At 43.6% G+C, this 60,948-nt stretch overlaps 3 long non-coding RNA genes across 4 annotated transcripts; 2 read left to right on the forward strand and 1 right to left on the reverse strand.

The window, feature by feature from the left end:
• The first annotated feature begins 12,996 nt into the window (after positions 1-12,996).
• On the forward strand, positions 12,997-25,428 carry LOC140641890 (uncharacterized). Its single transcript, XR_012038490.1, has 7 exons — positions 12,997-13,108; positions 14,514-14,699; positions 19,373-19,529; positions 21,097-22,182; positions 23,262-23,463; positions 23,780-24,100; positions 24,204-25,428. It is a non-coding gene; the product is annotated as an uncharacterized lncRNA (long non-coding RNA).
• Positions 25,429-25,883: 455 nt separating this feature from the next.
• LOC140641892 (uncharacterized) lies at positions 25,884-59,401 on the reverse strand. Of its 2 annotated transcripts, XR_012038492.1 has the most exons (5): positions 58,647-59,401; positions 55,539-55,604; positions 41,244-41,381; positions 35,862-35,979; positions 25,884-27,002 (listed from the first exon to the last, which is right to left on the reverse strand). It is a non-coding gene; the product is annotated as an uncharacterized lncRNA (long non-coding RNA). The 2 variants fall into 2 exon arrangements; XR_012038493.1 differs by lacking the exons at positions 55,539-55,604; positions 58,647-59,401 and adding an exon at positions 44,097-44,459 and having other exon boundaries at positions 25,885-27,002.
• LOC140641891 (uncharacterized) lies at positions 36,035-42,812 on the forward strand. The gene is made up of 3 exons (XR_012038491.1): positions 36,035-36,189; positions 36,655-36,807; positions 42,512-42,812. It is a non-coding gene; the product is annotated as an uncharacterized lncRNA (long non-coding RNA).
• Positions 59,402-60,948: the final 1,547 nt, after the last annotated feature.

The following is a 60,948-nucleotide window of genomic DNA, read 5'->3' on the forward strand; positions in this document are numbered from 1 at the left end:
TTTACAAGCATTGTTTTGGGTATCAAGCCCACTAAGTAGGTACCAGGGTTGCAAAACCCTTCGCCCTCAAGGATGTTTCAGTCTGAAGTCACCAAAAGACACTTGTACTAACACTCCAGGGTCTGTTTCACGTGTGAAGCCACCGATGCCTGCCCAGGCCTCCTCTTTCATCACAGACTCTGGCTTCCTAGGATTCCTCTCCACCCCAAGCTCTGCTACCCACCTGAACGGCCTCTTGAACAACCTGCTTGACACCGTAGAAGAAGAAAGGCATCTGCTGGTTTTGCTGGTCAGGATACCCTTGACTCTTCTTCTGGTAACACCACCCCATGGAACCACTCTCCAGGAGGACAGGAGCCTCAGCTCTGGCCAAGCACAGCACGTGCTTTGGGATCACAGCGACTGGTTTAGAGATGGACATGCGACCCAAATGGAGACCAATAAGAACGAGGCCCAAGACTCTCTCTGCCTTAAATATTTAGGGAAGAGCCGATTATTCCCTTCTGCTGGTCTTGGACTGGTGAGGGTGAAAGCGTGGTGTGGCAGCTGTTTTGCTACCACTAGAGAAGAGCTCGCCTGAGGTGGGAACCCCTGCGGTCAGATCCTGAGGACATCACACGTGCCCTGTCTGGGGCTAAACTAGCCCTTGGCTTTTTGCTAACAAGCTTCTGCATTCCCCCTTTTAATTGCCAGTTTGATTCGGGTTTTCTGTCAAGTCCAAATGAAGGGGATTTGCTGGAGTCAAACCCACAGCCTCTCATCTCTAGTGAGAGGAAGCTTCCCCCTTCTTCAGCCACAAACTCCCCTAGATTCTGGATCTGCTCATCAGCTGTAGTTGTGCCACCTCCAAAGTCATCTGTTCAAATGTCCCACTCTGACCACAGCCTCCTCTTCTCCCGTGTTGCTGGGTCAACTACTTCCACTTCCATGATTCTTTGATGGAGTCAGGACCCGCGAGCCCCCCTACTAATGTATGATTTTCCAAACCATAGCCTTTCCTTTCTCTCCCCTTCCCCTACTACTTAACTTCAATTTCCTGGGACGTTATTTTTCAACGACACCCTTCATAATAGACCAGGCTCTCTGGTGCTTATGTCTTTCCATTGCACACCAACCCTGGACAAACCCAGCTGATGCTCAAGTAACTGAGGATCATCAGGGAAAGTGTCACTATGGTGGGCGGATTTTCTTTTCTTTTCTTTTCTTTTTTTAGGGTGGATTTTCAATGAGACATTTACCAACTCCAAACTCAAGCCCTCAGAACCAGCCCACCGCAGTCCTGCGTGGTGTCTCCACCCAACTCTCAGCCTTTCATTCTCCAAAATAACACGTTCAGAACTTTGCTGTTCTCTTCAAACTTTCAAGCCCTTCTACCATGTTCTCTTTTATTCCCAGCTCTGTCACGCCAGGTAATGGATTTTCTGAGGTCATCAGTGATGCCGTGTCATCCATCCTACTAGACTCTGAGCAGCCTTTGAGCATTTCGACCTCTTTCCTAAACCTTTGAGTGTAATCTCTTGTTCAGGTAACACAACACCCCCCCTTTGCATATCTCTATCCTCTCTCCCTCTCACCACTCTTCTCTTTGGAGACTCTCAAACTGGAACCAGCCTTTAAAAATAGAATTCCTCAGGCCTGTGTCATGGGCTTTCCCGTCAGTCTCTCCTCTAAACAATCTTGTCCACACATGTAGCTTTAGCTGCCATTTATATGTAGATGACATGAAGTGGTCTCCAGTCCAAACACACCAACTACCAACTGCGTGTCTTTCCAATGTGACACCAAACTCATAGTCTCCTCCCGGCCTCCTTACAGTTTCCCCATCGCTATGATAGCACCCACCATCCATCCAGATGTATAAGCTTTAAGATGAAAGGTATCTTTGGAGTCTTTCTCCCTCTGGTCTACTTGATGCCATCCCTTATCAAAGCGTGTTGATTTAGCCTCTTAAATATGTCTGGAATCCATCCACTTCTTTCCATTTTCAGAGCAGCTCTCCACTTTGAAGTATCATCTCCTGCTTTGTCCACATGATAAACTACTAGTTGGTTTATCTGTATCCATTTCTCCACTACTGAAACCAGATTTCTCTCCCACGCACCCCCCCCAAAAAAAACCACACCTCTTCTAAAGCCAAATCCCCTCACTGTGGTCTGCCAGCCTTGCATGGGGTGGTCATTACCTAGTTTTCCCCATTCATCCTGTACCATGCTCTCTTCTCATTGCTCCCTTTCTACTCCAGCCATATTGGCTTTTTATTTCTCAAATATTCTTTGTTCCTCCTATCACAGGCCTTTGCACATGCTGTTCCTTCGATCTAGGGCCTGCTAATGTCCTGTTTTTGCCTAGTTAACATCTACTTATCCTTTGGGTCTCAGCTCAAGTCCCACTTCCTTGGGAAAGCATTCCCAGACTCTTCTAGGTAAGTCATTCCACTCCTCCCCCGTTTGGGTCCCTTAACACCATATAACTCCTCTTCTTATCACAGATGTGATTTTTACAGCTGTCTTGGTGATAAATTTGATTAATGTATTTGGTGCCATTGGACTGTCAAATCAGTGAGGGCTGGGTCCATCAAAGCCCCAGAGCCCAACACATTGTCTGGCACCTAGAAACATGCAATCAGTGTTCGTTAAATAGGTGAATAAATATCAGACTATGTTGATCCTTGTTGTCTGGGGAACCCATGGGTTCAGACTTTTAGAGAGAAGAATTAAATGTTGATTATTACTTTCGACTGACCTCCTGAAGAAGCTGAGGCCCAAAGTTCTCGGTTAGTAGAAGAGTGGTCTCTAAGTTCTATGTCTCACACCTCCCATTGCACGACTCTCCCTCCCACCCAGCAGCAATGCTGGGTCTGCTAAACTAAACCCTTTGGCATCTTTGAGTGTGTCTGCAGCACAGTAGCATGGGACCATGGGGCAAACTTAATATCCATTGGGATGAGACCCTTAGCCTCATCAGCACTATGCTTTGGACAGATCGTCACCACTATGTAAAATCTACAAAAGTCAGCTCAGAATCCTGCTAGTTTTCCAAGCCCTGATTTTTTTAAAGCTTTGCAGTGGGGCTGGAGGTACGGTCAGGAGCCACAGTCCATATTTCCACATTTCCTGTCTCTACTTTCTGGCAGCTCCACATATAATACACTAAAAACATCTTTCTGGTGAAGGAGGCTTTGGAATCATATTAATCTCAGCTGAACAGCTCCTGTTGGTTCTTCCTGGTCGGAATAGAACAACTCTTAGAATAACACATCTGTGCATCTCAGTGTCTCAGCCAAAAGTTTACCCCACCATTCCCTCTGCTCGGGCTCTTTACCACAGGGATTCACTAGAGTGAAGATCCCTGCCTCCCTTTTGAGTGCTGATGGATACTCAAAGTTCCCTAATTTAGGGAGTAGGTCTCTGAGCTACACTCCACACCCAACACATGATCAGCTACCTCAAAGTGAAAATCCTCAGAATGTTTAAAAAAAAATTAAGAAATGAGAATAAAATTTCTGTTCTTAAGTACTCAAGGCTTGTCTCAAAAATCAGGCTGTGTAATTTAGGGAAGTTAGAAACAAGGGGGGGGGGAAAAGGCAGCATTCCTGCTATTTTAAAACTGAAACGTGTGTATATGAGTCGCCCTGACTCAGTATTTGCTTGCTTGCACTATCATTTTATCAGTCAGATTTTGCTTCGTGAAACAGAAAAAGTAGATCGTGGGGAGACATGGACCTTGGACAGGCCTGGAAACACCGCTGTAATGAGCTGAATTGACTTAGGCACACGATCACTTTCTAATTTCAGGGAGTGAAAGTGTCAGGAAAACACAAATCCTGTGGGAAAGGCTGAAACTAGTCCAGAGGAAGAGATGAAATAGTTAAGGGCATTTCCCACATGTAGATATTGTGAAACTTGCAGAATCACAGGAGGGGCAAGAAGAAAACAATATGCATCTGTTTCCCCTTCCAGAAATCAAGTTAATGTTTTGAACATTTAGGTTGAGTCATCGTATATTGAAGTGAGAGTTTACATGACTTCCCTTTAATGAGAGAGGAGAGCAGTGCGGTTGGCTTGCATTTTAGGACTTCTCCGTTTCATAGATTTTGCCTTCCATCTGATTCTATCTCCTTAGCATTTTCCAGATGTTCCTTGATCATTCTGGTTCACTGATGGCATCTATCCTGCTTGCCTTTGACTCAGTGGAGTTATTCTTATCTTCCCTCTGCATTCAATATTTTGCAAGGAAGGAGAGGTAATGCATATATTCATCCACCACCTGAAGGTAAAAGCCATATTATATCTTGAAGTGTCCAGACTCTTATAGAATAAAGATAATTTGTGGCTCATTGGACTCAATGTTTATGATTCTATCATTAAAAACCTTAATTTAAGAAATGAAATTGAAGAATGTGCTTTGTAAGTCAATTTTTAAAACTCATTGAGATATAAGTCATCCACTGTAAAATTCATGCATTTTAATGGTACAATGTAGTGGATTTTAATATTTTCACAAGATTCTGCAACCACCGCCACTAATTCCAAAGCATTTCATCACCCAAAGAAGAAACCACGTGCCCATCAGTCCCCTTTCTATTTCCATTTCCCCATAGCCCTTGGCAACCAAAAATCTACTCTCTGACTCTACGGATTTGCCTAATCCAGATATTGCATAATGATGTTCCAATGATTTATGTAACATAATTTTATAATCTTAATATTTATTCTAATTTTAGGCATAATCTCACTGTGAGACTATGCTTGAACTTTTAAATCATTGAAAGGTTTTAAAAATAGTTTCCTATTGTGTAAATTTCAGTAAAATAATATAATAGAAGAGTCACTTACAGTCTGGCTTTTCACTAAGAAACTAGAAACTTCTCTGGAATCAGTTTCTTAAATAATTATAGTACCTTTGGTTTATGATTAGGCCCACATTTTTGTAATGATTATATCAGTAATGACATTGCTCACTAAAAAGTCCCACAAGGATAGGAATCCTGTATGTTTCGACTCTCCAACACCACCCAGTGTGTGTGTCTTGTAGCAGATATTCAATAAATGTCTGTGAAAAATGAGTAGGTCATTAGTTGAAAGAGCCAGAATTTCAAAACCTTCTCTAAAGCCATTTGATACCTCCTCAGCGATGATAAAAGATACCAATACGGAAGTGAGGTAAGATGGAGAGAAATATAGAATTAAGTCAATTTCCTCAAAGTGATCCTTTCTCTGTTTTGGAAATTTGTCTTTTTTTTTTTTAAGATTTTATTTAATTATTCAAGACAGACACAGAAAGAGAGAGAGGCAGAGACACAGGTAGAGGGAGAAGCAGGCTCCATGCAGGGAGCCCGACGTGGGACTCGATCCTGGGTCTCCAGGATCATAACCCGGGCTGAAGGTGGCACCAAACCGCTGGGCCATCGGGGCTGCCCAGAAAATTTGTCTTTTTTAATTCCTTGAGTATCTCTAGCCATCTTCCAATATTTCTTAAAGATAACTGTTATTTTGGGTTTATATCTGATTCTCAGTATTTAAAAATATTTTTCATCGGGGCTTTAGATTAGAAATTAATCAAATAACTCTGAATTCTCTAGTTCTCTTTGTCTTTAAGCCATTTCAGGGTTTTTTTTATGGTGAAAAAATTTATATTTATATTTATAGCCAACTGGACTCAGTTTAGACGATCCCAATTTAGTTGGCAACATCCAAAGCATCATAGTCAGGAGCCAGTCAAACATATGCTTTCTTCTCTCCATCAGGCCTGATCAAGGTGTTGACCCCACAGAGCTTCTTCACAGCCTGTTTGATCTGGTGCTTATTGGCCTTGACATCCACAATGAACACAAGTGTGTTGTCTTCTATGTTCTTCGTGGCTGACTCAGTAGTCAGGGGGAACTTGATGATGGCAGAGTGATCAAGCTTGTTTCTCCTGGGGCGCCTTCAAGGATATTTGGGCTGGGAGACGCAGGGTCTTGGGTCGTCAGAATGTAGGTGACGTACGTATGGATCTTTTTTTGTGTGACTGCATGCCTTTCAGCACCGCTTTCTTAGCTTTCAAAGCCTTTGCTTTGGCTTTGGCTTTGGCTTTGGCTTTGGGAGGGCCAGGGGCTTCCTTCTTCACTTCAGTGCCATCTTCGTGAAAGGGCCCATTGCAGGTTTTAATTCCCTTTTTATCAAGTTTGTTTTTCCCTTCCTGGTTCAAAGATAATTTTCCTTGCCTGGGAAGGCAAATTAGTGTGGTGTCTCAGAGCGCAGGCCCTGAAGTCAGGCTAGTCCTTGAATCCTGGCTCTGATGCTTACTGGCCATGTGCTTTTAGTCTCTCATACCTTATTTTTCTCATCTGTAAAATAGGAATAATATTAGGAACTAACCTAAGGGTTGTCATGAGGACTAAATGAGTTAATCCATGTAATATGTTTAACGTAGCCTCAATAACTGTTAATTTCTATTATTGTCAATCTGATAGAGAAACCAAATGTTAATTTATAATTTTCTAGCTGCCAAGTGTAGGTTTAGCTCTTTCTTGTTTGTTTTCGTACTGTAATCAGGGCTTGCTAAGTCAGTCCCATCTTTTGTGTTCATAATAATCTCCAGAAGCTTTGGCTCATTCAGAAGATTTGGTCTTTACTGGCCAACAGAGACTATTATTCCAAAAGGGGCAGTGAGTATGGTGAGTTATTATTCAGGACACTTGAGGACCTGTTAGAAGAATCCTGCTTTTTAAACAGGAAGACAGGAAGACTAAGTGATAAGGGCAAGATGGCGTAGAGTGAAAAGGAGGTGGCACAGTGCGTCCCTTAACCTACTTAAAGGACTGCCATGTTGTTGGGGAGTGATCCCAGAAGAAAGAGCTGGGGTCACTGGAGATGAGGTTCACTTTGATCTAAGGCAAGCATTCCTAATAGAGCTTTCCAAACCTACCTCAGTCCAAGCCACCAGCTTCTCTCTCCCACTCTACTACATAATCTCATAAATTATTTCCCACATCACTGAGACCCCTCCAGAACACCAGCCACACTGCAGCCAAAGTTCTTTTTTTTTTTTTTTTAAAGATTGTATTTATTTATTCATTAGAGACACAGAGAGTGAGGCAGAGACACAGGCAGAGAGGCAGGCAGGCTCCATGCAGGGAGCCCAGTGTGGGCCTCGATCCCGGGTCTCCAGGATTACACCCTGGGCCAAAGGCAGGGGCCAAACTGCTGAGCCCCACAAGCGTCCTCGTAGTTCTTTTTTTTTTTTTTTTTTTTATTTATGATAGTCACACAGAGAGAGAGAGGCAGAGACACAGGCAGAGGGAGAAGCAGGCTCCATGCACCGGGAGCCTGACGTGGGATTCGATCCCGGGTCTCCAGGATCACGCCCTGGGCCAAAGGCAGGCGCTAACCCGCTGCGCCACCCAGGGATCCTTTGAAGTTCTTTTTGTGACACTCAGACATGATTAAATAATTTCCCTGCTTATTACCTTTCAATGGTTTCCAATTATTCTTGGAATTAAGACCCCAATCTGTGTCATGGCCTGGAAGGCTTACTGGGTCTGGCCCTCCAGCCTCTCCTGTGCAACCCACCCCCGCCCTCAACACTCTCCTCCACTCCCAGTGGTCCACCCACACTGGTCTTCATCATCTGCTTCCTCAAACTCCCCACAGGGCCTTGAACATACTTTTATCTCTGCTTATGACATTCTACTTCCATTTTATCTCATCAGTGCCTACTCTCCCTTCAGATGTTAACTCACCCATCCATTCTCAAGGAAGCCTTCCTCGAACATCCTGTCTCCGGCTATTAGATGTTCTCGTGGCATCATGTACCTCTCACCTGCATGCAGTTCTTTCCGCTGTTCCAATTTAATGGTATTTGTATAAATTTTTGATTAATGCCTTCAAGGTCCGTGAGTGCAGAGTTCATGCTTTTTTCTTTCTATCCTCACCTGAATTCTCATCATGAAGCAAGTGCCTGATGGAGAGTAGGTGCTCAGTAAATGCTTCTTGAATGAATGTGTGAACTAATGACCCAACAGCTGAAGAGCTGTTAGCAGGAATTAGATTGCCTCTACTGGAGATATTTAAAGCTGAGGATATGCAAACTCAAATCTTTTTTTTTTTTTTTAAAGAATCTGAGTTTATACTCCCAGGACCCGTGAAATAGAGGTTTACTTGACTAAAAAATTGGTAATAATCTGACCCAGTTGCTGTGGTCAATCCCTGACCGGTTGTCACATCATGCTTGAAAACTGCCTGAGCGCCACCTAGTGAGCAGAGGAAAGGTCCTTCCCCCAACCTCTCTGTCCCCTCACGTTTATTCATTCTACTGTGTGCCTTGCTCAACTCCAGGAGGCGCCATTCACATAGACCATCATGTCAGTGATGCCTTGTGCAGTTCTGCAAAATGATGTCCCTGGCCTTCAAGCATGGTCATTGAGGAGGGTGTGGGACCGAGGGAAGAGAGCTTTGGAAAGGAACTGGTTGAAGAATTAGGATAGTGAGGGGGAACAAATAATAGATCAAGATTCTACAGGAAAGAGGAAGCACTGGAGACACTGGCTTCTCTGACCTGGAGAAGGCCACAGGGAAAAAGGTAGGATGGACCAGATGTAGATGAGGTATTGTGTGGGAAGAAGGCATCCTAGGGGAGAACATCTTGTGTTCTGGACAGTTTTGAGTTTTTAAACTACTCAGAAACACTTTTTCACTGAACATGTCTTGAGAAAATATTATATGAGGTAAGTTTTCTCAAACTTACCACATTTCACCAAGAATATGAGACCTGCTCTGTTTTCTGAAATCAGAGATTCTTGACTCTGCCCCCCTGTCATCTAGGAGACCAGCAAGTGCAGGCCTAGATTTTCATGGGGTTTGGGCTCAGAGGACAAGTTCCTTTCCATTTCCCTCCATGTGGGAATTCTCTCCTGATTCCCTGTTAGCACATGGTCCCTGTTTGTCCAGAACCCCAGACTTATACAGCCCTATTTTGGTATCTTTGGACCTCAACCTTTTTTAGCTGAGGGCTTAGTTTCTCTTTAGAAGTAGGAAGGTAGGGTCCCATCTCTTACCACCTTACTACCTCTGGCGACCAAGACATCAGAGCACCCATTTTGTTTTTAAAGAAGGAATCAGACACTGGAGCCTCCAGTTTAGGAGTTGGCAAATGACCCCAATTGAGGCCCACAATCTCTTCCATATCATATCTTAGCTCAGAAGAGCAAGATGGAGCAGGAAGGTGAAGACAGTCCCACTATAAAGGATAAGAGAGGAGCAATAATTTCTGAGGATGAGGGAGAGCTAGCCAGGGAGGACACCCATATGCCACTGTCAAGGCCAGGTAAAGGGTGTTTGTGAGTGTGTGTGTGTTGAATCTGGCATTGGAAGAGGATTACATGTGTGTCTAAGGCTAAGGACCAGGACTCTGGGGCTGTGTATTTTGGGGACTGAGAGGCAGTTGAGGCTACAAGTAGGTTCACAGTACATGTCAACAGACTAAAATCTATCCCATTGTAGGGCGGTCATTTGTACCACTCCTTCCATAGGAGTTGCCAAGAATGAGACCCATCTAAAGCTCAGAGAAAGCACATGCTGTGTGAGTACAATTTTTTCATTCACATCTTGCACAGCATTTGTTACAAGAGCATCATGGGGTGTTCCATCAGACCTTCTCACCAGGCCACTCATCCAATGTCTTAAATGATCTGATTTAGAATTGACTCTCCTCAGCTGAAACCAGTTCCTGGAAGGGACTCAGCTGCCAGCTACCAGCCATCAACCCTCTTAGCATCTGAGGGGATTACTGTCTTAGTCTTGAAAGAAGGAACTGGATAGTGCATCACAGCTTCTACTACAATGAGCAAATGACAAGAAGAGACAATTCAGATAGGAAGAAGTCATTTTCACCTTCAGAATGTCAAGCATATGTCCAGCCTCATTAGCAGTGTCAAGTGCAAAATCAAACAATATAGCACTTGTAGGCTATCAGATTTGTTATTTCATAAAATAAGATCAGTCATGAATAAAGGAGTTATAACCGGCGTACTTTTAGACCCTAGAGTGGTGATGATGATGGATCTAAGATTTGGCATACTGGTGATAGAAGCCATGGGAATAAATGTGATTATTCAGAAAGAGTATATGCAAAGAACCCAGAAATCTTACCAACTCAGAGGAAAATTAATATGATATATAGTATAACATATATTTAAGGAATGCTCTCTACCATTCCGCCTGGAGGGGAATTTACAGAACGTACTTAACGCACAGCCCTCAAGTCCACAGGAGGGCCAAAGACATTCTGGTGAAAATTCCTAACTACAGGGGAGGGCAATTTGGCTGTATTGACTAGTGAGGAGAAGCTTAGAGGTGGAATAGTAGTGGTAAAGTAACTGTGAGCATAAAATACGCAATGACCAACTATCTATCAATGACAAAAAAGAAGAGAAAGAAGAAAGAAAGAAAGAAAGAAAGAAAGAAAGAAAGAAAGAAAGAAAGAAAGAAAGAAAGAAAGAAAGAAAAAGAAAGAAAGACAAAGAAAGAAAAAAGAAAGAAAGCAAGAAAGAAAAGGAAGAATACTTCTGACTTCTGGGGTTAAAATGTAACCCAGGCCGGAGAGAGAAATACAATTAAACTCCCCAAATTCCAAATGCCATGAAGGAGAATAGTAGTGAATATTGTACTTACTGGAGAAAGGCTACGCCCCCTATAGCAGAGAACTATACACCATCCAGAAAGCAGTTTCTGGTGTCTTATTAGGCCCTGGTATAGATGGGGCATCTGATCAAGAGACATCAGATGATCACACAACCAGAACCATCCATCATGAGCTATTTTCTTTCAGACTAGCGAACTGTAAGTTTGGGTGGGCCCAGAGCAATTTGTCACAAGATGGAAGTGGCGCATTGGGATAGGGCGTAAGTAAGCCAGAGGGCATGAGCAAGCTTCACGAGCAGGTGGCCCAGATCCCACCTCATCCGGTGCCTCTCTCAGCACCAGCTGCATGAGGGATTTCTTATGACAGTTGATGGAGGGGGAAAGAAAGTTGCGCTTGGTTCACAAGTGTGTTGATTTAATATCTCCATGCAAGCCAAAGGTCTGCTGCTGCACTGGTGCCTTTCCCAGGTGTGGTACTACAAGAAAGCAGTGAGGGAGTCCTCCCAGTGGAAAATCTCTGGGAGCTATCGCTGACCATCAAAGAATTCCAGGGTAGGAATGTTGCTTCTGTAGAAAGTCCAGCCTGTCAGCACCAGAGACCAACCCCAAGCAGCTGATAGAGCATTAACCTCCAGGGAACTAATTTGATGACAACTTGACAGCAATGTGTCCCTTGCACACTAGAAGGGGCAGCTATCACCTTGACCAGGATCAATACATATTCTTTATGTGGGTTTATCTTCCCTGACGTGGGGTCTCAGCCAGCACCACTATCTGAGACCTTATAGGCCGTTTGATATTATTAGCAAGGGATCAAAGCTAAGAGTCCCACTTTACAGCAAAAGAAGCATGGTTGTTGGTGCATGGTCATGGGATCCACTAATTCTATCATATTTTTCAGCACCTAGGTGATAGAGCAGAACAGCCTTAATAAGACCAGCCAAGATCTCAATTTAGAGTTAACACCCTATAAGGATGAGATACCATATCCACACCCTAAATCAACGACCGTTATATGGTGCTATTCCCTGTCCCTAGAAAGCAGAATACATGGGTCTGGAAACTAAAAGATGGAAATAGAAATGGCCCCATGTGCCACCACTCCAAGGGACCCTCTTGAGGGAATTTGTGTTTCCCATGCCTGTAGCTTTAGCTCTGCAGCTCAGCAAGGGTCCACTTCCATCAGGGAACATAGGAAAAATTCCATTGAACTTTAAGCTATGATGCTTGGTTAGGCACTTCCAGCCCCATGTGTCAAGAGAACACCAGGCAAAAAAGGAAATTCAGGAGTAATTAGGGCTGCTACTACTCAGTGGGGCAGGGAAGAATGTGTTTGGTGCTCAAAAGATCCATGGAGGGCCTCTTGGTGTTCCCTACCCAGTGTTTTTGTTGTTGTTGTTGGGATTTTGTTGTGTTTTATTCATGAGAGACACAGACATAGGCAGAGGGAGAAGCAGGCTCCCCGTAGGGAGCTCAACGTGGGACTCGATCCCAGGATCCCAGGATTACAGCCCAAGCCAAAGGCAGATGCTCAACCACTGCGCCACCCACATGTCCCTCCCATACCCAGTTTTAATAGTAAATGGTCAAGGGCAGTAGCCATAACCCAAGAAAGAAGTAGTCGATTTAGGCACAGATACCTTAGGGATGGTGGTCTGGGTCACCTCACCGGGTAAGTCATGCAGACCAGCAGGGGTGGTGAGGGGAACGTGTAATGGGAGGTGGAGATGGGGTGATGAGGGTCATTTATGCCCTCAGTTTAGCTGTGGCAGTGGAGGGGTCTGTAGTTTGTCCCGCCAGCCCTTCTCTTTTAAGTTTCCCAGCAAACCAAGCCAACCAGAATTATGGAGGAGACATTCCTAGATGCATCTGAGACTTGAGGAGGTGAGCCGGGTGGATAGCATAGAATTTACTCAGATCCCCTCTTCAGGGCCAATGCACCTACTCCCCAGCTGCTGGAAATATCAGACACTGCCGGCCCACACAGTGTGTCTCCCTGGTGATTGCACTTGGCACAATGCACTGTTCTCCCCCCAATTTCCACATCATTCCCGGGAAACACAGCTCCAGAGCTATGGTATCAGTTGCAATCCCACTGCTTCTGCCCAACCCTGCCTTCATGATTTCCTCATGGGGGTACTTCTAAGTACACTCCTCGACAAACCTTCTACTACTGTCTCAGAGTCTGTCTCCAGGGAACCCAGCACGGAGCCCAGTATAAAACAGTGTCCATTTCCATGAATGAATGATCTGCAGGGATAATCATTGATTGGTCGATTGAACCCAGTAGTGCCCAAAGTGTTCCTTATAAAATTAATTTAAAAACACTTTAATTGCCTACACAGGATTCTTTTCAGGGAGAGAACTTTGTTTAGGAAAATGTCTTGATTGGTGGAGAATGAGACTCAGGATGATTAAATTGCTCTGTTGCAAGAAAGAATGAAACGCGTTGGGACAAGTTGGAGAAGAAAGGATGGAGAGAGATGGTAGGATGAGATGGGGGCCTTTTGTGTAGTTGGTAATTTAAAGGATATTTTTGAGAATGGTGATGTGTTCAAGGTCAGGGTGAGGTGGCTTCCATCACTGAACTTGCTCCACATTTTGGAGGAAACCAAAAATATTTAAAATTGTTTGTGAACATGGGAATTCTGTGAAAAATGGAGAAGCAGCTGAGCAGAGAAATACAAGGAGGCCGGAAGCCGAGTGGATTTGAGGACATACCCGCCTGGGGACTTGTAGGGAATGTTGAGGAAGCTTTGGACTTCTGCAGACTGTAGGAGGAGGTGCAAGCCGGTGTTCTCTAGAACTTCAAGGGCTAGAAGGCAGCACCCAATACAAGAATGAGGAAAGGACACACTGGGAAGTTTGAAGGTGGAAGATGACTTTAAACTTCTGGGACTGAAGTGAGAATTCTTGGAAAGAGTATGGGAATCGGAAGTAAAATATTGCATTGCCTGAGGAGATCTGATCAAAAGCATATCACTCAACTGGGGACCTGAGAGTTGAAAGGGCTGTGATCCTAGGTCTTGGATAATGTGATTTCTGAGGCCAGGATTGCCTCCTGGAAGAACTCAGATAGACCATCTCGAAGCTGATAGGCATCAGGAATACGATGCTCTTTGCTCCATGTCTGGGCCTCCTCACCATACGAACGAACGCTCTGTTCTCTCATATGATCCTATGGCTACTGCCTCACAGCTGTTCACTCTTGGACACATGGTGGGAGGACATGGCAGCCCTGAAATGTCTGTGGCAAGTAACCTGTCCCTGAGGTCCAAGGTGCTAAAGGAGACAGAGAGGACCTTTCCTTTCATCCCCAAAGGAAGGAGAGCAGGGAGGAAGCCCTCAAAGTTACATCTCTAGGCTTGATCCTTCTCTGAGGTCACAAATAACATGGTCTCACCCTGACAGGGGACCTCGTTTTGTCCACGGGCAGCAGTTTTATGCTCCCGAGATTTTTTGGAGTGGTCGTTCCTGACTGTGAAGTGTTTGCCAAGCGCGGATGGAGGGTTTGCCTTTCCTGTGGCCAGCTGCCCCCTGGGTGTCCACACTGGAGTAGCTTTGGAGGAAGGTACACCTCCCTTCCAGGCCAGCCTCAAAGCCTGCCTGTGGTCTGTAAAGAGTTTTCTATTCTTTTTTAAGATTGTATTTTATTTATTCATGAGAAACATACACAGAGAGGCAGAGACACAGGCAGAGGGAGAAGCAGGCTCCTCAAGGGGAGCCCGATGCAGGACTCGAACCCAGGACCCCGGGGTCATGACCTGAGCCGAAGACAGACGCTCAACTACTGAGCCACCCAGGGGTCCCTGTAGAGTTTTCTTTTTTTTTCTTTTTTCTTTTTTTTTTTCCTGTAGAGTTTTCTAACGTTGCTCTTATTCCCCTCTTCAGGCAGAAAACTGCTTGGCATTTGGATTTTGAAGTAGTGTGGCAATTGAATTATATTTAAGATGTGACCAGAAAAGTCCAAGTGTACTTTGGAAGAAAACCCACAGCATTAAGAAGTCTAATTTTGTCATGCAAGTCATGTGAACACCAAACTTTATCATGCCGTATTTGAGAAAACACTACCCTGAGGTAAGTGGCATGGCTTCCTCTGCGGGTATTTATTTTTTTTAATTTTTTTTTTAATTTTTCTTTATTTATGATAGTCACAGAGAGAGAGAGAGGCAGAGACACAGGCAGAGGGAGAAGCAGGCTCCATGCACCGGAAGCCCGATGTGGGATTCGATCCCGGGTCTCCAGGATCGCGCCCTGGGCCAAAGGCAGGCGCCAAACCGCTGCGCCACCCAGGGATCCCCTCTGCGGCTATTTATAAATTCCTTCATTTTTTTCCATTATTCAAAAAACCCTTTGGAACAGCTGCCTGTGCAAGAAATTTGCGGTGTAAGGGAGACCACCTGCAAGACCCTCACTTTTGACACAGATGATGAGTTTGGGGAGTTCCCAAGATGACTCGCAGGTTGGCTAACTCATAAGACTTCCAGAATCCAATGAAAGCTGCTATCCTCACAGTTATACTTTATTACAGCAGAAGGATACAGATTACAATCATCCAAGGGAAATAGGGCAGAGCCTGCACTTGTCCTCTCCCAGTGGAGCCACGGGTGGCACTAAGGTGTGACAATATGCATGGAGCATTGCCAACCAGAGCAGCTCACCTGAGCCTTGGTGCTCAGAGTTTTTATTAGAGCTTCATCGTGCAGATGTGGTCGGGAGCCTGTATGGCCGACCTTCCGTCTCCAGCCCCTCTGGAGGTCGAGCTGATGCTGTGTGGCCCAAAACCCCCATCATAAATTGCACCGTTAGACTATCCGGTGTGGCCCAAGGCTCCTAAGACACAAAAGCACCCCTATCAGGTGGGATATTCTAAGGGCTTAGCAATCACCTCTCAGTAACTGAGGGCAAAGGTCTCCTTCAGGGATGGAAGAGGGTCCATCTGATGGATCTGAACACTTGCTCTCTGCTCTCGGGGACCCACAGAACCAGTTTCTGACTCATAGCTGAAAAAGCCAAAGTGGCCATGGGGCACAGTGGAGCGTGCGCTGGCCAAGTAGTTGCGTTGGCAGGGCAAAGCCCACAGGTTCTCAGAAATGGTTGCAGAAAATATAGGCCAGGATTAATGAGAACCCTGCCCAAGAGGATGGCCTTCCAGGGAAGATTCTGGGACCTATTATAGGAAGATGCTGGGTGGGGACAGCTTGGGGGATGAGGTATAGACAGGAAGAAGCAGGTCAAAGGAGCACTGGCTACAGCATGGGGTGGTATCCAGGTCAACCTCTCGGGGGAACCCGCACCAGGAAGGGTCAGCTCTAACCTCCTGCCAAGCCCGGAGACCCCAAAGCTATCTTATGTAGGATCAGCCAAGCTTCTCACTTCTCCCTCCGTGCACCCCAGCCTCACAGAGGCCGGGAGGCGCTCTTAGGGATCTGCAGGAGGAAAAAAGAGAGAAAGGCACTTGGCTGAGTCTGCAGTTGGCCAGAGCTGGGGAGAGAGGTAAGACCTGTCCTTGCAATGAACATCAAAATGTTGGCAAATATATTGAAGCGGACATTCTAATTTCAGACTTAAGACTGTTTGTGGCCTAACGTAACCCCTGGTGTATAAAGGTGTGTTTTATGAAGTGCTCCCTTATCGATGAGGACACCGTGTACAAACAGGAGAGGGTTAGAGACACGGCACTGCCTCTGGCTCCTTGCATGAAGTTCCGATCTTGTCTTCCTGGGCCTGCAGCCACCCCCGGCCTCTCACATGCCTTGCACATCTCAGGCCAGCGGGCTCAGCCCGATGAGCCAGGGGCGTCCTGCAAGCATTGTCTGCTTTCAGCTTCGGACACCGTCCCACGAGAATGACCCACTTAATTTGGGGGCGGTGGCGGGGCGGTATGCAGAGAACGCATGTTGATTCACATTCGAGCTCCCCCCCTCCGTATAAGGCCATGTACAGATCCCCCAGAGTTTTGATCAGTCTAGATGTTGTCCACCTGGTTAAAATGGCATATAATTCAGCATCTCAAACAAACAATTCAGCATCTCACCATGTATTCCTTGTGCACCATGAATAATTCTGTTCAATACAAGTGCTCACTCTCCAACCCGGTATTTGAAACAGAACAGTGTCTCTATTCGTATTATAACAGGCTAATGAGTATGAAAGTCTTGATTTAAAAACATGATCCGAGAATCCACAGCAAAGGCCTCGCGTTTGGTTTTTCTGTGCAAGGGTTCCTTATCCTTCTCGTTTGCTCACGTCTAATCAAAACCTTTAAAGATCCTGGCATTTGAGAAATAAAGGCCAGAGACGCATTTAGCTGCTGAATCCAAGTATCGCACAACACTACTGTGTAACCGATAATCCTCTCAAAGCAGTTGTTTTATAATCTGTACCCCGAGTGCCCCCCCAAACAGCCGCTGCCGGTGGAGGCTCGTTCAGTAGATGGAGGGGAGAGATGCTATTGAGAGCAGCTGCTTCTCGGGGCGCCTGGCGGGCTCAGTGGGGAGAACGTGTGACTCTTGACCTCAGGGCTGTGAGTTCAGGCCCCAGGTTGGGTGTGAGACTTACTTAAAGAAAAAAGAGAGGGAATGAGTATCTGTGTCCATTGGAAATGGCTTAGTGGAAACTTGGGGAAATCTCAGAACAAAAAGGCATTTCAAGTCAATAGCACTAGGTAGTTTTTTGTTTTGTTTTGTGTTTAAATAAAATGGGGAGTCAGCCCAGGTTGACCGTGGTAGCAGCAGCAGCAACACTGGGCCCCTGGGTGAAACGCACGTACACGTGGTGCTCTAACTTGATTTCCAAGCTGTGCTGTGAGCGCTTTTTTTTTTTTTTTTAAGGTTGTGTGCTGGGTCACCCCAAAACGTGGTCTGATGCTTGAGTGAAGGCACCCTTAGAATATTGCTTCTAAGTGAAGTGAACTCCGATGTGTACACACCAGTTTGAAAAACTGTTAGCAAACTGATTAAATTGATTAAACTGATTATACGAGGGATCATATAATGAATTGTTTCTACGGAGATATCTAACGGGGACAGAAAGATCCAAGTATGTACCTAAATAAACATTTTAAGGGGGAATATTTAGCAGGTTTTAAGCAACCTTCTTGCCACGGTCTCTCTTGAAATTCCGGCAAAGTGCAGCATGTGGCTGGATCCCCAGCTGTTGAAAATCTGTCGTCACCCTTTCTCACCTGGACTCTTGGGTGAGGTGGCCCTAGGTCTCCCCGGTCCCAAAGCTTCCTCTACAGGCCTCAGGGAAGTTCTGATCACACCACTCCCTTGCCTGAGGCTCTTCTTGGCTCCCTGTTTCCTGCCAGAGAAAAGCCCCATTAGCCACCTGTTGTGGCTTACCCTCTGTTCACTTCTCTAGCATCCTTACTGCCCCTTCCCCACCAGACCTCCTCACTCTCCAGGCTCAGAGAGAGAGCGAGAGAGAGAGAGAGAGCGCACCCTATTGAACATCACATTCAGATCAAAGTTTTGTGGGGCCTGAACCTTATATAATTCGAGGGACCTTCTTAACAAAATTCAAAATTACTCAAGCAAAATTAGACACCAAAATGAGTACTCACTGAGAGTGAGAAAATAAATCACAATGAATCACGAATTTTACAAAGCTAAAATATACCTCGAACATCACAAAATGCAGAAAAGTAAAGTATTTGTATTAATTAACTCCCTGACACATCTCTGTAATACTTTTTTTCCTCCTTGAGGTTGGTTGCACACGCTCTGATCACTTTTTGATGTGACGATAATTTTATAATTGATAGTTTAGAAAAGTTTCTTTCAACTCCAAACTCATGGGTAATGTCCTGGAGCTTTCTGGGATTTTGTCAGATGTAGGCACCACGCAGTTCTTCACCTCATCTACCAAAAAATGCAACCGTATTGGCTATAGTGAGCCATTATCAGAAACTTCGAGTAACAAATCCATGATCACTAGTATCATGGGAGCTCTCCTCCTACTATTTTTTCCTACATCTTTGATTTCTGCACACACACACCCTCTCCCCCATGATATTGACTTTTTTAAGAGAACTGGCCAGGTTTTTGTTTTTGTTTTTGTTTTTAATACTCTACCTTCTGGAATTTTGTTTCCCCGTAGCGCTTACTAACCTGTTCTTGTAACCTATTGCTGGGAACTAGGGCTGAAGGCTTGATTAACATCAAGTTAAACATTTTCTGGCAAGAATTTGTCGCAGGCAATGCAGTTTACTTCATATTGCATCACAAAAGAGACACAACATCTCAGATTCTGTACCACTATTGGTGATGCTTCATTTAGTCATTTGGTTAAGATGGTGGCCACTAGATGTCGCCACTGTAACACCTTTCATTCTGGAAGGAGCAAGTGACCGGTTTGGGGTCACTTGAAAAATATTCTCATTGACAAATATTCTTTTTTTTTATAAATTTATTTTTTATTGGTGTTCAATTTGCCAACATATAGAATAACACCCAGTGCTCATCCCATCAAGTGCCCCCCTCAGTGCCCGTCATTGACAAATATTCTTGACCACCTTCCCATACTCTAGTGGATTTGGGGCTCTCTTTGTCATCTTGACGCAGTGCTCTGTAATCCATCGGTAAGTGACTCCAAAAAAGTCCAGGAAAAATAAGTGAGAAGACCTAGATACTTTATCTCCAGTGACTTACAGGAGATGAGAAAAGAAAAATGTCAAACGTTTTCTACTGCTTGTTTCGACTTCAAAGACAAAGAACATCTGCTTCTTTTTCTGATGTTTGCAACAGGTGGAGCTGTGATCCTGCTGGCCAGTTCATGTGACTCTCCAGGGAAAGTGCCCCCCCTTCCCCGACCACCACTGATGGTTTTTGGGAGCACCTGTCTGCCCCCTGCCTCACCAGCACAGCAGATTGTCACACTGGGGAGTTTTTGCCAATTGGATGGGTAAGAAGTTGTATCTCGGGATAGTTTTCACTTGCATTTCTCCTCTGAGTGAGCATTTCTTCATATTTAAAGGTCATTTGCATTTATTCTTCTGTGATCTTCCTACTTCTTCCCCATTTTCCCCTACCCTGTTTTCAAATTTTCTTTTCGAATTTTAAAAGTTTCTCTTTTTTAACATTTTATTTATTTATTCATGAGACACACAGAGAGAGGCAGAGACACAGGCAGAGGGAGAAGCAGGCTCCCTGCGGGGAGTCCCAGGGATCCCAGGACCCCGGAATCACGCCCTGAGCCAAAGGCAGATGCTCAACCCCTGAGCCACCCAGGTGCCCCGAGTTTTAAAAGCTTCTAAGAGCATTAGGGATATTCACAATCTGTGATATACTGCCAACATTTTTTCTCAGTTTGTCGGGTTTGGCTTTTCATATCGCATATTTTGTCATGCAAAAGTTTTCTGATTTTTTTTGGTGCAATCAATTTTATCAATATTTTCCTTTATTGTTTCTAGTTCTTCTGGTTTTCTCCACTTACATATAGCTCTCTGATCCATTTGGAGCTTATCCTAGTGTTCTCTTTTCTCATGGGCCGCATCAGTCAAGGCAACCTCCTTTATTAAAAGTCTACCCTTCCCCAGTTCCTGGATATATTTTCTTATTTTTATATGAAATTCCCTTTTGTCCTTGGCTACATATATGAATTTTCTGTTTTGTTTTTTCTCCACTGCCTATTTAGTGATTCACCTGTTTTTTGGTTAATGCTTGATTAGTTCAACTGAACAGACTGCATTCCTTTAAACAATTAGTCCCATTGATGAACAGAAAGGTCGCATCCCATGAGGAGCAGGAAGTCTGCAGTTGGTTCTAGCTTACAGACATTTGGATAAGCAGGCTTTCAACACCCCCCTCCTGAGCCCTGTCATTTATGGGGACAGTCATCTCTGAGCAGGATGTGTATAGGACGTGTTAAGCACCAGGAAGTCTCCCTGGAAGTCTTCCTGAACTCCTAATTGTCAAAATACTTGTATGGACAAGGCTACAATGTCTCAAGGTTTCCCATTTAATACTACTGTGACTTAACACCTAGAGCTTAGAAAGTTTTTTTAAAAAGATTAAATCAAAGTTTTCAGTTTCTTAATATTCTATAATCACAGAATTAATGAATCATTTCTTTGTGGTCTAAAACATGACCACAGGTATTTGTACCCCCAGAATAGTGAATATATGCTATTTTCATAGTTCTCTCTCTCTACTATGCTTGGATTAGGAGTAGTGATTATTTAAATTTTCCTTATATAAAAATATCCTTGTATTTCGTTATTTAATCTGTAATTTTCTGAGTTAAAATAGTCTATACTGATGGACACAGAGTTTTAGTATTGTCAGCTGAAAAGCACCTGCAGATGGATAGCGGTGATGACTGTACAACATCGCGAACTGTATTTAATACCACTAAATGGTACACTTGAAAATAGCTGCAGTGGTAAACTTCATGTTACGTGTATTTTACCAGGATATATAAAGGAAAATTCCAGTATGATGATGACTTTACCCATTTCTATTTATTCCAGTTTTACAGCCAGGGATATGAATGGGAAAAAGCACTTGCAGAAGGAAAAGCACAGCATGACAGGCACCATTGACATAAAGTTTTAATTCATGCAAAACACACTATTTTTCAAGGACTCATATATATGCAGCCAAAGGCTTAACATATGAATGGGACATATTTTCCTTTAAAATGAAAAAAAAAAAAAAAACAGAACTTTTTCATGCAGAAGATACTTCCAATTTAAGCCCAGGTGCACCTGTACCCTACAGAGAGAAGCAGAATCCCTCTGCCTCGGAGACTGGCTCCTAGAAGGCTCCTGAGCCAATCAGCCACACTCAGGGGTCCGCACCTGGGGTCCACACAGCCGGGGTCAGTTGCTGCACCTGTAGCCTGTAGTCAAGGCGCCAGGCAGGGCGCATCCGGAGGCAGGTACTTAAGCACAGGAGCCTGGGCCTTGGGAGCCCGGGAGTCAAGCAGCGGGGGGTATGGGCTCCAGGCCGCTGGCAGCGAGATTCCCGACTCCCGATGGGTGAGCTTCATCACGGCGTCTGGAAGCTCAGCAGCCCTGCTCTCCTCTGCACGCACCTGGGTGGGATCAGCCTGGCGCTGGGCCGCCCTGCAGCGCACAGGACAGAGCGGGCCTGCACACGTGGCTCACTTGGGCCGCAGGAGCTTGGCCTTACTTAAAATCAAGATGTTTTGAGAACGTCTCCAGGTTCCTGGCTTTTCTCAGAAGAGTATGAAGCTCTCCAGGCTCCTAACACAACCGCTCGCCATGGTCAGCAGCAGGACCCCTGGGTGTCAGCGCGCGGTGCAGGTGGCGTCCCCACCCCATCTGTGTCCTTCTCCTCCTCTACCTCTTGCCACCACATCACAAACGCATGAGCGGCTGTTTCCCCGCCCTCGGGGCTTCCAATTATGGAGCTCAGAAAGATTGGAAGCCAAAGCATGACCCCTTGTTTTGGACTCTGGACCCTCCCAGGGGCCCTCGTCCAGATCGTGTTGCTTTATTAACACAGGACATGGGAAAAGCTGCTTCTAATCCCAAAGGCAGGCCTGAGTTGGGCTGGGAACTGGGAGAGCATTCTACGCGCATTCTATGTTGGTGAGTGTTCCTGGGTGACCCGGAGCTTCTTCCTTGGGCTGCCACCCCCCACCCCCGCCCTGGTGCTGAGGAGTCGGGTCCCAACAGAAGCCCCAGACAAGCTTTGGTGGGAGAGGTGGGGTGCAGAGAACCAAGGGGACTTGTCCGTAACCTCTATGATCCTGGGCTAGGAAAGTGCCCCCAGCTAGCAGGGCTGGTGACAGGGCTCAGGAAGGCGGAGAGAAGCTTGGTGGACCCCCTTTCTCCCCCATAGCCCCGGGCTCTGGAGTGTTGGGGAGCAGGAGACCCCTCCTCACGGCTTCAGAAGGGCAACCCTCCAGTAAGGGAGGGTTGCACCTGGACTGGCCCCCGTTGTTAGGAAGCACAGCTGAGCAGAGACCAGTGACTTCGTCGGAAGCCAGAGGACAAGGGGGTGGCAAGGCCTTCAGCACTGAAGCCAGTGGGGGTGGGTCAGACGAACCGAGGCCAGCAGGGGTGCACCCCACTGAGAGTCCACACGAGTGGGCCCTGATGATGGTTGCCCAGATGCCACTGAGGCCCCCCAGGAATCCTCTTCAGGGAGTAATCAAAAACAAGGGAGAAATCCTGAGAACATGGGCTAATAATCCAAAAGAGCTACAATCCCAAATGGAAAGTGTCAAGTTCTTAAAAAAAAAAAAAAAAAAAAAGTGTCCAGTTCTATTTTGAATCAGGAAGGCAGTTTTCTGCTAGAGGCAGCAATTGGAGTGTCAAAGTTTTTTTTTTTTTTTAATCTACATCTTTAAGCCTAATACGAGATGCTATTTAAACTCTACGCACCTGTATGAAGAGTCTGGATGAGGGTTCTGTGCCTTAAACACCCATCCGCCTACCTTTTTCATGGTCTCTCCTCAGCACCACTGGTATTGGGGCTGGATCACTCTGCTGTGGGGCCTGTTCTGTGTACTAAGGACGCTTGGCAGTGTCTCCGGTCTCTACCCACTAGATGTCAGTAGCATTCCGCTCCATGTTGTAATAACAGCCCTGTCTTGGGTCACTGCCCAGTGTCCCTTGGGAGCAGAAACCCCTGCCACTGAGAACTGTTCTCCTTCCATTTGTAGGGTCTTTGGGCATAAAGTCAAACACATGGAGCTGACCCTCAAGGTTTGGCTAAGTCACTCCAGGTGCTTCCAATCCTGTCCCATTTGAGAAGACTCCCAAGGAGCAGGAGGCTTGACTAGACACAACTGGCTTTGCCCCTGAACCCAAGGGGACATGGCTGGAGGGAATCTGCGTGCCCAGCAGCTTGGAAGGGCTTTCCAGGTAAGTGTGAAACTATGAAGCGTGACTGTCCACTGATACCTGGCACTTGGTTTCACCTGTTGGCTTCCAGGGCGGCGGGGTTTCTGTGCTTTTGAGAGACCAAGTTTAGAGTCCCAGGTGGGAGACTTGACGCTTGTAGTGGGTCTGTCCTTTCATGGTGTAACCGAACTTCAGTCCTTCAATAGCTTATGCAATTTTCATTTCCTGCTCAGGAAAAACCCTCTTGGAGTGATGATGGCACTTAAATTATGGTGATAAAAATCTGGTTTTTTTTCTCCTTCACTCTCCCAACTGGCTTCAAATCCTCATTTCTTAGGATAACCTTAATCCTCGGAGAGCTTCTCAAGACCAATGTGGGGAAACTGAGGCCTGAGTCTAGACTTCAATGAGAACCTGGAAGAGGGAGCTGCTTTTGCACAACCTCCCCCTCAACCCTTCTCTGCCAGTCAAGATACCAGGCCCGTGTGACCTCGTTTCCTCTGCTCTCCCACCAAACCAGCAGACATTCCTGACAGACCCCAGACTCTAAGGGCCTCGATCCTGGACTTTGAGGAAATTTAGTGGGGACCAGGACCCTGAAGACCGAAAGAACCCCTCATTTGGGAGGGAGGGGGGAAGGAGCAATTGCCAAGACAAGGTAGGTCCCTTGGCTCTTCCCACTGGAGGCTGGGGAAGGAGAACCTCCCCTGGGAAAGGGGAAGGTCTGTTACCTCGCTCGTGATGTACACTTGCTTCCACAGGTTCCACCCACAGCACTGAGCAAGCCAAGGCACCAAACCCTCAAAGAAAACCTGGAATTTCCTGCACAAGGAGGCCATCTTTCAGAACCCTACCACAAAGCTGGTAGAAAACAAAAAGGGCTCTGGGTTTTAGCTGGACCAACTCGAAGGTTGGCGTTTGAGATTACAGCAAGATGTGGGAGGGGAGAACAGTGGGGAAAGGTAGACTGTGGTCCCTTTACTGGCAAAGACCCTCATCTTGCCAGGATCTTCACTTTAAAGGCCCTGAAAACTAAGATCCCTCCCGAATACTCTTGAGGAAATGCTATTCTGATAGGTGGCTAAAATCAGACCTCTCTTTAGCCCCTTTAAATTAGTGGGGTTTCCTAGGATTAGGGTTCTCCAGCTGCAACAGCCACTCTGTGTCCAGCCTAAGCCTGTTCCACATGGCTGCCAGGGGACTCGGGGGGCAAAGGGGACCCACGCAACTGAAGCTCCTGCTGGGGAGCACGTGGAATGTGGCAGGTCTACTTGTTCACTGGCAAGTAAGGTAAAGTCTCCAGACCTCCCACTGTCCTTGACAGTTTTGGTAAGGAGAGTGGGATGCTAAGACCTAGCTTTTCTGGGAAAGCAAGGACTGATCCCTTGTAGGCTGGGTTAGGGGGTAGGAGAAGCAAATATCCTGGGACTTGGTGGCAGGTGCTGTCGCCTTCTGCTGGTGGGTGAAGAGTCTCTCCGTGTTCTACTTGTGAATGGGACTGTGTGGTGGGAGGTAGGATGTAAACACGAAGCCCCAGTAGTCCTTTGGGTGGTTGCTCACCCTTCCAGTGGGAGATGCTATGAGCAGTTGATGGGCTGCTGGAAACGGAGCACATGGGCTTCGCTTACTGGTAAGAGCTGGTGTCTCCCCTTCAGTTTTCCCCGTGGATCCCTCCCACTGGCCACTTTAAGGAAAAAGCCATGTATGCTATGGAGCCGTGGGTGGGAGCAGGATGGTGGCTCTGTTGGCTACAGGCACCGGCGTCCCCATCCTACTTGGTCATGGGCAGGAAAGGATGCCTGGATGGGGTTTCAAGGTCACAGCTGGAAGGGAAACCAATGTGGTCTTGTGTACGGGGCCCTTTGGGCGGACCCAGTATGCTTTTCATTGTGTCTACACCTGATTGTAAGAATTGTGGGCTGTTTCCACATCTTGGCTGTTGTAAATAATGTTGCAATAAACATAGGGGCACATTATATCCCTTTTGATTCAGTGTCTTTGTATTCTTTGGGTATATACCCCGTAGTGGGATTACTGGATCATAGAGTAGTTCTACTTTTAAGGAAACTCCACACAATTTTCCAGTGACTGCACCACTTTGCACTCCTAACGGTGCGAAAGGATTCCATTTTCTCCACATCCTCACCAACATGTTTGTGTACATGTGTTTTTTCTCTTTGAGAGTGTGCATGTGCACAGGTGATGGCCGGGGTGGGGGGGATGGTGGGAAGGGATGTAAGGGAGGGGCAGAGTGAAATGGGAAGAGGGGAATCTCCAGCACCACACTCAGTGTGGAGCCCAACTGGGGGCTCGATCCCATGACCTGAGCCGAAACCGAGTCAAATGCTTAACCCACTGAGCCACTGAGGTGCCTCTATTTCTTGGGTTTTTGATTTTATCCATTCTGACAGGTGTGAGGTGAGCTCATTGTGGTTTTTGCTTTGCAGTTTCCTGATATTGAGCATCTTCTAGGTCTGTTGGCCATCTATAGATCTTTGGAGAAACGTCTGTGTATTCTTTTTAATATTTTATTCATGAGAGAGGGGTAGGGGAGAGGGAAAAGCAAGTTCCTTGCAGGGAGCCTGATGCAGGACTCGATTCCAGAACCCCGGGATCATGAGCCAAAGGCAGACGCTCAACCACTGAGCCACCCAGCTGTTCTTGTTCGTGTATTTTTGCTTGTCTTTTAACTGGATGATTTCTTGGGTGTTGTATCAGTTCCTTATATATCTTAGATCCTATCCCTTTATCAGGTCACTTGCCAATACCTTCCCCGATCCTGTTGCTGTGTAAAACTTTATTTTGATGTATTCCTAATAGTTTATTTTGCTTGTCTCAGACCTAGAAAAAGGTTGCTATGGCTGAGGTCAGAAACTATATTGCCTGTGCTTTAGTTCTGGTAGGTTTCTAGGAATTTATCCATTTAAGTTTTCCAATGTGTTGGCCTATAGGTTTTTGTAACATTCTTAAAATTGTCTTGCTGGTGGTTTTTCTTCTTTCATTAAGGACTTTGAGTTTTTTGGTTTTTTTTTTGTTTGTTTTTGAGTCTAGCTAGAGGTTTATCCACTTTTGTTGATCATCTCAACCAGCTCCTGGTTTCATTGATCTACTGGGTTTTTTAGTTTGTCATTTCTGCTCTAGTTTCTATTTCCTTTGCTGGGTTTGGGTTTTGTTTAGCTCCTTTTAGAGCTTTTGTTTTAGTTCCTTTAGATGTGAGGCTAGGTTGTTTCTTTGAGGCCTCTCTCCTTGGGGTGGGCCTGTGTTGCCATAAATCCCTCCACTTAGAACCACTCTTGCTGCATCCTCTAAGGATTGTTATGCTTGTCCTTGCCCATCCCAGAGAGGATTAGCCTGATCGGGAAAGAGCTCTATATAAAGAAGGCTGGTGGGACCACCTCCGCTGCCAGTAGGCGGGTCAGAATTCGGCAGGAGAGCCTCTACTCTCTGATGGCCGAAGTCTTCACCACGTCGATGCCCTGTCGGTTCAGCAGTCAGAAGCCTCGGTCTCCACGGCCCTGACATGTGTTACACACTTCTGGCAGCAGGTACAGCTGACAAACCTGAAAAAATTCAGGGGGCTTGATGCCAAGTAGTTTCTTAAGTCTATACAGGTGGGTGCAGAACATTGAATCTCTGGCACTCCAAGGGCAGAGATAGCATTCCCCACCCCCAACTTCTACCCCTTACCTCCATCAAAAGGAGCCCTGACACCTTTGATGCCTTCACATTGGAGAGAAGTCTGACTCTGCAAACTGGAGCCTCTAACAGAGTGACACGCTTTTACCTAGAGTTGCCATTGGTTTGGGACTTGTGGCCACATCAGCTGAGACGCCTCCAACTAGACCCATTTTGGAAAGCTGCTCTCAGCCCGCTGAGCTTATAGGGAGTTGGAATAACTGACCCATGAAGGCCTTGAGATGCTCAGTCCCCAAATCGCCATTTTGGGGTTAGTCAACTTGGACTCAGACTAATAAAAGAGCCCAAAATAGACTTGATCTATTCAAGAACACAGCTGTCCTGACCTCAGCAGCATCTTGTCTTTACTTGGGGGAGAAGCACACATTTCCCTATGGAAACTTAACTTCCCTCCCCCTTGGTCCCCACCTGGAGCTGAAGATACTGGCCCAGTGGTGCCTTCTGTGTTTGCCTGGCTCAGGCTTGATGAGGTTTTAGGTAAAGAGAAACCTGGCAGGGTCTGAGCTGGTATAGGTGCTCACCCTCAGTCTCCTCGGTGGAGCTGGAAGTGGATGTCCCCCCACTCACTGGGTGGAACTCAGGCTCGTGGGCTGTTGCCAAGGGCCTAGCTGTCTGATGGTTCCACTTGGGGAAAGTGCAGACTGCCCAAAGATGTGCCTTAAGCCATGGAAACATCGGGCTTGCCTATGAACTGTCTGGGTCGGTCACTTAAATGTCTGTTGGCAAAAACTGGTTCTGAGACCTAGTGGGGATCAGCTCCTGACCAAAACTCTGCTCTTGACGTGGAGGCTACTGTTGTGTGCCAGCCTTGTAACTTCGGCTGTAAGCTGACCTGCCCATTCCACAGTAGGGGTGGCCACATTCAAGGGGGGCTTCCCCTTCCTCTGCCTTACAGATCAACTTCATCAGAACTTTGACACCCCCCCCACCCTGTGGCTGTCAAGGGCCACCTCCCCACAGATCCTACTTTTGGTTACTGATCAGCTTCCTCTAGCCCTGAAAGGGAGGCCTGGGGGATTCCAATTCTTAAGATTTATAAAAATGTCCATGTCTTTTCCCTTGATTCTTCCAGGTGAAATGTTGGCATGAGTAAGAGATGACTGGATAAAAGGTGGTTTTGGCCACTGGCATGGGATGGGAGATTTGGGGAGGGGTGGTGAAGGGAGAGCAAGAAAGCAGCTGAGAGGTAGGGGGAGGATGGGCATTAATGACCTGTCTTTCAGAACTGCCCTCAGCCGTACTACAGGGGGAAAGCGTGGGGTAGGTCTCCCAAACTGGTGAAAGAAACTCAACTGGTGAGTCTGCCTGCCTCTGCCAGACAGCTCTGACCATTTTTATGAAGTGGATATTGTGACCCAGCTTGTACTGGGGACAAACTAGACACTCTCCAGACCTTCCAAGTGGACTGAACTGGAGACTCAAAGGCACACCAGTTGGCTAGGAGGCCATGTTGGAGCTACTGTGAACCTGTCCTTTCTGACTGGTAGAGATCCCAGTTCACAGGGCCTCCCTAAACCAAACTCTTTCCAGGGACACTATATTCTCTTTTGGGATTGTACTACTACGGTCAGCTTCACTCTCTCCTAAAACACAATGGTTTACACCCTAACAGGTGACCTGAAGTATTTAAGGAAACCCCATCCTGGTCCTGGCAAGCACCCAGGTCAGCCTTAGTTCTTGGGCCTGGGTTGTTATGGATGAGAGAATCACCCTAGACTTCCTCTTTGGGGGCCAAGGTAATCTTTGCAATTGTTCATACATCCTTCTCCTTGTGGATTAATGCTTTATGTTGATATAGAAACCTAGGAAGTAAGCCACTTGTCTAAGATGGACACTGGTGGCCTCATGGGCTTGGTTCAGCTGGAATCCTGGGGGCGTAGCTGAGGACAATATCGCAGATACTGATGCTGTTGCTTAGAGTACAAATTGAATGGATCTGATCTTGTTTCTTGTTGGCTTAATTAAGCCAGGCAGTGAACCATTTGATTATTCCTAGGAAAACTTGCCCGAAGCCAAGACCATATAGAAATGAAGGGTGGATCTTGCTTGGGGAGGGAGCAGACGATCCTCAATGGCACATCTATGTATCTCATGACCACTTATATGCTAGACTGTCTTTTCACGAGGCTAGGTGGCAAACAGACTGGGAAGACAGAAGCGTGGAAGGCATGTTTCTTGACCACTGATAACAGTTCACCGTTGCCACTTGGATGTCCAATAGGCACCTCAAACTTAACATGTCTACGTACGAACTCCTAGTCTCTCCTAAGCCTGTAGCTCCTGGGGTCTTTTTTTTTTTTTTTTTCCCTCCAACTGATGTCAACTCCTTTTGTTGCTTGGGCAAAAACCTAAGATGTCATTCTTCTTTGTGTCCCATCCATCAGGAAATCCTGTTGGCTCTCTTTCAAAGTAGATCTAGAAACTTGCTAATTCTCACTGCCTGTACCAGTTGGGACTGTCCCTTCTCTTGGCTTGCCACCGAGGTGATGCTAAGGGCACTGCAGATCTCTTGTTTCACATGTTCCTTTTGCCTCTGGCTGGAGCCATTCCGGAGTCCTGTGTAGGGAATCTAGTTTCTTCTTCTTGGCTTTCCCTCCCCTAGCAGATGCTGCATTCCAGCTTTCTCTGGCTTGCTAAGACAGCCTTTGTAGTTCTGCTCACCAACTCCCAAATCTGTGCTGCTTCGTCTTTTTTTTTTTTTTTTTCCCCCAAGGGATTCTTCTGCCACTTCCCCTCCTTTAAACATTTAAATCCACTGTAATGGGGTTTCAGGAGGGAGCACGGGCAATCATATGCCCACCACCGAGTTTAACTGGGAGTCCTAGTAGCAATCTTGTAAATAGAAGCAGCCTTACAGGCCACGTACCTAATTGTGCTAGTTCTTTAACACATTTTCCAAATACTTTATAGATATATTTATCATCTATGCCTTGAAGCACTAAGAATCTTGCTGGAACATTAAGCTAAAACCTATGTTAAATACATCTAGAAAATGACCTTAGAAGGTTGAAGTATCTTGAAGACAGGAGATAAAAGGTTTCTAAAGCAGGTAATATCTAAGGATCATCTGGATCTAGAACTCTACCAGTAAATTTGTGCTTTTTTTTTTTTCCTGTTTGTACCTGCCCTTTCTGATAACAGCATGGTTCTCAACTATGTACTTTTATTCTACAAATATTAGTGCATATCATGTGTATCACATTCTTGGTGTTCAGGAGGACTACATACTGCATGTGATAGACTGGACTGACATGAACAAAATGGGGTTTTTCTCCCCCCCCCCCCCCCCCGGAATTCCATTTGAATGAAGTTCAGCATGTATGTAATAGTCAATCTCTTCCGAATAGCTCCTTGTACTTTGTAGAGGATTATTCAAGTTCTAGGACAGCAAATGCAGGAAAGAGCAATTGAGATTGTGTTGAACCATAAAGCTTCCTAGAACTGAAGACTGTCGAACTTTTAATTTAATAGGAAAAAGAACAATGTGATCAGACCAACCAAAGACCAAATTAACACTTAAAAAAAAAAAAAAAAAGACTACAGTCTGAAATGGGAGCCGGATGAGTTCTACGTCTAAATGTGCTGTCAGCATGAATTAAAAAGCACAGCTGTGTGGGGCGCCTGGGTGGCACAGTTGGTTACGTGTCTACCGCTTCATTTCAGCTCAGGGCATGATCTCAGGGTGATGAGATCAAGCCCCACGTCGGGCTCTGCTAGGGCCTGAAGCCGGCTTGAGACACTCGCCCTCTGCCCCTTCCCCCACCTCTAAAATAAGTATTTAAAAAATTAGAAAGCACAACTGTGACTCTCTAGAGTGATTTAATGAAAGGCAAAGAAATGAAAGAAACACAGGTGGGGCAATGCATGCTATTGGACAAACTTGTCCTTAAGGAAGGTTGAAATATTTAAAAGCTGTTTGTCTTGTTAATGCTTTAATAATTTTCTTAATCTCCTCTATCTATTTCACCTATTCCCTGTCCCCTTCCAGCCTCCCCTCTGGTCACCATCAGTTTTCTACATTTAAGTCTGGTTTTCTTCCTCCCTCTTTGCTATTTGATTCTTCAAATTCCCATGAGTGGAATCCTATGGTATTTGTTTCTCTGACTTATTTCACTTAGCCTTATACCTTCTAGGTCCATCCATGTTGTTGCAGATAGCAAGATTCACTTTTTTTCTAAATAATATTCCATTGTATGTGTGTACCACACCTTTATCCATCCAACTGTGGGTGGACACTTGGGCTGCTTCCATATCTTGACTATCGTGTAACTACTGCTGCAATAAACGTAGGGGTGCAGATCTTTTTGAAATAGCATTTTTGTTTTCTTTAGGTAAATACCCAGTAGTAGCATTACTGTATCATATGATAATACTATTAGGTTTTGTTTTTTTTTTAAGAAACTTCACATAATTTTCCACAGTGGCTGCACCAACTTATATTCCCACCAGCAGCACACAAGGGTTCCTTTTTCTGCACATCCTTGCCAATACTTGTTCCTGAAAGTTTTGATTCTAGCCATTCTGATGGCTGTGACAGCTCACTGTGGTTTTGATTTGCATTTTCCTGATGATTAGTGAGTGGCGTTGAATGTCTTTTCAAGTTTCTTGGCTATCTGTATGTTTTCAGAGAAATGTCTAATCCGGTCCTCTGCCCATTTTTAAAATCTCTAGTTTGGTGCTGAATTGTACAAATTCTTCATATATTTTATATATTAATCCCTAATTGGATACGTCATTTGCAGGAACCTTCTTCCACTCAGTAAGTTGCCTTATTTTGTTGGTTTTCTTTGCTATGCAAAAATTTATTTTGGTGTAGTTCTGATGGCTTAATTTTGCTTTCCTTTTGCTTGCCTGTAGAGACCTACCTAGAAAAATGTTTCTACTGCTGATGTCAAATTACTGTTTTCTCCTAGGAGTTTTATGGATTTAGGTCTCACAATAGGTCTTTAATCCATTTTGAGTTTATCTCTGTACGGTGTAACAAATGGTCTAGTTTCTTTTGCATGTAGCTGTCCAGTTTTCCCAGCATCATTTGTTGAAGAGACTATCTTTTCTCTGGAGTACATTCTTGCCTTCTTTTCCTATTTTGACGATAGAAGGGTGGGTTTGGGATCCCTGGGTGGCACAGCGGTTTGGCGCCTGCCTTTGGCTCAGGGCATGATCCTGGAGACCCGGGATAAAATCCCACGTCGGGCTCCCAGTGCATGGAGCCTGCATCTCCTTCTGCCTGTGTCTCTGCGCCTCTCTCTCTCTCTCTCTCTCTCTCTCTCTCTCTCTCTCTCTGTGACTATCATAAATAAATAAATAAAAAGAAGGGTGGGTTTATTTCTATGTTTCTGGGTTTTCTATTCTGATCCAGGGATGTAGGTATTTTTTGTGTCAATACCATACTGTTTTGATGACTACAGCTTTGTAGCATACCTTAAAATCTATAATTGTGATATCTCCAGCTTTGACTACATGGGTCTTTTGTGGTTCCATAGTATAACTGATTCTAGTTCTATGAAAAATGTTGGTATTTTGATAGAGATTGCATTAACTCTGTAGATTGCTTTGGGTAGTAGGGACATCTTAACAATTTTGGTTCTTCTGATCCATGAGCATGGCATATATTTTCATTTGTGTTCTCTTCAATTTCTCTGATCAGTGTTTTATAGTTTTTGGAGTACAGGGCTTTTACCTTCTTGGTCAAGTTTGTTTTTAGGTATTTTTGGTGAATTATAAATGGAATTGCCTTAATTTCTGTTCACTATTAATGCACAGAGATGCAACAGATTTCTACATATTTTGTATCCTGCAACTTTATTGAATTCACTTCAGTTCTAATAGTTTTTTTGGTGGAGTTTGGATTTTATATAGTATCATGTCACCTGCAAATAGTGAAAGTTTTACTTCTTCCTTGCCAACTTGGATGCCTTTTATTTCTATTTCTTGTCTAATAGCTGTGACTAGGACTTTGAGTACTATGTTGAATAAAAGTAAGAATAGATATCCTTGCCTTGCTCCTGATCCTAAAGGAAAAGCTCTGTTTATCCCCATTGAGTATGATGTTTAGCTATGGGTTTTTCATGTATGTCCTATATTATGTTGAGGTATGTTCCCTCTAAACCTACTTTGAGAATTTTTATCATGAATGGGATGTTGAATTTTGTCAAATGCTTCTTCTATATCTAATGAGGTGACTATGGTTTTTATTCTTTCTCTTGTTAATGTGCTATATCATGTTGATTTGCAAGCTGTGAACCACTCTTGCATGGAGTGAAAGAAATCCCTGGAATAAATCCCACTTGATTGTGGTGAATGACTTAAAATTATTGGATTTGGTTTGCTAATACTTTGTTGAAGATTTTTACATCTGTTTATCAGAGCTATAGGTCTATAGTGTTCTCTCTCTCTCTCTCTCTCTCTCGCTCTCTCTTTTTTTTTGAAGTATCTTTATCTGGTTTTGGTATCAGGGTAATGCTGGCCTCTTATGATGTATTTGGAAGCCTTCTTTCCTCTTTTTTTCTTTAGTATTTTGAAAATAGATATTAACTCCTCAAATATTTGGTAGAATTCACCTGTGAAGACATCTGGTCCTGGACTTCTGATATTTGGTTATTCAATTTCATTGCCAATCATTGGCCTGTTCAAATTTCCTATTTCTTCCTGATACAGTTTTGGAAGGTTATATTTCTAGGAATTTCTAGGTTTTCCATTTTATTGACCATGATTTTTCATAATATTCTTAGAATTCTCTATTTGTCAGTTACTTTTCCTCTATTTCTGACTGAGTCCTCTTAAGGAGTCTGGCTAAAGATTTGTCAATTTTTTCTCAACAAGCTCCCAGTTTCATTTTTTTTAAAGTATTTCTGCTCTGATCTCTATTATTTTCTTCCTTTTACTGACTTTGGGCTTTGGTATTTTTCTAGCTCCTTTAGATGTATAGTTAGATTGTTTTGAGTTTTTGTTTTTGTTTTTGTTGCTTAAGGTAGGCTTGTATTGCTATAAACTTCTTCATTGCCTAGTTGCAGGTGTTTCAGCCCATTTGTGTATTTGTGTTCTTTCCAGATTTTTTTGTCTTGTGATTGACTTCTAGTTTCATAGCATTCTAACTGGAAAGTATACATGATAGGATTTCAATCTTGAATTTATTAAGACTTATTTTGTGGCCTAACCTGTGTTCTATTCTGGAGAATGTTCCATGTGCACTTGGATGTGTATTCCACTGTTTTTTGGATGGAATATTCTGAATGTCAGATCTATCTGATGTCATTCAAAGCCACTGTCTTGTTAACTTTCTGTCTGGATGATCTGTCTGTAGACATAAGTGGGGGGTTAAAGTCCTCTACTACTGTGAATTTCTTTGTTAATAGTTTCTTTATGTATTTAGTGTTCCCATACTGGGTGCATAGTTATTTATAACCTTTTGTCTTGTTGGATTGTTCCCTTTATCATTATGTAGTATCCTTCTTGGTCTATTGTTATGGTCTTTGTTTTTTAAAGTCCATTTTGTCTAATATAAATATTGCTACTCCACCATTCTTCTTCCTTTTGCTTTGTAAATGCTTTTACATCCCTTTTCTTTCAACCTGCATGTGTCTTAAGGTCTGAAGTAAGTCTCATATAGGCATCATGTAGATGGGTCTTGCTTTTTTTCCATTCAGTCACCCTATGTATTATCTATTTTCGAGAGAGTGGGCAGCGGGGAGGGGAAGAGGGAGAGAGAATCTCAAGCAAACTCTGCACTGAGCACAGAGTCCAACTCAGGGCTGGAGATCATGGCCCTGGGATCAGGACCTGAGCAGAAATCCAGAGTCAGATGCTTAATTGATTGTGTCACCTGGGTGCTGCACATCCTATGTCTTTAAATGTAAATTGACTAAATGCTCTAAAGTAATTTTTGATGTGTATTTATTCCCTCTTTATTACTTAAGATTGATTTTTTTTTTCTTTCTTCCTGTGTGTGTGTGTGTGTGTGTGTGTGTGTGTGTGTGTGTGTGTGTGCGCGTGCCTATGAGCAGCAGGAGGGGAAAAAAGGGAGGGTGGGGGGGGGAGAATCCTCAAGCAAACTCCCTGCTGAGCATGGAGCCCAATGTGGGGCTCTCTCTCAGGACCCCAAAGTCATGACCTGAACCAAAACCAAGAGTCAGTCACTTAGCTGACTGAGCCACCTAGGCGCCCCCATTTTATGATTGTTTTTGTGGTTCTGTTACTTTTCTTGCTCTCTTTGTGATTTGATGGCTTTCTTTAGGGTTATGCTTGGATTCTCCTAGTTCTCTCTACCCTGGAGTAGGAGGATCCTGAGCTCACCCCATCCCATGGACACACCCAGGTAACAGCTACATCAGTGAAACGAACTCTGAAAACCACCAGAAGACACGCAGAACAGACTTTCCAGCATAATAGTAGAGAGGAGAAGCTCCAGTGAAAAGGCTGGGAGGTGTAGAGATGCACTTAGGAACCAAACCCCTGGCAAGAATAACCACAAGTGGAAGAGGGACAGCTAGAGAAACAAGAGGACCAGTCCCCAACCCAGCATCTTGGGTGTGTGTGTGGGGGCTGCACTAGGAAGAGGTGTTCTAACATTGGGCTTTGCAGACCCATGGGGCTTAACTTCAGAGTTTCTACAAGCAGCAGGGCATAATTTCAGGTACTTAAAAAATCTGCAGGCTTAAAACTGGGTGGTGTAAGCCCCCACAACCTCCCACGTTTCAGACCTATGGTTCTTAGCTCCCCCTTACCAGAGTCACATAGCCCTTAGCTACTGTTAAAACTGGAAAATTGCCTCAGGAAATAAAGTTGCCTTCGGAAGAGTCTGTGGGATGCCATTCTACCGGAGATCCACATAATGTGCCATGTCTGTGAGGGGGGAAAAACAATTTGCAGCTTAGCAGTAGTCACAGAACTAGAACTTCCATCTGTGCTCTAGAGATGACATCACTAACGTAACCTGCTGAGAACGTTTTGCAGTGCCAGGGCCCTGAGACCAAACAATCACCTCTCTACAGTCACACCAAAGCCCAGATGTTACCAGAAGGGACAAGATGATCAAGAAAAGAAGTATTACAGGTATCCTAATCCCTAATCGGCATGATCCAAGACCCTGAGATCCTTACCCTGACTTTTCGCCCTTTAAAAACCCTGCTGTGGGGCACCTGGGACGCTGTTGGTTAAGTGTCTGACTCTTGATTTCAGCTCAGATCATGATCTCAGGGTGGTGAAACGGAGTCTCAAGCTAGGTTCCACCCTGGGTGTCAAGCCTGCTTAAGATTCATTCTTTCTCTCTCTCCAAAAACTTAAAAATCCTGCTTGTAAGCCATAGGGAGTTTGGGATTTCGAGCAGTAACTCCCCATTTTCCTCGGTGGCATCACCCCAATAAACAGCCTGTTTTTCGTCACTGCAAAAGCTCTTTGTCAGTTTTTATTGGCTGGCTGTGCAACAGGTGGAAAAACTCTGGTTTCGTTACACATTTGGCAACCACAAAGGGATTTTGTCCCTATTAGGCACTTCCACTCATGGTTTGTTGGCTCCAGACCTAGGGCAAAATGCTGAAATGCAGACCCAATTGCTTCAGAGGCAAAGCTGAGGCATTCACCCTTGACTGGTGTCCATGATCTGTGGTGCTTCTGGTTTGCTGTGGAAGAAACGAGGCACTAGGCTGCTTTTGTCCAGGAAGACCTCTTCTGGTAAGTAACCTCCTCTGTGAAGACATAAACTTTCCCTTTGTCATAAACCCCTTCAGGGTTTATTTGGTTTGCGGGAACTTCTGATTGTGTAAGAGACTAGCCTTTTGAGAGGTTGCTCTGGCTTCCAATTTTGTTTTGTCACCTGTTAAAAAATGGGGAACTCATTCCATTGTCCCTTATAGTCCTTTGTTTTTTTTTTTTTATTTTTTTTTTTTATTTTTTTTATTTTTTTTTTCTTTTTTTTCCTTATAGTCCTTTGAATTGCACACCACAAGACTGGGCTACATCTAGCTATGAACCCATGAAAAGGAAAAATTATCTTACAACACAGCATTGCCACAGTGTGATCTAGAATCAGGGGAACACTGGCCAGAAAAATCCATAAATTATAATACCATCTTACTGTTAGATTTGTTTTATAAAAGGGGATATTTTATCTCCTTTTTCTTTTCTATGTTCGGTCTTTTAATTCCCCATTGAATTCAATTTAGTTAACATGTACCGTATTAGTTTCAGGGGTAGAATTTAGTAATTCATCAGTTGCATAGAACACCCATGGCTTATTCCATCAAGTACCCTCCTTAATGTCCATCACCCAGTTACCCCATCTCCTCACTCACCTCCCCTTCACCCCTCAGCTTGTTTCCTAGAGTTGAGTGTCTTTTATAGTTTGCCTCCCTCTATTTTCATCTCCTATTTCCCTCCCGTCCCCTGTATACATCTGTTTCGTTTCTTAAATTCCACATATGAGTGAGATGATAGGTCTTTGACTTATTTCACTTAGCATAATACCCACTAGTTCCATCCACGTATTTGCAAATGGCAAGACTTCATTCCTTATCTCTTATGCTCCTAAAAAGTATTAAAATAAGCCAGCTCAGAAAAAAAAATGTAAAACTTATTCCAATAGTATGGAGATACTAAAAAACCTGTTACCTCCTCCTCTGCCCCCTTTTTGGGATCAGGTATCTGGAAACTGGGACTTTAATCTCCTCTCCACAAATATTAGTGAAACAAAAGCTAAGTTTTGTCTGTTTTTATCTGGTTTGTGTATATCCATGTATGTTATGAGATTTTTCTCTACTTCCAGAGGGTATTACCAAAATTCATAAAAGAGCTCTGTTAATTGGTTTAAAGGCAAGTGTATGTAAGAATTGAGCATTCCATAACTCAAAGATAAAAGCTCATTTTTCAGGTCCATGTGATCTGGAGAAATATTCGATATTAAAGCTAATGCAACATTGGTTTAATTAAAATGCACGTGTCTTTAGAATTATCAGCCTTAAAATTCAAACTTATTCTACTTATGCTTGCTGAAGTGAAATAAGTTAATCCAGTATGTCAGTTTCAGAGGTAGAGATTAGTGATTTATCAGTCTTAGAGAATATCCAATGCTCATGACATCACATGCCCTCCTTAATGCCCATCACCCAGCTACCCCATCCCCCCACCCTCTTCCCCTCCAGCAACCCTGTTTGTTTCCTGTGATTAAGACTCTCTTATGGTTTGTCTTTGATTTTATTTTTCCCTCCCTTTCCTTATGATCCTCTATTTTACTACTTAAACTCCACATGAGTGAGATCATAGAATTGTCTTTCTCTGATTTTTTAAAAATATATATCTTGAGAAGAAAAACCAATGTAAACATCTTGTGGATCATCTAAACATAGTTACAAGCAAGTAAAATAAGTAGATGTAAATAAGGAAAAAATTTTCAGATAGCTACCGAAGATTTTACAAGCTAAAACTACATTTTTGCTAGTGATAAACCAGGTTAAATTCATTGAAACTCTAGCATTTTTTTAATCAATACTGAGTCAACTACTAAATATAAACTTATCTGTTTTTGGTTTCCTATTACAGGGAAACTAAGATATTTGGGTCTGTTAGTAAACCTATTTGTGCTTTATTAAGATACTATAAAAAACACGTTTCTAGGAATTGGCAAGTGTGTTTCATAATCTAAATTCTAATATAATAGTTCATAATTCTTAGTAAATTTTCTCTAGAAACTAAAGTTGCTAAGAATTCAGAATCCTGACAAATATAATCAGGATTCCTGGAAATAAGGGAAGCAACTCTGTATGCAAAGAAGTAAGATGTAGCGTTGGAAAGAAAGGTATGAGGAATGGAAATATACTTTTCTTAAGGGAAGGGTAATTTTGTCTTAAAAGGATACTGGTTAAAGATATTTAGGACAAAATCTAAATGTAAAAAAGTTATGGAAAGTTTTTGGAAAAGGCAGGCTTTAGAAAAGAATTGAGTTATCCAGAAGATTGAACTGAATGAATTTTAATTCATTCTATTTCTACAATAGTTAGAAAACTAGAATTTGGTTATTCTGTTAAAACAATAAAGTTCTTATCAACAAAGGTTTTTAAGTGCTCAGAAAAAGTTCCTATGTTTTGTCTTTATAGGTCTTGGATTACTTAAATTGAATCTTAAATTTGACAAACTTCTCAAAATTCAACTTTGGAATGAAGTCTTAAGTAATTAGGCTTATTTGGTATGTCAAATTCCATGGGAGGCATTGTCAAATAAGCGATAATAAACCTTCTTAGGTTAGGTTATATGGTGAATGCTAGAACTGTTCCAGAAATTATATAAAATCCCTAAAGTTTTGACAGGTCTTGGTCTAAGATCCTCAGCTGTAATTCTAATCGAAGTGCCTTAGGTCACAGAAATAACCACATTTCCTTGTCAACTGCATTTTGAACCCTCCCTGGTGCTTGAACCATGACCAGCTGAGCCTTCTGTATAGTCACTGTTTTACTCTGATCCTCTCACAACTATGTTTCAGCTTCAAGGAGATTCCTGGAAAGGACTTTTGACACATACAGGTTTCTGATACCTTTTAAGATCCTAAAACTAAGAATTTCCAGAACTACTGGGAAAACTGCATTTAAACAGAACAAGAATGAGCATGGAGCTGAACAAGTTGAGGAAGATGATAGGTTTTAGGACTCTTGTTTAAAACCTTACTCTTTCTATTGTTTGCTCTTCTAGATTTAAGGAAGCTTTTTCTCAAGCTCTCTAGGTCTTCACAAATTTAGTAAAATAATCCTTTGTAAACAAATATGAAATCTTTCTCCCTACCTGACCCCTCCAGAATTGGAAAACTCTCACTGAGTGTTCTTTCAGGGCAATTGGTTATTTGCACAAATTCAATAAGAATCTGTTCTCACAACAGGACACCATTGGAAACATCGGTTATTTTACCAAGGCTTTGACTGGAAGGTCATCTTTGAGAGAGACAGGCATAGACTCAGATGTGACCAGACAGCTTTATGGAACCAATGAAGCTCCTTGGAAGTAAATATCAGCCTGCCACCTTGCTTATAGGGCTCCTGGGAGTCTAACCATGTGAATAAAAAGTCCTTTCCTCAGGCTCAGAACCCTCAGGATACTTGGGAGACCTTGAGAAGAGACAAAATAACCCTGATCTATAGAGATTATAGGTAAAAGCTGAGGGGCAAGTATTTGGCTTGGCCTCTGCTCTTGAGAGGCTATTAAAAATTCAGTCCAAAATTCCTTGCAAAAAGTTCCAGCAAAGCAGACTTTAAAAAGCTTATATAGTCGGGGATCCCTGGGTGGCCCAGTGGTTTTAGCACCTGCCTTTGGCCCAGGGCGTGATCCTGGAGTCCCAGGATCGAGTCCCACATCGGGCTCCCAGCATGGAGCCTGCTTCTTCCTCTGTGTCTCTGCCTCTCTCTCTCTCTCTCTCTCTCTCTCTCTCTCTCTCTGTCTGTCTCTCTCTGTGGCTCTCATGAATAAAAAAAAATTTTTTTTTAAAGCTTATATGGTCGATTCATTATTCCTACTGCAACTTAATTAGGCCAAATTTGTTAAAACTGGACTTATTGTGCCGACAAATTAGTCTTCATTTGGCTCTCTTAGCAAATGAGGGTAACTTTATAAATCCTATTTTAATAACCTATCTTTGTGGATGTTAAATCCTAATTCTGATTGCCTTTGAAGGTGTGCCTATAAACCTGGGTGGGATCCTGAATTCTTCTGGTTTCCTTGAGCATTTGATTGTGACTCTCCAAACTACAGCTTCTCATTTTCTCCCATTCTTTTACTTGGACTAACCCTGCTCTTTTCCCTGAAACACTGCAAACTGAAACTGGACTGTTTCAGGTAAACTTCAGAGAGCTTGCCACAACAGCCCATGTTTGGACAGTCTTCGGGCCTGTTGCTGTTGGGGCCACTCAGACCACCAGGTGCATCCACACTCTCAGAGGACCACCATCTGCCCTCATTCCATCTGAAGATGCAGCAAGCCTGACATCTAGAGCTCTTCTCGCTGTCAGCACTTGAAACTCAGACACTGGATTTATAATCTGGTCCAACCATTCGCATGTATTTGGTTTCCATAGAAATGCCTCTTATTACCTGACTGCATGTACTATGCAGGCCTAACTTTGAGAGCTCACCTACGGGACCGCCTCCTGACAGGAAATGCTGACTTATTCTCCAGACTGGTTCATGAGAAAGGAAACACTCTTCTTATAGTAGAGTCCAGAACAATTAAACTCTGGCCGTGAGGGAATAATGTTGATCTGTCATGTTGTCTGAGGGGGAAAAAAAAAAAATCTTGGTCAGAATATAGGTGCTTTCTATCACTTCTAACCAAAGCCTGGGCTTATTAAGCTCTTAAGAATTGAAAAATAAGAGGGATCTGCTTATTAGGGAATTTGGTTACCTTTCTTTCAGATCCAGTGAAACTAAGAGTCTGGTGACTAAACTTATTGAACTACAAGGGAATCTATACCAGATGGGGATCACTTGTCTAGTTAAGAGGATAAATTTTGATAATCCTTTGGGAGAACATTTTTACCCTGGTGGGGAATAAGGGCCCATGAACACATGATCAAAAAAAAAATCTTTTTATCACCTTAGGGACTCTGGCCAATGGAATTGCTCAGTAGCAGCTCAACAAAAACCACTGGACTCCTTGGCCTGGGTAGCACTGGACAATAGAATGGCCTTGGGTTCTATTTTGGCAGAACAAGGCCTATGCAAGATAATTAACTCTTCCTGCTGCATGTACATTAACTCTTCAGCTGAAATGGATACACGCCCCGTGCCCCGCCCCCCACCCCCAAGACAAGAGTAGAGAACAAGCCATTTGCTGCAACAAATTAGTGCTGAGGTCCCTGGAGCAAAAGGGGGCTGGTGTTCTAGTTGTCTTAGATTCCTTGAGGAATTCCATCAGTACTCTGGGAATCAAACAAAATTAGCTTATCTTGGCTACTCTTTTTGTGGTTTACCTACTCATGAAATTCGGAGAAAGCAGGAATAAGCACTGAAGTTAGGCCAGACCCCACATGGGCTTACCGTTAGGAGCAAAACCATCTCTTTCCGTCAATCCCGACCTTCGCCCCTCTTCAACAGAAAGGAGCTAGACTGGTCCTTAGCCCTTACCCCTCCCTACTGAGGAATGATCAGACAAGGGGCTGGGTAACGAAACCAGGATGCAAACCCCATGTGGACCCCACAATGCAGACCTAGGGCTCCTAGCTGCCTGTGACCAAAGTCAGTAGCCCTTACTTCCTGAGGCCATTTTAGGGCTTTAATAGTAATAAAGTTGCCTCCCAAATAGGCTGTGGGATGCTGTTCTGCCTAAGAACTGTGATGTGCTGTGTTTACAAGAAAAAGCTTTGCAGCTTAGTCACAGGATATAGAACTTCTGCCATTGTAGGTTGGAGGGGACCTCACTCCTGCAGTCGGCTGAGAATGTCGTATGGTACCAGGCCCCTGGAGCCGAATGACCACCTGACTCCAACCACACCAAAGCCAGATGGGACTGAAATTGCCAGAAGGGACAAGATGATCAAGAAAAGAATCAGCCTGACTCCAGCCCTTGAGACCCCTATTTTGAATTTTCACCCTTTAAAAGCCTCCTGTTTGTAAGCCAGGGGGTGGAGTTTGGGACTTTGAGCTTTAACTTCCCATCCTCCTGGGTGGTGCCGCACCAATAAAAAGCCTATCTTCACTGTAAACACTTAGTGTCCATTTTTCTTTCCTTGTTGTACATCAGGTGGACAGCCTCATTTGGTTTACAGGCTTAGCTCTGGGAGAACCAGAGGGCAAGAGGAAACCGAGTCTTCCCCTTTAAAGAGCCAGAATAATCCAGCAGAGACAGAGCAATGCAGCAGTTTAAAGAGCATCTGGTGTATAGGGGAAGGAGCTTTGCTAATCTAACACTGGTGGGGCTGGGAGACCTCCTTAAGGCTAAAAGAGCTGGTGGGGACCATTTTTCCCACCCACCCCCACTGCCAGGCTAGATAAGCTGACACCTGTGGGAACCACTGCAAACAGTTGACACCACGTACCCCACTCTCACTTTCTCCTGAGGATGGGCCCCATCATCCAACCCAACCCACCTCACCCCACGCTGTAGGGGTCCCTCCAAAGTAGCTCCTGCACCAACACATCCTGCAAGCAGCCCCAGTAGGGACAGCCATCACTCCAAAATGACCTCTCCCCTGGGCAGAAGAGAAGAGGACCCCATACGCCCGCGCACCTACATCTCACCAAGGCACACCTTACAGCTGGCAGCAGAGCACCGCTACCTTTCTGGCAGAGTGACGGCGGAGGGCAGGTCAGCATCTGGGCTGACTGCCGGCCTGCCCCCCAGAGGGCAGCACAAGGAGAGGGCGCTGCAATTCAAGGAGTTTTATAATTACTTGCATTTTAGGAAATACTGCAGTGAACCTACACTTAGTCACCTGTAAAAGCAAAACAAAACAAAAAACAACAACAAAAAAAACCCCGCCAAAACACAAATGAAAATTTTAGCATGATTGCTGAAAATAGGTATTATCAAGGGGCAAAAATAAAACTTGCAGCAATATAACAGCACTGTAGTAAAGTACACAGGACATGCATCTTGTGGAGTATGTGAAACAGGACATTGGGCTACTAAAACTTCAAGATTCTTTTCTGATCGATTGGAAACAGAAGAAAAGTTACTAATTGAGTTTATCTTGACTTCCCATTTGATCCAGATATTTAATGTAAGTAAAAGTAATCTACAAAAATGGAATTTTATACAAAAAAAAAAAAAACACCAACCCATAACGTGACACAAATTGGAGAGCATAGGTTAGGTTTAAGTGTCTTTTATATTTTCAGGACCAAAAAGAAACATTATAGTGAACCAAATGTTAATTTCAATATTTGGGGAAGAACAAAAATAATACCATTGAACATATACAAGCATTGGGCACTGTTTTACACGCAGTAATCCTTACAAAAACCAGCTGAGGTAGGTACTTACTTACCTATTTGACAAATGAGGAAAGGAGCCTGGAGAGGATAAAAAAAACTTGTTCAAGGTCACACTCGTAGACTTTGATGAGGAATTCAAACCTAGGCCGTCTGGTTCTGAGTTCATGACATTAACTGCCATGCTTGACCTTTCCCTTCATATAAAATTTGAAAATAACAGACTAGAAAAAGTTGAGCAGAACAAGAAACTGGTTCTTTAAAAAGGCCGGTAAAGTATATCAATCCCTGGTAAGGTCTGATAAAAGAAAATTTCACCGTTTAGCATTGATGGGCTCTCCCTCAGGGCTCCCAGGGAAGCTATACCTTTTTACCAAGGTCAAGATGAGTCTGCAAAACCTCAAGGCAAGGACTCTATTTCTTCCCTGAGGACATACTGTACATCTGCTTCGTTAAAAATAACCAAAGGAGTGTTCTACACTAACACAAAACAAAACAAAAACCTCCCTGTTCCTGTAAGATTAAAACCATACGGGCTTGCATATTACTAAAAACAGAAGTTAAAGCCTGTAACTTTCTGGAATGTTCTTGGTCGTGATCCTTTGTGACTCTTCGTGTAAAAAGCATGTATAACCCTCCACCAAGTGTCCTTTCCCTGGAGCATTCTCTTCTTTGTGAGGATTGTGTATCCTGGGCAGCCATCCTATCTTGGGCTCAAATAAAACTCTTTTCCTTTCTCTTTAAAAATTTTAAAAAAGATTTGTTCATTTTGCATCAACATTTCTTGGCATAGTCCACAGGATCTCAGGGCCACCTGCCTGAGAGCACCTGGGGTCGTCTGGAACTCAGCAGTCAGGCCCCCTTGATGCCCCTCCAACTTCTCAGTGCCTCACAGGTATACCTGGTGAGTTCTCCTGATCTCCAGATCTCCTCAATTTGAGTTGACAGTCCTTTTATTTGAGTTGTTGAGGGTTACCAGTAATATTGCCTAGGTGGGAATAACCTAGAGGGGTTGGAGTTGATTGAGGGGTTGGTTGTTTTAATTTGGCATTATACTAATTGATATAAATATAAGGCCTGAGTAAATTTTTAGCTAGAAATAGAAGACTGAGCCATTCGGCTCCAAAGAGAAGAGACACTTGCTCCTTCTGGCCAAATGAAGCTTTCAGGTGACTGAAAGCCTAGCAGAAGTGTCTGAGGCTATTCCCAAGATGTGTAGTGGTCCCATAAGAGTTTCTCATCTCATAAGGTAATTAGCACTTGGCTCATGCAGGGACACACGCAGGATTGATCACCCAGTGCTCGGAGTTCCTTCAATGGTCTTACACTCAGTTTCTCCCAGTGAGGTCTATAACAGCAGTTTGGAAGAGACCCTTGTAAGCCAGACCTTCTTGATCTGCCACACTTATATCCTTAGATCTTTTTCAAACCTTATTCTAAAAATAAAATTGAACCTAAAAGGAATGAGGAACCATGATTCAAAAGCTAAACAGCCCTCCATGGGGCGTAAGTTAAGTGTCCGACTCTTGATTTCAGCTTAGGTCGTAATCACAGTGTCATGAGATCAAGCCCAGAGTGGGGCTCCATGCTCAGTGCCCCTGTCTGCTTGGGATTCTCTCTCTCTCTCTCTCTTTCTGGATCTCCTGTTCATGTTCTATCTCTCTCAAAAAAAAGTTTTTAAAAAAAGTTAAACAGCCCCCCCAAAACCAATAACCATCCACAGAAAACTCCAGCGGGTTATATGTACGATATATATGGAGCCTATACTTGCAAGTGTTTACTTTTATGGGAAGATTTAAAGATAATCTGAGTCTCAGAGGGCCCAACTGGGTTTTTTTTGTTGTTGTTCTGTTTTGTTTTGTTTTTTTGTTTTTGTTTTTGTTTTTGTTTTTTTGGATATATCTGAATTAGTTTTCTCATGCAAACAATTAGAGAAAGCCAGCTATAAGACTAAGTAACCAGAAACTAGGAAGCCATTTGGTTCAATTGGTGAAGCCCTCTGGCTTTCTCGGAGGAGCTGATAATCATGCAGGTACTCTGGGCCTCATCTAGTTGGTTTATTGCTTCAGCTTTTGGTGTCTTTGAGTGAATTTGGCCATGTTCTGATTGGAAAGTGGAAAATAAATGAATCCATAAATTATAAGGCTATTCTGTGGTTAGATTTGTTTTAATTAAAAGGGGATATTTGGAAATTAGAGTCTTTAATAATCTCTCTACAAATATGAGTGAAACAAAGGCTAAGTTTTGTTTGCATATTTGTGTGTATGTGTCCATAGGCGTTATGGAGATATTTTCTCTACCTTCAGGTGGTATTGCTAAAACTAATTTGTAAAGGAGCTCTATTTAATCGGTTTAAAGGCAAGTGCTTCTAAAAATTAGGCATTCTAAAACTCGGAAAGCTAAAAATTCAAATGTTTTTCAAGTTCACATGATCTGGGATGAAAGTCCTCACATTCAGACTTTTATGTTACTCTATAACTGGGTGTTATTCTGTATGTTGGCAAATTGAACACCAATAAAAAATAAATTTATTATTAAAAAAAAAAAAGATGCCTCATGGGAAGGGACCCAAGTAGTGGTCCAAAGAGAGAAGGATGGATAAAACTAAGACACCTGACCCTCTTCCTGATAGAATAATGAGGAAAACAGGCAGATGCTCACTAGAAATCCTAAACCTCTCCCTTCTCCCTACTCCCCAGCCTCGGCCCCCACAACAAGCACAACACCTGAATGGATGCCCAACCCATTACCTGCTCCTCCACTTTTCAGAGGGCTGAAAAGCCACCCGAAAAAGAAAACAACAAAAAAGCCCATCTGTTTTTGCAGGAGGAATAGACAGGAGACAGAGATGGAGGAATGTTAGTCCAAACTCTGAATTTGCCCCTGGCTCTCCTGGACTTAAACTGCCCACTTCAGGTTTCCCCCACAGGACCCCCAGGTAAGATTGACCAGCGGGGAATAAACTGCCTTTTCATGGACACAGGTGCAACATATTCCATATGAAAGCTAATTCAAGGTTGGTTTGATTAAAATAGACACATTCTTGGAGTTATCAACATCTGATATAACCAGCCTTTGTTCTGCCTGGATTTATTAAATTTATGTTACATGTGTTGCAATTTGGCTTAAAATGAGTCGATTTTGTCTCTCATGAAGTTTTCATGGGTAATTGTTAAGAGCAAATAGTTTAAACAAAAAAGTTTACAGATAAATTTTTAAATAGCTTCCAAAATCTTTGGGTTAAAGCCATTGGGTATCTAAGTCTTTTTCTAAATAAGATAAAATACTGAAACATTAATCACTAAGCATAGGTTTGTCTGCTTATGTCTTATTACAGAGACTCTAATGATACTTGCATCTGCTAATAAGCATGTCTTATACTTTATTGAAAAAAAAACCTATTTTTAAAATTATGGAATATACTCATAAATTTGCAAATCTAAAGAGTTAGGGTGTAATAGTTCATAGTTGGTTACTACTTAGTTTTCACTGGAGACTGAGGTTTCTAAGAGTTAAAATTCTTTTTTTAAAAAAATATTTTATGTATTTATTCATGAGACACACAGAGAGAGGCAGAGACACAGGCAGAAGGAGAAGCAGGCCCCCTGCAGGGAGCCTGATGAGGGACTCCATCCCAGGACCCCAAGATTATGACTTGAGCCAAAGGCTCAACCACTGAGCCACCCAGGCACCCCTAAGAGTTAAAATTCTACATGAGTGTAATGGAGACTGCTGGAAATGATAAAGAAGCAACTCTGTATGTAGCAGATACATGAGAAAGGTATAAGCAATGAGAATACATTTTCACTGAGGGAAAAGAAAAGTAATTTTGTCCTGAAATGAGACTGGTTGTTTAGAGAGGGAGAACTTAGGGCAAAGTCTAAATGAAAAAGAAAGTTGTAGAAAGTTTGTGAAGGGGAATCTTTGAAAAAGAATTTTATGCATGGTCAGGACCGGTTAAGACTGCAGTAAGGGAAGTTTAAAAGTACACTCATATAAGATTGGAATTTGGTTTTTCTCTGTTAAAAGGACATATTTTTAACAGACTTCCCAGAAATTAAAATCCCCAAATAAAGAGTTTTGGACTACTTAGGCTTAGTTTGGTGTATTAAGTTACAAGGGAAGCATTGGCAAACAAATGATATAAACCTCAGGTTATAGTGTATGGGTTAATGCTGTAACTTCCAGAAATTATATAGAATTCCTCAAGTTTTAATATGTCCTGATATAATACCGCCACATGTAATTCTAATTGAAATGTGGTAGGTCACAAAAATAACCAAATTTCCTTGTCAACTGCATTATAATGAACTCTCAGATTTTCAACCATGTCCATTTTGGAGTCTTTTGTCATTTATAGTCATTATTCTGATGCTCTTGCAAAATATATTTCAACTTCAAGAGATTTATGAACAAGATTTTCAACAAAGATGCATTTATGATTCCCTTCAGATCATAAAATGAAACTGGGTAAGAATTTCTGGAACTAATGGGGAAATTTCATTCAAATAGACTAACATGGAACTAAGTGAATTAAGGAAAATAATTATATGTTTTCGGACTCATTTGAAACATTGCTGGTTCTCTAATGTTTGTTCTTCCAGATTTATTTTTTTTTTATTTTTTTATTATTATTTTTTTTTATAATGATATTTTTTTTTATTGGTGTTCAATTTACTAACATACAGAATAACACCCAATGCCCATCACCCATTCACTCCCACCCCCCGCCCTCCTCCCCTTCTACCACCCCTAGTTCGTTTCCCAGAGTTAGCAGTCTTTACGTTCTGTCTCCCTTTCTGATATTTCCCACACATTTCTTCTCCCTTCCCTTATTTTTCTTCTCCCTTCCCTTATTGTTCTTCCAGATTTAAAGGAGATTTTTTTCTCTTCAGATATCTACAACTTACAGAAATTTGATAAAACATTCTTTTGTAAAAAAAAAATCCAAAAAACAAACCATTTCTTTATAAAGAAATATTTATCTTTTCTCCCTACCTGACCCCTTCAGAGTTCAGAAACTCTCAGTGAGTAGTCTTTCTTTTGTGACAATTATATATTATTTACCTAAGTTCAATGAAAATTTGTTCTCCTTGTAATAGGACACCATTGGAAACACTGGTTCTATTACCAAGGTTTTGACTGGAAAGTCACCTTGAGAAACATATGTAGACTCAGATGTAACCAGACAGCTTTAAGGAACTATGGTTGACTTTATGGAGCCAATGAAGCTCCATGGAAATACCAGCCTGCTACCTTGCCTATGGGGTTCCTGGGAGCCTTACCGGGTAGGTAAGGAAGGTCACTTCCTGGCAGGTGTGAGAACCTCAGGATGTTTTGGCACCTCAAGAAGAGAGGACTCCACCCAAATCTATAGGTACCACAGACAAATCTGATGTCAAGTTATTTGCATTATCTTCTGTCCTTGATTAAAAGGACAATTAAAGGCTCGATCTGAAATTACCTATAAAGAGTTCCAGCAAAGCAGATTTTTTAAAAAAAGGAAAAAACCCTATATGGTCAATCATTATTCTTGTTGTGCTTATAGAAATAATTAGGCTGGGATCCCTGGGTGGTGCAGTGGTTTGGCGCCCGCCTTTGGCCCAGGGCGCGATCCTGGAGACCCGGGATCGAGTCCCACGTTGGGCTCCCGGTGCATGGAGTCTGCTTCTCCTTCTGCCTGTGTCTCTGCCTCTCTCTCTCTCTCTCTCTGTGTGTGACTATCATAAAAAAAAAAAAAAGAAAAGAAATAATTAGGCCAACTTTATTCAAGTGGACTTGTTTTTCAAACAAATCAGTCTTAATTTGGCTGTCTTTGACAGGAATGAAGGTGACTTTAGAGAGAAGGATTATATTTCAATAATATACTTTTGTGGAGGTTAGATTCTAGTTCTGATGAACTGCCTTTTAGTGTTTGTTTGCCTACAAAACTGGGCTGGATCCTGAATTATTCTGGTCCCTTTGAATATCTGGCTAAGACTCTCCAAACTGAGGATTCCAATCTTCTCCCATTCTCTCATTTTAAAATCATTAAGAACTAAACCTACTACAAAAGAACTAAACCTTTTTCCTGAAGCTCTGCCAGCAGAAGCTGGACAATTTGAGATAAACTTCAGACAAATTGCCACACTAGCTCATGTAGAGACAATCTCTGTGCCTATTGCTCTAGGGCCACTCAAAAGCATCACCAGAGACCTTTGACCTCCAAACCAGAAAAATCCATCAGGTTGCCCCTGCCTGCTCCCACTCCATCTGGGGATGCTTTGTGCCTGACATCCGGAGACCTTCTCACTTGCAGCTCTGGAGACTCAGACACAGGGCTTATAATCTGCTCCAATGATTAATATGTGTTATTCCCATAGAAATGCCTCTTAGTAATCAGCTGATTGCTTGCTAAACAAGGCAGAGTCTACACGATGGCTAACACCACTTACCGCACCTATATTAACTCCTCCTTGGAAATAAGAACCCATACCCTCGACCACCACACCCCTTTTCCTTTCAAGGTGGCTGAGACTAATCTACTGATCTATTCTTAGATATCTACCCACATCACATTAATTTTAGGGAAAATGGCAAAATTGGGCTTGACCATACTGTTGCTGCTATTCTTTAGAATATACTTGGGGATAAAGTTAACGATGTCCTATAGTGCCAAGCTGTGAAGAAAAATATCCAAATTCTCAGATAAGGAACCACCTCTGACAACCCCCCCACCATAGCACAAGGGACCAAAACTTATATCCTACACCCTGTCAAATCCTTCCATTCCAAAGCCCCTACTGTGCCCTAAATCAGCTTATAGCGGTTACAGAAGATTGACCTCCACCCATGTTCCATAGAAATAGAATGAAGGATTGAAAATGGGGAAGTATAATGGGAAAAAACTTAGCATGTTGGGTTCCATGTTCCTTCTATTTCCTTTGCTGCTGCGGCCCAAGATTAGAAACTTCTGCTTAGCCCTGCATGTAGGCATGTTATAGCTAAGATTTACAAAAACTGCTCTTTAGCCAAAACCTACCTCACCTAAGGAGATGAAGAATAGCCAGAATTGTTATCATCTCAATTCCTCAAGCTTGAGGAATGAGCATAACTCAGTGCCGTGATGGGGGGAGGGGGGTGTTACTGAAATCGTGACCCACAGAGTTAATCAAGTTAGAACTGGCAGGAAATTTAAAGGTGGTTCTCTGAAAAACGATTTCCCCCTAATTAACTATTGTATCTTTTCAGAGCCCCTAACAAACTCTCTAGCTGTCTCTGCAGAAGCCTGGACTCAAGGTCAATGGATTGGGTTCCAGCCTGGGAATAAGCAAGACCCTGCATTCCTTCCTCGACATAAGGAGCCCAAGACCCCTTCCAGATTATACCAGCTTTCAGAGAATGCCCATAGCCCCTTCTTGTCCTAAAATAATCTCCTGACATCAGAGACTGAATCGTTGCCTTCTTCTGATGTTAAATTTCCACCCCAAAAGTAAACATGGAAATGTATATTATATATGTTTGCTCAGTGTGCATGCTCCATCTTTCCTCATGAATAATCATAAATTTCCTTGCCCTTTTGTCAAGGATTCTTTGAGTTTTACTCATCTGTTCAAATTTGTTCCAATGTTGCACTGGTTCCTTCAGGAGGACTGGAATTATTTTACTGTCCATGTAACTTTTACAAATGCCCCATCAAATGCAAAAACAGACAACCTACACCAAGCATGCATATTATGTTTGCTCATCAACGGGACTTAATAGAGAACATATATCACTTTTAAGCTTTCTACCATTTATATTACAATAAGTTTCCCCCTAAAGAGGAACCCTAGGTAAAAACAAAAACAAAAACAAAACAAAAAAAAGCAAAAAAAAAAAAACAACCCAGCATACTTAGTAACATACTTAGCAACAGGGGCTTAATGGATCCCAGAAAGATGACCAAGTCACCCTGGCACTGAGGGACATAAAAACAAAGTTGACATCAGTGCTGAGGGAAGATTACTGATCAAAAGAGGGAAATTACAAAGGAAAATTTCACCTTTGAACATTTGTGGGCCTCACTCCTGGGCTCCCAGGGAAACTATACCAAGGTCAAAATGACTGCAAAACCCCACAGCAAGGGCTCTATTTCTGTCCTGAGCACCCATTATACATCTGTTTGGTTAAAAAAATAATATAATAATATTAACCAAAAAGGACTATTCTAAGCAAAAAAATAAACAAAAGAAAAACCATAAGATTGAAGTCATACAGCCTTGCGCATACCAAAAACATAAGCTAAATCCTGTAACTTTCTGGAATGTGCTTTGTCATGATGATTTGTAACTCTTTACGTAAAAAAGATCTAAAGCCCTATACCAAACGTCCCTTCCCTGGAGCCTTCTCTTTGTAAAGATTGTGTATTCTGGGAAGCTGTTTAGGCTTGACTAAAACTCCTCCTTTCTTTTTAAAATTTAAGAGGAAGAAAAAAAAAAGATTTGTTCATTGTACATTGATTCAGACAACATTGGAGTAAAAATGAGAATAAGAAAGGCAACCTATCTAATAACATAATTAGATAAGATTATAAGATACATGAGAACATGAGGTATAACTCTATGGCAATATACTTGAAAACCTAAAGGAATTTTGCTTTCCTACCAAAGCCTGAATGTCCAAAATGAACTCCATGTACTCCATGACAACCTTCAAATTCCAGTATCTCAGCACCAAGATTTCTTTCTCGGGGCACCTGAGTGGCTCAGTGGTTGAGCACCTGCCTTCAGCCCAGGGCATGACCCAGGGGTCCTGGGATCAAGTCCCGTATCAGACTCCCCACAGGGAGCCTGCTTCTCCCTCTGCCTGTGTCTCTGCCTCTCTGTGTGTCTCTCATGAATAAATAAAATCTTTAAAAAAAATTTCTTTGTCAAACTAAACCACACATCACAAGTTGGGGACCTTGTGCCTTGGGTCACCATCCTCTGGGACCAGGTAACCATTGGATACTGGCAAAATGGCAAAGGAAGAGGAAGATAAAATGCATGCTGGCTCTCAAAACTCCTGCCAGAGAATGACACACGTTACTTCCATTATTAGCCAAACGAGCCACATGGTCACACCCAACTCCAAGATATGTGAGGGGGCAGGAGTGCCTGGGTGGCACAGTCAGAGGGCTCACTCTTGTTTTTGGCTCAGGTTGTGATCTGAGGGTCACAATACTGAGCCTCACATTGGGCTCCACACTTAGTGCAGAGTCTGTTTGAGATTCTCTCGCCTTCTCCCTCTGCCCGTCCCACTCATGCTTGCTCTAAAATAAATATTAAAAAAAAAAAAAAAGACTTCTGTGGGACAGGGGTGGGTGGGTGAGTGGAGAGAGTGAGCCCACTATGTGCCTTGAGGGAAAACCAGAAATAAAGTCATAGCCTTTGGAATGCTCCCAGTCTTTTAGTTTGCAATACCCAAATCTTCATGGAATATATCAAAATAACAGGTTTGGGGCAGATGTTCAGGGAAAACTTATATTTTAAAAATGCCACATTTTTAATCTGTGGGAAAAGCTTGAATTATATCCCAAATACAAGTGGTAGAACTTCAGAATCATCAACAAAAGGGAGACGCATCTTTGATATTCTAAGAAAAGCATCACAGTCTTACTGAACACCAAGCAATTATGTTCCTTTTCGGTGATGAAGCAGCAACGTTTTAAGCTGTTTACATCCCAATATTACAGTTTACAGTTTTTTCGTAATTGAACCCAAGTTCATTTGCCCTACATGCAGCAAAGCCAATCCAAGACATCAAGTGTGCAGCGAGGAAGAGGTTTATTCTAGAGGCAGCCCAACTAGGAGTCCAGAGAACAAAGCCTCCAACCCACCTCCCTGAAAGAGGGGAGTTAGGGATATTTAAAGACAAACCAAATAAGGTCTAGGTCAAAGGTTGCCACAACTCCTAGCCCTGTTAATCCCTTGGTGACTGATTTCAATCCCCACTGTCTTTTGATCATTCCTCCTCCTCGAGGGAGTTGAAATGGTGAAATGGTGACCAGTCTCGTCATGTCCTGCTGAGATGGGGCAAAGATTGAGGGCAGAAGAATGGCATCTTTCTGCACTCATTCAGAAATATTCTTCAATCTCTTGTGACCAGCTCTCCTGAATAGTAGCTTTAGGTCTGTCAGAGACTTGCCAGTCCAAGCTGAGCTCTTCCCTACGGATTCTGTGGAACCAGCTTAATTCCCTTTAGTTTCACTGGAGTGGGTAGCCAATAGGTCCTCATAAGATCCTGTCCACAGAGACTGGAGTTAGTCCTGCAGGATGCTTTTCCAGATCTTTAATAACAAACACCAAGTCCCCAGGATTCAGGCAGTGTAAGGGCACATCTGAGGGGAATATCAATGTGCAGTTAAAATCTACCCACCAGTTGGGGCCCCTGGCTGGCTTGGTTGGCAGAGGCTGCAATTCTTGATCTTGGGGTTGTAAATTCAAGCTCCATGTTGGATGTAGAGATTACTTAAAAAATAAAATCTAAAAACAAAACAAAACAAAACTACCAGTCTTGAGCTTCAGTTTGAAATTGTATACCTTTGAAGAATGGTAGAGACCCAGTCTGATTTTTAGTACAAATGTCACAATTGTTGGACTATTTTTGAGTAGTTCTCTGACGATCATGACCTACAATATATTTCTGGACCCACTGAAGAGTGGCATCTCACCGATAATAGAGGCTTTGGGGGAATATGGCAAATTATTTCTTCCATAAGATTTTCTGTGATAAGGATTATACTTTGTAATATTTACAGTTTTACAGCTATAATATTTTACAGCTGTAATATTTTTAGCTAGCTTTAGTGCCAGTATGAAGTCCAAATCCCTACTCCTTAGTTTGTAGCTCTTTTGAGGAATATTTGGGATGATATTCAGATCTAGGTCTGGTACTGAAGCCATTATAGAGGATTTTGGAGTCTCTGTAAGCTTCATTCTGCAGAGCTTCAGGGGAAAGAGGAGTTTTAGTTCAAAGATTCCAAGTTAACAAAATGGGAGAAGTCTGGATACCGTAGTTTGTAGAGTCATAGCCAGATATTTAAGGAAACCAGAAGAATTCGGGATCCAGCCCAAGTTCATAGGCAAACAACAAACTCAATATAGTTTATCAGAACTATAGTCTAACATCCAAAAAGATATGCAACTGAAACATGATTTCTCTAAAAATCACCCTCATATCCACCAAGGGCAGCCAAATTAAGATTGGGTTAAAAAGAAAAAAGAAAAAAGGAGAAGTCCAGTTCTAACAAACTTGGCTTATTTCTCTAAGTGCAGGGAGAATAGTGATTGGCCACATGGATTTGGTTTGTTTGTTTTTTTTTAACCTGCTTGGCTGGAATTTTTCATAAGGGATTTCAGATTGAACTTTTACAGCCTCTCCAGGCTAATAAGCCAAGCCAAATACTTGTCATCAGACTTCACTTGCAATATCTATAGATTTGGACGATTCCTCTCTCAGGTTCTTCTACCTGCCAGGAAGAAGCCAAATTAACTCACCTGGTAAGGCTGCTGGGAACCCTGTAAGCAAGATCAGCTTTCCCAATTTTCCCAAATAAGGTCAACCTTAAAAAAAAATAAATAAATAAGGTCAACCTTAGTTTCTTAAAGTTGTCTGGTCATATTTGAGTCTATGCAGGTCTCCCTCAAATAGGACATTCCAGCCAAAGCCCTGTTAATATAACCAATATTTCTAAGTATATCCTGTCATAAGAGGAACAGATTCTTACTTAACTTATGCAAATAAATACACTGCCATGAAAATATAATAATATTCACTGAGAGTTTCTGAAATCTGAGAGCAGACAGGGAGAAAAAGACAAATGTTTCATATTTGTTTACAAAGCAATTTTTTCCAGGTTTCTATAACTTCTTAATATGGAAAAACAAATACCAGAGAAGCAACAATATCATTTGCCTCAATACGTTCAGCCCCATGTTAATTCTTGTTCTGTTTGAATGCAATTTTCCCATTAATTCTGAAAATTCTTTTTTTTAATTCTGAAAATTCTTAATTTGGGGATCTTAAAGGTATCAGAAACCTGTATGTGTCAAAAGTATTTTCCATGAATCTCCTTGAAGTTGAAACAATTGCAGGAGCACCAGAGTAAAATAGTGACTGTAAATAAATGACAAGAGACTCAGAAATGGCCATGGTTGGAGATCTGATGAAAATTCATTTTAACGCAGTTGACAGGAAATTTAGTTATTTCTGTGACACACAACATTTCAATAATTAAAATTACAAGTGATCACACTATCAGGATATCAAAATATTAGGGATTTTATATGATTTCTGGAGCAGTTGTAGCCATTCACCCACACCACATAACGTAAGAAGGTTTATCATCACTTATTTGACAATCCTTCCCATGTAACTTGACATACCAAGTAAACAAGCCCAACTGGTTTAAAAGATTTCCTTTAGAAGCTGAATTTTGGGAAGTTTGTCAGAATTAACAGAAAGTTGTTTGTTTGTTTTTTTTTTAAGATTTACTTATTAATTAGAGACACAGGCAGAGGGAGAAGCAGGCTTCCTGCAAGGAGACCGAGGTAGGACTTGATCCCAGAACCCTGGGTTCATGACCTGAGCTGAAGGCAGATGCTCAACCACTGAGCCATCCAGGTGTCTCTTATCAGAAGGTTTTAAAACACATAGGATTAAATAGGATTACAGATCTTTACAAAACTTTCCAACTTAATTATCTGTTTAGCCAAGAAGGCAATAAGAGATTCTAAAGGCAAATTCAGAGGGGTTGCATCACTGTTAGCAAAACCTAGCTTTTTTAACATAAGATTCAACTTTAATTTATCCAAGACCTGATAAAGACAACACACAGAAACTATTTTCCCAGGTAGATTAAAGATAAAGAAAGACTTTGTTTACAGTTTCTTACTACAACTAGACCAATGAGCTAAGAAAGCTCAATCATTTTAACAGAGAAAAACCAAATTCCCATCTTATACTGGTGTACTACTGAAGTTAAAATTTCATTCCAAAAAGATGAAATTTTTTTTTTTTAGTTTTTTTAAAGATTTATTTTAAGGAGCTGCCTGGGCTCAGGGCGTGATCCTGGAGTTCCGGATCGAGTCCCGCCTCGGGCTCCCGGATCAGGTTCAGCGAGGAGCCTGCTTCTCCCTCTGTCCCTGTCTCTGCCTCTGCCACTCCCCTCTGCTCCTGGGCGCTCTCTCACTGTCTCACGCGCTCTCTCAAATAAATAAAATCCTTTAAAAAATGCTGACAGATCCAAAGACATGTCCATTTTAATTAAACCAAAGTTCTTTGCACATTTTTCTAAATTACATGAACTTGAAAAACATTTGGGTTAGTTCTATCTTTCAGTTTTAGAATGGCTAATTCTTGCAAGCCTCATCTTTAAACCAAGTACCTAGAGCTCTTTTACAAACTAACTTTAGCAATAACACCCAAGGTTAGAGAGGATATCCCACATTTACAACGTACATGGACCACACACAAATACACAAATAAGGTGCAAACAAAATCTTAAAGGCCCAATTTCCAAATATCTCCCTTTTACCAAATAAAACTAATGCAAAGGTAGTAGAGTTTATGGATCCATTATTGGCTATTTTCCTCCAGAATCTAATGAATATTATTATCAAGCAGTTGGGGGTGAGGGGAGATTGCCCAGTCCTGGAGAACTCAGCCAAAGAGCTGCATGCGGACACTGAGTTGTCATTTCCCTTTTTTCAACTAGAGCGTGGCTGGTTTTATGCAAAGATACCAAAAGCTAGAGCAACAACTAAAGGAGCTCAGAGTACCTCTGTGAGCACGAATTCATTCCTCCCTGAAAGTCAGGTCTTCACCAATTGAACCAAATGGCTTCTGTTTTTTTAATTTTTATTTATTTATGATAGTCACAGAGAGAGAGAGAGAGAGGCAGAGACATAGGCAGAGGGAGAAGCAGGCTCCATGCACCGGGAGCCCGACGTGGGATTCGATCCCGGGTGTCCAAGATCGCGCCCTGGGCCAAAGGCAGGCGCTAAACAGCTGCGCCACCCAGGGATTCCCCCCCAAATGGCTTCTAATTAACCTCTTCTCTTATTTTTCTTTTAAAGATTTTTAAAATTTTATTTTATTTTTTTAAAGATTTATTTATTTATTTATTCATGAGAGACAGAGAGAGAGAGAGAGAGGCAGAGACACAGGCAGAGGGAGAAGCAGGCTCCATGCAGGGAGCCCAACGTGGGACTCGATCCCGGGTCTCCAGGATCACACCCCAGGCTGCAGGCGGCGCTAAACCGCTGCGCCACCAGGGCTGCCCTTAACTTTTATTTTATAGAAAGAAAGCGACGCGAGGGACAGGGGAGAGAGCACCTCAAGCAAACTCTGCCTCCCGGGAGGGGGACAGTCAGGGATATTTAAGGGCAGAGGAAAGAGTTTGGTAAAAAAGTTGCAGCTGTGCTTAGTATTCCCACTAACCCTCTGGTTGGCTACTGGTTCCATTTCCACGGGCACTTGAGTGTTTTGCCTGGATGCTGGAGAACTAACTGTTGGGGAGCTTGGGGTTCTGTGCAACACATTATAATTCTTCCTATTTAAAATGCCAAGTGTTGGTGAGGACCCGGAGGAAGTGTAAGTCTTACCCACTGCGGGTGGAAGCGCAGAATGATGCGGCCCCTCTGGAAAAGTCCATCCACTTCTTTAAAAATTAAACATAGGCCATGGCCCACGCTCGGGGTGCGGCCCAAAAGGAGGGTGTCCATGAACAGACTCGCACACGAATGTTCATCACGAGTTATCTGTAATAGCCAAGTGCCCGCCAACGGCCGAGTGGGTGAGACTGTGGGTATGCTCGTCCCATAGAGACACTATTCAGGAAAAGGGACCGGACTGTCCACGAGCACAACGTGAACGGGTTTCATCGGAATGGGGCCGGCTGCCAGCAGCCAGAACAAGAAAAGAGTACACACTGATGACAGCATCCATAGAACTCTCTAGAAAATGCCAACTCTGGAGACAGACCTTGGCTCCATAGTTGCGCGGGACCGGGGCACCTGGGGCACCTGTGGGCACCTGTGGGCGGGAGAGATTGCAAGAGCGCTCCGGGGCTGAGGGCATGTACCCCTACCCTGCCTGTGGAGGCCGTTTCACGGGCACAGCTGCGTAAAACCACCAGATGTTACACTTGAAATCCGTGCAGTCGATTGACAATCACACCTGGAGACAACTTCTATTAAAAATAGGAAATAACTTCTGGGCATTTTCACGTAGAAACCTCGGATGGTATGAACGAGATCTTCACTTCCAACGTGCAGCGGGAAATGCCCGCGAGTGGAAGCCAGAGCTGGTGCCCTGGCCGCGTGCGGGGTGCACAGGCCCGAGTGGGGGGGGGGGGGGCGGCCCTGGGCACCAACGGCGGCACCCCCTCAGCTCCTAAAGGCGCTGGACTCAGCTGGCTGGAAGTGAAGACTGCAAACTAATCCACTCAATCCAGCCAGATCCTGGTTCTGGGGTCCGCATTCTAGGCTTAGCTAGATGGGTTGTGGAAGGCCCCTGGTTCCCCCCAAACCTTGGGGGGCTACTCTAACAAACGTGCGGGCGGCGGCGAACCAATCCCCCACTGGCTGCACGTTCTCCCAGCACAGGGCCCCCGCAGGTGCTTATTCTGAACTCTGCGACTCCTGCAGGTGCCCCGGTTCTAAACAGCATCAGCACCAGGCTCCCCTCTTAGGCCTTCTGTAGCCTCACGCCTCCTGGCGTCTCCGGCCCGCAGAGAATCTGAGCAAGTCCCCGCGGGCCCCAGCCCATCTGCAACAGGCCTCCCAAAGTGGCCATGGCCTCTGCGCCCCGACTCGGCAGCGCCTCCCCGCCCCCCCCTCCCCGCCTCTCGCCTCCCGGGACGCGCGCGGTTCCCGAGTCATGCCCGGGCGGCGGCTGCGGCGGCTGCGATGCGCACGGTCGGCCACCAGATGGCGCCCGCGGCGGCCTTCGAGCTCCGCCCCGCCCCCCGTGCACCTGCCGCCCCCCAGGTGCATCTCTCACCGCGCGGGGAGACCGGCCTGAGCCCCGGCGCCGGAGCCGATCTGCAAGGGCCAATCTGCGCGCTCCCCTCCCACCGCGGACTCCCGGCGACTGCAAACCCCGGGTTCGGGGCCGCTGCGGGCATCCCCTCTCCGCAGGGACCGATCCAGAGATTCTAGTTTAAACATTTGTGAGGAAACCAACTCGTTCCTCCCTTATTTGCATAAATGTTTTCCACTTTGGCTGTTCTCGTGAATCACCTGGGGGGCTTGAAAAATCCCGATAGCCCGGGAGTCCTGGAACTTCCCTCCCGCTTCGCTGATCAAAGCAAGTCACAGAGCCACATGGAACTTCAGCGTGCCCGGGAGGAACAGAAATCTTTGGTGGCCAACGCAAACTTCACAGCCTTCAAGGTGCCTGGGACGCTCTGTCGGTTAAGCTTCTGCCTTCAGCCCAGGTCATGATCCCAGAGTCCTGGGGCGGAGGCCGACCTGGGCTCCCGGCTCAGGGAGGAGGGGGGGTCTGCCTCTCCCTCTCCCTCTCCCTGCCACTCCCCCTCCTCTTGCTGTGCTCTCTCGCTCAAGTAAATAAAATCTAAAACACACACACACACACACACACACACAAATATCACAGCCCAAGAGAAACAGAAAACTAGTAAAAAAAGAAAAGGAACCAAAGATGATGGCACAATGATTTTATAGATAAATTCTCTTTAATTTAAATGATACTGTCTAAAGACCAGATTATCCTAAATTATTTTCAAGTGCAAGCTCCCTTATCTCTCTCTTGAAGTTAGCATTGTCTTAAAATCTGATTAAGAATCATAGAATAAAATTACATTATGCATGAAGCTCAAACGTGCAGGTGCGTGTAAGAACTGCAGTGAAGTTATTAGCAAGCTGACTCTAGACATGTAGTAAA

The sequence above is a fragment of the Canis lupus genome, chromosome 10 (assembly GCF_048164855.1).
Source record: "Canis lupus baileyi chromosome 10, mCanLup2.hap1, whole genome shotgun sequence".
Taxonomy (NCBI): Eukaryota; Metazoa; Chordata; class Mammalia; order Carnivora; family Canidae; genus Canis; species Canis lupus.